The 72089-nt window shown below is 38.2% G+C and overlaps 2 long non-coding RNA genes across 3 annotated transcripts; both read left to right on the forward strand.

Moving 5' to 3' along the window:
- Positions 1-9167: 9167 nt before the first annotated feature.
- On the forward strand, positions 9168-12937 carry LOC116996920. The gene is made up of 3 exons (XR_004418039.1): positions 9168-9278; positions 11753-11862; positions 12845-12937. It is a non-coding gene; the product is annotated as an uncharacterized LOC116996920 (long non-coding RNA).
- A 16055-nt stretch (positions 12938-28992) lies between these two features.
- LOC116997069 lies at positions 28993-55586 on the forward strand. Of its 2 annotated transcripts, none has more exons than XR_004418066.1 (5): positions 28993-29119; positions 44495-44733; positions 44837-44970; positions 54949-55029; positions 55512-55586. It is a non-coding gene; the product is annotated as an uncharacterized LOC116997069 (long non-coding RNA). The 2 variants fall into 2 exon arrangements; XR_004418067.1 differs by having other exon boundaries at positions 44837-44921.
- Positions 55587-72089: the final 16503 nt, after the last annotated feature.

Genomic DNA, 72089 nt, shown 5'->3' on the forward strand with positions numbered 1-72089 from the left:
GATGATGTGCAAAATTAGTGGGTATTTTTCTCCATCAGCATCATATTACCTGGTGAAAGCAGGTCCACGAATGACATTATAACCAACCAGCATCAGAAGATTTCTTTTCCTTCATTTAATAGAAAAAAATTTAAAAAAAAATAAAGAAAAGAGAAAGTCTTTATGCTGACAACCTTAAACTTGTGTTTCAACCATTGTAATAAGTATGGACTATGACTCTTCTTAAGTCACAAAATCTACAAGAAGAATGGCAGATAACACTATTTAGGAAGAAATTATGGGGTGATGGGAGCCGAGTGTGTGTCCTTGCCTCCAGTTTCTTTCCCAATCAGGATTGAGGCATCTTGGCAGGACAGTAAAAGAAAGCTCCAACCTTTTGCTGCTGAACTGTGCATGTCAGTGGCAGTGAACAGCACATCAGCTGTCAGGGCTGCAAATCCAGCACTTCTCACCTTCTAAAGGCAACAACCACATAATCATATTTTATTTCCAAGGTGATGGATGGCAAAAGTACCAAAGCTTTCCACTAAACAAATCAAAGCATTCTTGTGCTATGCTACGTAAGTGGCTTAGGTAAGTAACCCTAAACCTTTTCACAACATTCACAAAAATTCTATAAAGGGTAAGTCTCAGAAATTCAGGTTTCTGCTCTGCCTGAGCTCTACAAGTTAAAATCACTGAGGGCAGCAGAGATACTGCACTACAGCAGAAGTTACAGTGCTGAGCAGCACTGACTGCCCCAGGCTCTTGATGCACGTACAGCAGCACAGACTTGATTTCTCTTCCCCATTATCTTTTGACCTCCTGAATGAAATGGAGTTTTGATAGTCAGAAATCATTATCTTTGACCTAATCCTGCTTCATGCCATCAGAGTAGAGTTAGCACCAAATAGTGTAAACACACAGAAGGGACAGAGCTTCCCAGCTTAGTCTATGTGTGATTACAGTTTAGTCATTCTTGGTTAACTACTTCTAACCAAGTAGCTGGAATAGCTACTTCTTTATTTGTGTAAATATTTATTTGTGTTTGGCTCAATGAATAGCACTGCTGTCTTGTAGAAAGAGTCTTCAATGTTCTGTAACAATGGTAAACATAGCTTTTCAGGTGATTCATAAGCATTCTTAATTCCATCAAGCACACATGGATACTGTAGCACAGACTTGTTGAATGATGATTTTTGGATATGATTGCCTAATTTTAAGCAATTAAGGGTCTGATTTTTCCGGTGAGGTGAATGTCTGCATTTTCTGCTGAATAGCAAAATGTCTGGATTTGACTGGCACTATCCAGGAAAGCCAAACTCATTGAAATACCTCATCTCTTCAGGACTGCATGCATTTTCAGAATACTTCTTATGCCATGCAGGCAGAGCTGCCAGCTTTCTTACAAAAACAGATCTGTCAGTAGGATTTTAATTAGGTACACAAATATGTCTTTTTCTTAATATCCATTTTGTAAATATGTCCCAAGAATAAAGGTTGAAACGCCTTGATAAATAAATATAGTAAAAAGCATAGACACAGCAGGACATAAAGACATATGGCAATATGGACAAAGAAGCTTTCTTGACAAAAGAAATATATGGCATATGTAGTTTAAACACCTGAGTAGGGACAGTTTAGATGAAGAAGAAAGATAGGCAAATTAAAACCTAAAAATCACTGAAAATTGGTATAGACCTCTCAGGCAAGATTTAAAAAGAAAAGAAAGATAAGGAAAGCCTATAAAAAGAATAGATCATTAATCATTGGAAATTCAATTAGTTTATATTGACTGCTGGAAATTATGGACTTGATAAGGGGCACCTCTTCCTGGAGGACAGGACTCCATTCTGAAAGATTTTGCAGGCTACTCAGTAAAAGCACAGGCTATTTTGTACTTGCTCCTCATATTGCTGGAAAACAAGACAAGGATGATAAATAAGATAAAAGTTGAGAGTCATCTAGAGTCCAGTGATCTCAATGTCATCAGAACTTCAAATGCCCTTGAGGTTATAAATGTGAAAGACAGTATCTCAAAATCACTGGACTTTAAAATATAAATAAATAGAAATAGAGAGTGACTGCATGTGGAATGAGTTGGGAAAAAGAAAAGAGTTGATTAAAAATCAATTTGGGTTTTGGGAATTTTGTGTGAAAAAGTATCTAGATAACACAGAAGCAGCCCTGGGAGCTGGCCCCCAAGAGACCTTGTTTAATGAGAAATGGCTGGATTTTTATTCTCCTGGATGGTGTAGTATGGAAATAATTTTGGTAGTCTCTTGGGAAATATACCAGTGAAACAATTATTTCTCATGAAAACCTTGTCTGTTGCTTCAGAAGACACTGTTTACTTACACTGATTCTTTAAATGAGACATTTCAGTGTGAGGGATTACAATAAAGAATGATACTTCTATAAAAACAGGGAAAAAAAAGTTGCATTCTCTGAAAATCTAGAACAGGATTAATTTTATGCTCCCAGAACTGACACTCATCTTGAGTTATGTAAAAACAGCATGTTGAGAAGAGTGAAGCAGTAAGGTACGCATACCATATGGAAGTCAAGAGGGGGTTCTCTTAAAACAAAATGGTATAATAACTTCATGGGAGAGAGAAGGCTGATTGTCAGGGCTTGTCTAGTGTAAAAACAGTATTTGCTGTGATTTTTTTTCCTTGAGCTTTGTTGCTGTGGTCTTCAATGATCTTAGTAAGAGATGCTGCACGGGGAATGTGCAATCTGCCAGACTGCTGGTAGTGGAGTAACAATTTTCTTTTTTCTCTCAGAACTACAAAGCAGCTTTATTATGCAGAGACAGCCTGTGTTCCACCTTTTAAGACAATACTTCCTAGTGTTCTGATCCGTGTGTAACCAATAGCTCAGTGGTTAAAGCATTTTCATGAGCCATTGGAAAATTTTGCTTTATTTCAGTAGTGATGAAGGAAATAAAGGCCTTGTGTTCTGAGTGAATGAATACTTGTATTGCTGGGCTATTGATTAGAAATGCCAAGGATTCATTTCCAGAAATTGAATTTCTGTGGAAGAGGCTTTTTCCTCCTTGCAAAGTGTTTGAAGTGTAAATAAATTTTAAAGTAATATGAGTGTTTTATATAACATGTATTTTTCCTGTTGATGGCCTATGTTTAGGGAACAATACACAGCATTTTATTAAAATGAGTTGTCCTGACATCCATGCACACACATCCCCCTTTATAGAAAGAGTAGGCTCAGGAGTGGGTGTAGTTTGGTTTGGGGTTTTGACCCAAGGGTTGAATGGAAGAATCAATTAATCCTCTAAATCTACTGAGCTGGAGAGAACATGGAATGGAGAGGTTTCATCTGTGACTTTAAAGTCCAAATATTTAAAACATGTTCTTTGTATTTAAAACAAATTTAATTTTTATTTAGCTGGATAGTTTCCCAGTAATAGTAGAGTGTAATTGTTTCTTTCACAAACCAAAAGCTTCCTGCTGTGAGCCATTTTCTGATTTCAGAATGCTGCCTGGAACTTTGGCCTCAGCCTACAGTGACATCTGAGGAGGTTCACATTGAAATTACATCAGCTTCCCATTCAGTGTTTGGCAGAACATTAATGTACACATATCTCAAGATGTTTTCTTTTGCATCTTTCTTTTCTAAATCAGAGGAGGAGCAGTTCAGGTATAAGGCTCAGGGAACAAAGAGTTAATTATATTTCCTTAAGGTAAATTAATGAATAAAGAGACATAAATTACAATTGGGCACTCTCAAAATAACTGAGGTATTCCCAATAAGAGAACATTTTAATTTTCATGAATAATGAACAATACTCCAAAAATCTTTTTCTGGCGCTTGTAGCATAAAATCTGAAAAGCATCTTGGATTTTCCAGTCTTTGATAGAAAAGAAATTTATGTAATTTTCAGTGTCTAAATCTGCAAAAACATGAAGAAAGGAAAGGGAAGGAAAGAAAAAGAAAGAAAATTGAACGGTTATATCAGAGAAACCTTCCACTGATTTTAGTTTTGGTTAATGTAATGACAATTTTATGACCATTTATCAGCTCAAATTAATTTTGCAAATTAACCTGTGGTACCACAGCATGTGGATTATCTTAATTATGGAAATGTGATTTCCATTACTATTCCATTATCACACCATCTTATTTATGACTTTAAGGTAATAATTGCAGGGCATAATTTTCACTGATATTATCACACCTCAAATTGCTCATTCTGCTGCACATTATTTCATAGAAGCTGTTAGGTGCACCTGCTTAGAACATATACTGCAAAGTTAAATAATATTCAAATAGAGATTAAAAATTAAGAATGTCTAGAAATGATTAATTAATAGTGTCCAGATGCAATGGTGATAGGCCTCTCAAAAAGGCGAACTTTGGTGTAAGATATGATGGTATTAATGTTTCCCACTGTTTTTCATGGAAAATTAATTATTTAATTTGGGTAAACTAATTAAGTTAATTTTTACAGATTAACTCCTCAGTAGGACCTTCCTCAGTGCCTTCAGTTTTCTCTTTCATGGCTGGAACACAAGTCTGTGCAATTTCCCCCAGCCAGGGCAGGCCCACACAGGTAAATTAAATTCTCTGCAGTTGTGCTGGAGAGTGATGACTGGAAACAGTAGAACTAAATAACAATTACTAAGCAGCATTGTGCTAGTGCAGCACTATGGTGTGTGCACAAATTATGGGTTCTGGGAGGGTGAGAAAGAGTTTGATGTCTTTTGGTTTAGCCCAAGTGACTGTGATCGTGAAATAAAGATGTCACAGAGCTTTAGCTGCTACAATATCAGCCAGTGCTTTGCAGATTTGTTCAAGCTCTAGCTTTTCTGATTTGAACAGATTCCATGTTTTACTCAATTCACCTCAGTACTGTTCATTCTTTCACACTCTTCAGTAGCTGCTGAAGCTTCCTCAACCTGAATTATTTTGCTGCGAAATGTCCCAGGTTCAGGAAATGTTGACTGTGACAGCTTAAAAAGCCAAAACTGTTGTCACATAGAGACCCATCATGAGTGGTTGTGCTAAAGGGACATTATGGCTTCTCAAAAACCTCACACAGAAGCAGCAAGGGCTACATTTTTAACTGCGGGCATGGCACGGTAATAATTTTGAGAACCTAAATTTGAGCAAGAGGAATGCCAGTCATTTTTGGGTTTTTTGCAGCAGGCAATTAATATGCATGAGTCTAGAATCCTCTCTGGGTTTGTGTGATAAAAAACCATGAAGTTGATTGGACTGCTTGTCCTTTGCAATGTGTAGCTTCCCTTTGATTCTGAGGAAAGTCCTAACTCTGATTATGAGGTCCTGCACAAATCCCCCAGGGAGGTAAGCAGAGGTCCCCGTGCGTTGTGTCTGTCATAATTTTCTTATAACGGCTCTATTATGGATAATTCCCTGGAAGTCAGCTGTAAAGCTCAGCAGGTCCCCTTCTGATATCCTTCACATTTGGATAATTAACTGAGCTGTTTGAACAACAGAAACTTTATAATGTTCAGCAGTGGGAGTCTTGCAGCTGATCAGCTTTACCTTCATCAGCACTTGTCATTTTAACACTTGAAGGGTAATGTTTCAGGATGAATATAATCTTCAGCAGGAAAAGAAAAGATTTAAAATGTACAGGAAAATAAGGGCTTCGATAAATTTGTTATGCAGACTGTAATGCTCCTTGTGTTGCATTGCTCATGTACTCTGTGCTGCTGCCTTAAGAAGGATTTAGTCAACCTTGTATCTGCACAAAACAGGCTTTGCTTCATTGCAATGGAAAAACAAGTAAAGAATCCTCACAAATGCATCCCTGACATCCTGAGAATTGGCATGCAGGAAACCTTCATGCTGATGACAGCAGTCTTACCCAGACAAAACTCAATTTGTTTAGAAACAATAAAATTAAATGCTTCTTATTCCTTTCTTCAGTTCTTTTAATAGTTAAAAATTACCCAAGTACCAAACCTCTCTGCATAGCTCAAACAAAGTTGTTGATTTCTACTGAAATGCAGGTCTATAGGACACTGAAATGTGATCCTAATTGACATTTATTTATTATCCAACTGCCACAAAGACTCTTTGTAATTAAGAGTGGTTTGTAAATCACTGTGCATTACTTACCAGCCTGAAAGGTTGTTGCAGTAGAAATAACTAATTACAGTGAGGTGTTCTTTTGAGACAGCTGAACCTAACTGGAATAAGAAAAATGTTTTAAAATATAGCAAAAGCAACATATGCACAGTGGTTAGAAATATCCATGTTTATTGAAGCAATTTAATCTAATTTTAATGACCTACAGTTCAACTATCAAAATAATCTTCAAAGGTTTATTCATTATTCTTAAGTCTCTGGATGCATAGAGGCCTAAAGAACATCAATATAATCTGACAGAATACTGTAAGTTTACAAAAAGAAAATTCTCTGTACTGAGATAATTCATTATCTCCCGATTAAAAACATTTCCGTGGATGATTTTGTAAGAATAGGCATTGATTCCCCTGAGAGTCATACTGATGGGGTTACAATGCACTACATTAGGTCAGGTTGGTGTTTGCCTTCTGAAGAGAATTGTTCAGCATTTGCTTCCTTCCCCCTGTGACCCCACAGCTTGGGTAAGAGCAAGCAAACAAATGTTGTGTTATATCAGTGACTGATAGCAGAGAGGCTGTTCCAAGCCATTCTTCTTAGCACAAAATAGGCTGCTTTCTGTGAGATAAGTAGAATGCCTTTTCAGTTAAAGAGGTGCCAGTTTCTCCAGGTCTTTATGCTCCTCTGAGATGTGAACTTATTCTTTAACAATACAAGCAATGTCTAGGCTTGTTAGCATAGCCTCCCATGACAATATTTCTTTATCCTAATAAAGTGGAAGAATATGTAGTATATAGTAAGTCACTCTACAGGCAAGTTAACTTAAATATTTCATTAAGACAGAGGCCATTAAACCATACCTGCAATTGGATAAAACAAAACTCAGTGTGAAGCATATCAGGATTTTCTCTGGTATCTTTCTCATATTGCTTTGCATATTTTTTGGTAATACTGAAGGAATATCTCTCTAAGTTTTACTGATCTCTTTCTTATAAATGCCTTGTGCTAGAATTGTCTCTGCAATGCACAACTCCAAAACAAACAAACAAAAAAATTTGATATACTGAAAGGCTTTAATCACTTACTAGAGCTCACATAAACCAATATTAAAACACATTTATGCACGAACAACTAATAACTAATAACTGAAAGAAATTACATGCAACTTGAGAAACCATTTCTTAATTGTTACTCATTAAAATAAATTATGGTATAATATCCCACTTACAATGCTGAAAATAGAATATAGCAGCAGTTGTTCTGTCAATTTATCTTTCATTCTAGCTTTTTATGGCAGTTATGTTTTGAAAATAATTTGTCCTAATCAGATGGTTATATTTTACCAGCTAATAGCTACACCTCCTTGCAAGCATATCCTTGGAGAGGCATTGGGTTAAACATTAAAACTTACACTTATTAGAGCTAATTGAATGTTATTGTGGTGAACATAAGGAGTTGTTGCTGTGGTTCAAACAATCTGCAGATCTATAGATCCTTACAGTTGCATTGCTATCTACAGCTTTAATTATTGAAGACCATAAAGCATTATTGGGAGCTCATGTGGAAAAATCAACTGAACACAGACATAAGATAAGTAGCAAATGCTTTGTTATTATTGTAGTGAAGGTCCAGCTCATTCAGTGAGTGTGGCTTTTGAATCAGCTGTAGGGAATCTCAGTACTGCTCCTGTGCATCTTCAGCTGGATGCCTCACCTGGATTTAGGGACACCTGCACCCAAAGGAGGAGAGAAAACCACCCAATTGTGAGCACACTGATCATCTACAGTTCCCAAATATTATAAGTCCTTCAGGATCTGGCCTGATTAATGTGAAGTTTTTACTTGAATTCACTAACTCATAAGGACTCAAATATAAAACAAGTTTTTGTTTTCTTGCAATCCAGTCATAATTTACCACTTCCTTTCTTTGTTGTTAAATCAATGTCTCAGGTGCCAACACCATAAGCCCAAAGGAAAAATGATTTTCCATTTTAATCTGAAATTAAATAATAATTTCAATATATATTAACTGTAATATAATTGAATGTAATTAAAGAATAATATGCTAACCTTATTTTCTCTTTCTCATGGTTTAATTCTCAATTTAGTCAATTCCATTGTCTCAAGCTGGTTCTGTAATGGATAACTAGAGCTTAAATTATGGAGATATCTACTCTATGCAGTGGAATCAGAGAGTTTTCTGAAATGACAGCAGACTGAGCTGACAGAAAATATGACTGAAAATATTCCAAGGTTTATAGCTAAGCTCCTCCTTTATTAGACTTATTTATGTTTATTAGGTAGCATTTGGCACCTACAGGAATGGCTATAACATTGTTCTAATGGGTTTCCAAAACAGCTGCTCGATGAGGGGAGCTGGGCATGTTGGAAGAGGCTGGATGTCCTCTGCTCCTCCTTTTGCCATGATCTCTGCTTATTATAGGCAGAGATCTGCCTATAATAACTCTGCCCTGCAAAGCATTGACTTTGGGGGCTAATAAATGTTTTCCTGTTTTCACCCCGGCTTTAAATATTTGTCTCTGTTCGCCCGTGAAAAAGTGTGTGCCCTTCAGGAATGTGTGGCATACAAATAATTAGTGCTTGTCAAGGGAGGGAAAAGGAGAAAGGTGAGAAATGCAGTGCACATCTAAAATGAAATTGGGAGTCAGAGACATTTGGATAAAAAAGCCAGAAACATAAAAGTTACAAAATTTTTTCTATTTTCAGGGACATTGTAAAGTACAATCTGCCTCTTGTTTCTGCTTTTTTGGAGGAGGCTGTACCATGGTACAAGTAAATTTTTTAGGTTGCACTTTAGAGACTTAATACAGTAGAATATCTATCTCTTTGCTTCACTTATTGTTTCTCTGAGGGGTTGCTACAAAAGGAAGCAGAAACCCTTTATACCAGAAACCCTGTCATATAAGTTATCTCCTTCCATCCATAGTACTACTTTACAGGCTGAAATAAAAAGTAGATAAAAAGAGTTGGTACCATTAGATGAACCCTCTCAATCTCATTTTTCCTGGGGAAAGGCAGCTGGGGGAAGAAGGTCATTGTTGTTTATTTTAGAAGTTATTAAACCCTTGCTTTATTTGTGTTCAGTACAGATTACTGAGACTTAAGTGTGGAAGCTTGGAAAGAAAAGGAGGAGCCTGGAAAAATACAAGCAAGAAAGAGAGAAGAAATTAAGTAAAATAGAGAGGAATACACTAAGAATATGACGTAAAAAAAAAAGTTATGAGTGCATCTATGTCAGTGTGAATTATTAAAACACTTCTCAGAATTATTCACAAACTTTCTGTTACATGAATACATTCAACCACTGAAATTTATGAATTATCATAATGGAGAATTAAGGCTGACCTCTAGCTATACCATTCCTGGTGTCTAAGCGATGTGGTAGGCTCTTTAGTTACACTAAATCTTTGCCATTTTTTCCACGGATTTGTTGAGTTGTGTAGTGCATTGCATAAGACAGAGATCACAGGATTGTTGATGTTTATCCATTATTATACATGCACAATTCTTTTTTATCCATCATCATATTGCTATTCCTGTTCTTTAGGGAGGCTCGAAGTGATTGAGGCTGGAACTATGATGTTTCCAATAATCTTAAATATCTGACCTTAGACACACAGGGTCTGGAATTTTAGGCATGACATGTCTAAAATGCAGTACAGGCAGCCTCCTTCTACATCTCATCCTGGTGCATCTGCTGAGCACATGCAGAGTTCCCAGTTACAAATGCTGCCCTTCACCCTGTGGTCCATGCAGAAACATCACTTGGGTTCCATGTTGCCTCCCTGTTGCTTGTCCAAGCAGTCAGAAAAGAAAAACTGCTTAAGGTTGTGGAGGAGTCCTCTCGTTTTAATCTCTTTTCATGAGAAGTTCCCTGCTTCTCCAAGGAGGGAAGTGGTTGATATTTGGTCCCCCAATCTAAACAAGTGCCTGCTGAGCTCAGCACACAGTTTCAGCAAAGCCAGTGTTTTGGTTTTCATGTTTTCAGGATACAAGTGGTTTTGACTCAGTTCTAGCTATTGGCCTTTAGATCTTTAGAGAGCCACACTTCAAACTTCTGAAGCAGAGGAACGTAAAAGGAGGCATTTGAAGTAGCCACTAAAGGAAAAGTGTGATTTAAATTACAGTAATTTCACGACTATAAGGCGCACCCTTTTGACTAAAATCTCCCCCCAAAACCGGAAGTGCGCCTTATAGTCCGGTGCGCCTTATCTGATCTACAAAGTTGCGACATTTGCCACCCCGGAAGTGAGAGCCCGCCGGCTTCGGGGCCTCCCCGCCGGCATCGGGGCCTCCCCCGCGCGGGGCCGTCCCGCCGGCATCGGGGCCGTCCCGCCGGCATCGGGGCCGTCCCGCCGGCATCGGGGCCGCCCCCGGGGCCTCCCCACCGGCATCGGGGCCTCCCCCGCGCGGGGCGGACCCGCCAGCATCGGGGCCTCCTCGCCGGCATCGGGGCCGTCCCGCCGGCATCGGGGCCTCCCCTGCGTGGGGCCGTCCCGCCGGCATCGGGGCCGCCCCCGTGCGGGGTGGACCCGCCGGCTTTGGGGCCTTCCCACCGGCATTGGGGCCGCCCCCGCGCGGGGCCTCCACGCCGGCATCGGGGCCGCCCCCGCGTGGGGCGGACCCGCCAGCTTCGGGGCCACCCCCGCGTGGGGCTGGCCCGCCGACATTGGGACGGCTCCCTTGCGGGGGGTGTGAAAGCCGCAGGGATCGGATCGGCTGCTGCGCGGGGGGGGCGAAAGCCGCAGGGATCGGATCGGCTGCTGCGCGGGGGGGGCGAAAGCCGCAGGGATCGGATCGGCTGCTGTGCGGGCGGGGCGAAAGCCCCCGGAATCACGGCGGTCGCCGCGTGGGCGGGGCGAAAGCCCCCGGAATCACGGCGGCCGCCGCCCGGGCGTGGCGAAAGCCCCTGGAATCACGGTGGTCGCCGCGCGGGCGGGGCGAAAACCCCCGGAATCACCGCGGCTGCCACGTGGAGAGGGGGCAAGCCGCCAGAATCGGGGCAGCGGCGGCACGGGGCAAGCCTGCCGGCATTGGGTCACCCGGAGCGCCAGGGAACTCCCAGAACAGCGGGGCCCTGGGGATGCTGCACGGAGCGGCGGTGGGCATAGCCCGGCCCTGCCGGGTACAGGCCGGCCCGGGAGCCAATGGCTACCGGATTGAGGCGGGGCCTCGGCCAGCAAGGGCGTGGGAGGAGCTGGGGGCGGAGCCTCGCTGCAAAAAAAAACCCGGTGCGCCTTATAGACCGGTGCGCCTTATCTGATCTACAAAGTTGCAAAATGTGCCGGCTCCCGGGGGGTGCGCCTTATAGTCCGGTGCGCCTTATGGTTGTGAAATTACTGTAATTCCCTGAACCAAAGAATAACTGTACAACAGAGAGAAGGCATTTTACACACACACACACACACACACACACACACTCACTTCATTATTGCTGTCTAACCAGAAGTTAGTTCTTTCTCTTTCTTGATAATTAAGCAAAAATACTATCCCAACACCTCTGGCTCATCACAGTCCTGTGTCCTATTTCTTCATGAGCTCCATTCAGGTCAGAGATGGGAAAGAACTGGTTTTCACTGCATTGAAAAGTCATTCAGTTCCTGGGTGAATGGTGCCAGTTTAACAGGTAAGGAATTCTTACATTTCTAGTAATTTTAATTGAATGTGTTAATTTATAGACACATTCCAAGACAAAGAAAACCAAGACTCCAGTCCAGAAAAAAATGAGTTTCAAAATCACTTGGTATCCATACCCAGATTTAACTGCTGCAGAAGTGAGATTGAACAGGTATGTGCAACCTTATCTTCAACCCTGTGTCTATATAGCCTCTACAGCACTAAGCAAAGCATTCTAAATACCATTTTTAAAGCTAGAATTTGTTATTTTAGACATTAGGTTGCAAGCAGCATTTTGTAGAGCAGCTAAAAGCCAGCCTCAGCATACATCATTCCTTGCTTTTGCAGCCCTTGGGTTTAAAGGGAAGAAAATGTTTTGACCCCTTTACAATTTTTATTGCTGCTAGAGAAACATTCCATATCTGTTAGATATTTGGCATTGGTTTAGATAGAAAACCAGCTTGGAGAAAGTAAAATGCTGGCTGCTTTTCCTTTTCTTTTTAACACATCCTTATGGAATATTTACTGTATAACCAGTAGATACTTTGCCAAGTTAGGATTTGGATGGGAAAAATAAGGTTCTATGAAACAAAGACCAAGAGCTTATTAAAGTAAGAACTTGGCACTCCAGGGAACTGCAAAGTGTTACTAAGCTATAGATAATGCAGAAAGGATAAGAATCCTTATGGAAAACAGCTCTCTACTTGAATAAAAAAGGTCAGTGTTTTGGGGCAGTAGAAATATTGAAACCATAGTACAATATAACTCAAATTGTACTGCTGCTATAAATTAGTGTTAAAGCAAATCTAAATTGCGTTTTCTGTAAATTCACTTTCTGTCTATCCAAAAAAAAAAAAACCAAAAAACCCAAAAACCAAAAAAACAAACCACCAAACCAAAACCAACAAAAACCTCAAACAAAACAAAAAAGCAAAAAAACCCAAAACCCCCAAAAAATAAAAAAATCCAACCTCACAACATGATTTTGATGTCATGCTAGTGCCACTTTTTCACATCCCCTTTGCAACTGGAGCTGGCAGAGCAGAGGTTGTAATATTACACTGTTGCCATCTGCATTCATTTCCCCTTTAATAATGGAGAAATTCTGATTTTAGAATGCACTGAGCTCACATTTTCAGCCCTTCTGTTGGTAGGTTCTGCAATCTTCCACAGAACAGGAGTGGAGCTTTCTTCTCCTTCTACTGCATGTTCTTTTTCTGTGGGTGCTCTTCCACACATGGATCTTCCTGCTGCTGCTTAGCAGAGGCTTTCCAAGAGAACACCCTTATTTTTCTTTAAATGATGTACTAGTGGAAAGGTAAGCACACAAAAAAAGAGTCAGACTCCTGTCTAATCTTACTGCAATAGGCCTTTAAGTGCTTTTATCATTTCAATACTGAAAAACAAATGTTAATATTACAGTAACCTGAGTTTAACCTCAGAACACTGCTGTAAGGGGCAAATATATCATTATCTCCATTTACCAGTGGTAGCCTGAAGCACAGAAAGATTTTTGTGTGTCTGGCCCAAGGTCATGTAGAAATGCTTTAGTAGAAGTATAATTAGATGCAAGATCTCCTGAGTTCTAGTCTAATATTTAATAGCTGTCCTTTCTGTGCTCTTAATGGTAATGGGAGGCATTTACACTTCCCTAGGAGAACACTAGCCTGAAGAAATGGTTCTTTTCCAAGAATGGCAGAGAAGAATTTTGTACTGTCTGTGATGGCTTTTCTTGACCTCAGCACACAGTTAGGTAAATTTGTCTGGGCTTCAACTCAGTAATAAAAAAATCAAAGGGGTTGCAAAGTGCAATTCAGCAGTGCTGGTACAGTTAGCATTGTGAGGTTCCAGCTTGCTGTTGCTTCAGTGTTCTGAGTCATATATATTCTGTTCAAAAATAGAGAGGAATTTTCTTCCTGCTGTTTTTGGCTGCTGGCCTTTTATCAGTCCATTTTAGCAATAAAAAGTCAAGCTGGTTACTGGTGGTGTACACATCAACAATGTGTGTGATCCTTTCTGCAGTCAGCTAATTTTCTTCTGGGCCACAAAAGGTAAAATGCCTTCTTGCTCTTCTGCAAGCTAAGAGAGAAGAGAAACACAATTAGTCAGTGTCAGAAAGATGTGGCAATAGAGAAATCAGAACAAATGTTCATACTTTTGCCATTGTTTTCTGTTGTCAATATAATTTGTTTCTCTGTTTTCTGTAGCAGAGCAGTGCTTCCCAAGGCCTCTGTTCTGCCAGAAGTGGCAGAGCACAGGAGGGCACTTCTCCCACTTATTTCCTTTATTGTACCATATGTGCTTACCTCCATGGGGTCCCACTAAGGACTGAACTGCAGCTTTCAAAGCTCAAATGTGTTTTCAGTATTTATCCTTCTGATGCCTTGTATTCTTCATTAAAATGCACATTTCATGTGCTGGAGATATACAGGCAGGGATGTCACAAAAGGATTCAGAACTTCAATTAAAATTTTATAGGAAAAATAAAATCAATCTGAAAGGGGCAAAATACTTCTTTGAAGCCTCCCTAAGTCGCTTAAAAAAACCCAGCTGTGAAGTCTCTGTATATCACAGAAATATCTTTGTATTGCAAAAGATTGCCAGTTACATGGAAATTAGGTCTTTTCTTCAAACACAGCAAGTGATGCAGTTCCACTAGTGACACTGAGCATGAAAACATCTGTGTAAAATCTTTCTGAGATGTGAGGCAGTATTAAATGGTGAGTTTGCTGTTGATTTCTAAATTTTTCCGTTGTTTCAGTCCACATTATTAAATTTAAGTTCACTGCTATTCCAAAATCTCTCTCTTCATGAAATTTAATAATGGTGATAAAGACAGGACCAAGCTCTTTACTTAAGATATATGTTATAAACCAAATTCAGGTTGCTATAACCTACTTGCTAATAAAACTGCACAGGAAAAAAAAGGTAAATGACACAATTTACCTTTCCTTGCTGAATCCAGAAAAGACATAATTGTTTAGTAGAGTAATGTCACCCAATAGATGGCAGCAGCATCTTTATAATGAAATACTTTTTTAGCAAGTACAGAGATATTTGGGACAAGTTTCAGCTTCTGCCTGCCAATTGATAAAAGAAATATGGTACTTTATCTTTTAAGAAGTAGCATTATAGGAAAATATAGCAAAGTGCATTTTTTTCTAATGGAATTTTGTCAGTTCTCCTTAATACAATCAAAATTTCATTCACTGGGAGTGTTGCTATTCACAGTAATCAAGAGGAAAAAGTACAGGTTGAATGGTTCCAAATGGTCATTGATTCCTGACTGCAAAAGACCTTGTTTCTCTTTATTGAACAAAATTTGGAAGAGGAAATCTCAGTCCCATTAGGAGGGTTAGAAATAGGTCTGCACACAATGCACATGCATGTGAATATACAAACTACACAAAAATGTGCAGTCTTCAAGCTGTCGATTGACCAAAAAAAAATCGTAGGTAAAAACATTTTTAAATATACTGGTGTTGCAGAGCTTTTATTTAAGAAAGAAAGATGAATAGATCTGCATATGAATGCATGTTCTCATGCTGGGAAAGGTGAGTCTACATAGTCAAAGATGAACACCAAAACCATGAACATATCCAAATATAACTCCATTAACACATAATTAATATATTTGACAACAATTTTTTTCCTAATTTAGAGGAAAACCGAATGGTAGATGATCGACTTTCAAATTTTGTTTTAAGGAAAGACTTCAAGTCCATTGACCATTCTGAATGCCAGCACTGTTATATTTAGAACAAAAAAGGATACCCTGTTTGGGAAGTTGAAAAAAAGGTTGCTGGTCGCTTTCAGAATAATCTTCTCTTTCTCATTTTGAAAATGTCATTAATTCATTAGATTCCTATTTACCAGATGTAAATATTATGGGTGCTGGTTATCCCTGATTCTGAAAATAACAGAATGTGGTCACCAGAATCACCTCACCACGCACATAGACCAGATTCTCAGCAATAACAAGACTGTTTAAGGTAGGCTGTCATTAAAATAATCCTGCTTACACTTCTAGAAAATACACTTTATATCTTTACATGTTTCTTTATGGTTTCTAGACTAGGTTGGCCTTTTTTTTTAAAGATGGTAAAATAAATTAAACTTTACTTTGAAAATTATATAACCATCAGAAGAGCAAAGCTTTCTGCTCAGCACATCCTGTGACATTTTATGTCCTTCCCCCACTGAAATACCTTGACTTTCAACAGGGCACTTTGCATTAAGCAGAGAAACCCCTATGCACCCATAATTACAGACAGTTGTTAATTATTGTAAGCAGTGCATGATTTTGGAATAATTAAAGCTGTGAAATCCATCCTGCAATACTGTTCTTATTTGAAAGAGGAGTTTTAAAATTAGGATAATTAAGGTGAAAATATCATAACCTCCTCTCTTATTGACAAGTTAAATCACATAAAGTAAGAGTTGGCTGAATTCTCTGTTCTTTTCAAATGTTCTCTAAAAAAATTGGTGAGCTATAGTTCAGATTGATGCCTGATGCCTAATTAGTTGTGTATGGAATTGCTGTGCATGTATCTAATAGCTGGTATATGTTACATTATTAACTTTTGAATATAAGCATAGCAAGTGGAAGGGACAGTTGGAAGGAAAATGAAATTGGGATTTGTGGAATTTTACAAACCCAATGACTGTTCATTTTGTATGCCCATCTTCTAGGAAAGCTATGGTAAAATTACTAATGAGCAGTTGAAATGGTAGAGCAAACAAAGAGCTTTCATACAGGAGGAGACTGTAGTTCTTTAGGAAAGGGCAGGACATGAGCAGATGCATTTGGGGACTATTTGCAAGTGTCCTTGCCTGGTTGTATTGATTTTGGTACAGCAAATGCCATTTTAGCTCCCCAAGAGGTCCTCACATGAAGACAACACAAAAGTGGTGGAACCCCATTTTTTTTCTCAGTTCAAGATCTGTACCTTCACTGATGAATCTTCTAGACACGAGGTAACATTCTATTTGCACCAAAAACTGAGAGCAATTGCTTTGGTTGGCACTGATCCCACCAAATTTTGAGTACTTAATTGAAGATCCTAATTAGCAGTGTAGTTGTCCTAGGTTCTTGTATAAATCAATAGAGAGAAGATTCTGGAGGGCAATTCAGGCCTTCCATTAACTCAGTCACTGCAGGATAAGAAGCCCCTCTCCACTAAGTCTTAATGATCTTTTTACTAACAAATGGTTGTTATGTTTTTTCACATTATAGGGGTGAGGGTAGACACTTAGTTTTGAAAACCAGACTCTTAAAAAAGTGTTTTGTTTTCTTTTTTAATTTTCATGCCATAGCAGGATTTTTTATTTCCTCTGCCTTTTCTTCCATTCTTTATATTGACCTGCTCTTAATGTTTGGTTGAATATACAGGACTCAAAACTCTGATTCAGAACATGATTTCCAAGGAGGAAAAAAAAGAATGTGAAAAAATGTTACAACATCAGTCCTTTAAAACATCTGAAGAATTCCAGTCTTTCCTTGAAGATCTTTAAACAGTGGCATGAAAGGTAATGGATACCTACTCTCTGCCTTGAGCTGAACATAATATTCCTTAAAGTAATTTGTATTGCTCCTTGTTTTTCTAGGAACCTTGTCATTCTGGGTTTTATATGCACACTGCATTCTCTCCCCCACTCCCAAACATAACCTCACTGCAGGTAATGACCTGTGATGGATTCATTTGCTATTTTTGAGCAATTACTTTACTCATTTCTTGTGTTCCCCACTTCAATTTCTCTGCTGGTATCAAAGCCTAGAGAGTCTTAGACCTGAAGACCAGAAATGCAGGCAGACTTGACAAGATACTGACATCCATCTCAGCTCAATGTTCAGCTGGTGAGATCACAAATTTCCTGTTCCCTGCCTTTAGCACTCAAAAAACAGTACTTTAGTTTGGATATGAGGGTTTTGAATTGGTTGGACCAGGCTGGGCTTTCAGTCTGAGGTCTAGCTCAGGTTGCTTGAAGTGGTACAGGCATTTTATTTTTTCCCTTAACAAAATAAACAGAACATTATTTTTAGGTGCCTGAAGGGTTGGCTGGCTGAGTCACAAACCAACCCATGTAATCAGCTTCAGAACCTAATAGCATTCAAGTGAACAGGGATGCAGACTGCAGGATAACAGAAAGTCAAATGCATATAACAGCTCCCTTCAGCTCTGCAATCAGACTTGCATTTTCTCAGGATGTCGTAGTCCAGCATGTATAAAATTTAAATATTAATTTTAGAAGTCTTAATTATAGCAACCAGAATAGTTCTCCTCAAAATAGTGCCCAAAATAACATAGCAAGAAGCTATTAGCAATTTACCTGATTGAGGAACAGGTAGAGGTTTAATTAGAAATGGAAAATACAGTTTGTTCCTATTTGCATAGTAAGTAGGAAAGGAATTTGCTCATTTGGGGGGGAGTTTTTACTTGTTTTTCATTATTGAAATAATAAGTTATCAACAAATTCACAAAAAATAATGTTCAATGGATGAAGACAAACATATGATTTGCACCAATATGTTCTGGATTCTTGTCTATTTTGTTTATCTGTAAATAACAGGTAAACAGATTGCAGTATGTAAACAAAGTCTTTTTACAGTCATCCATTTTTTGATACATGAAAATAGCACAATTTGCTAATTTATTTCTCAATGGAAATAGAATTTTAATCATGTCCTTCAGTGGTAAGTAAATGCTTTGTAGTTTTGTCTCGAGCAGTGGTTGTGCAATGAATTTCCATTGGGATTTCCTGGCTTCCCATGGCTGCTATGGAGCTCTCCATACTGACTCCCAACAGCAACCCACTTCAGATGTATTGCTCTTAATTTCAATATTATTGCTAACAGCACCAATCCACAGGTCCATGCTATTATAAATACAGAAAAAACAAGGTTCATTGATAATTACTGTAGAATGGAAAGAATGAAGTTGTGATCTGATCAGACTGGGCCAGGTCTCATGGATCCTGCTGGGGAGACATCACATTATAAGTGGATCAAACAAAAGAAGAATGTCTGCTCCACATTTTGTGAGTACTATAAAATTTAAATATTTTTTTTTTTACATCCCAGAGAAGAGCACTTCTTGATTTCTAACTACTCTGTTTCAGTTAATACAGATATTTTCCTTCCTTCATCCCCTACACTGAACTCAGTAATTTTCCTCTTGTCTTTAATGAGCACAGAACATGAGTTCTTGTTCTTTTCTTTTCCCCTTTGCTTTTCCCACCCGCCCAGTTTTCATGATTTACCTTTCAGAATGTCATCACAACCCAGTGACCCTTTCTTTGAGTTACCAAAGTTACTGAGCTGGTGTGAGAACTGTTGCAATACTTCCCATTACTCTTAATTTACCTTTGATGGATACAGGGAAACTTTTTTTGTGATAAAAACCTTGTACCCATCTATCCAGTGTAGATGTTTGCAGTACAGTGGAGAGAACACTGAGAAGTATTGTAAAAATTGATGTTCAGTGCTCTCTCAAAAAAATGCATATTTATTTACTTGTATTGTCCAAAGAAACGCTCTGCTTGAAGGAAAATGGTTTTATTATTCTGAGAGAATTTTCTGTTTAAAAGATTCAATACAGTGGGCTTGAGGGTAGGAAAAAGAAGACCAAGCAGATTAAATACTTTCTAGCTTGGTAATTTTATTATTTTCCTGAGACTGGGATCCAAGTAGTAGTTTGTTCTGGGAAGTAATCACTACATGCAAGGTAGAATAAGACTTGCAGAATGTGTGAGAAAACAGTGAGTGGGAGACACTGGAAAATGCAAACCAGATTCATTCTTCAAAATTAAATCAGCTTTTTTTTGTGTGCCAAAAATAGACAGCTGGCTTTTGCATTACTTTTGTTCATCATGACCATAAATTCTCTTCTGGACATGAAATATTTGGTGGGTTTTAGTGGTTGAGTACATGAATGGGCAATTTCTGATGAAAACATTTAACTGGTGAGTTTCTTACTGGCCGAAGACACTAGAGGGGGTTACTTCAGAGCTGTACAATATCAGTGTACAACCCAGTAACCTTGATCATGCTCCTCCCTTAAAAACACTGTGGTCACTTTTTTTTTTTTTTTTTTTTTTTTTTTTTTTTTTTTTTTTCCTGTCCTGCAGCTGAATTAATCAGCAAAGATTCAGTGGAAATGGTGACAGTAAATTGCATAAGCTATGTGTTGCCCCAAGCCTGGTCTAAATTAATCTTCTCTGAGCTGTGTGTCCTGAATTTAGATCACCATACTGGCCTTTCCTGTAAATACTGTAGAAAATGTAGAATACAAATACCGTGTGAAATACAACATCAAAATAAATGATCTGTTGCCTCATCTTTAACACAAAGCTTGCCTCATAAAAACTGAAGGAGGCTTTCATGCCTTTGGAAATGGCTTCTAATGATTCCTCATAAATTAATCCCTCTTTCTGGAAGTAGAAACCAAGTGAACATTGTTGATTGTCATCGAAACAAGGTGTGCTGTACAATTTACATCACTGGTCAGGAAATCACATCAGGACTGATAAAGCTGCATCTGTTACCAAGATTGGTTTACACAGCTCTCACTTAGGGCAGATTTCCTTTTTATACAGGTGTTGAGACAACTCAGCAATGAAAATAGACAGAGTAAATATACCATCAAAAATAAAAAAGAAATAGCCACCAAAACCCAAATGGCTTTCTCTGACAGTGCTGAAACAGTACCATCTGTTTCCATTGCATTATAAATTTATATAGAAAATTGCTATGCAGTGCTATTTCTGGGTAGCTTCTCATTTGCATTTGCTTTTGTTAAAAAATGGGCCCAACTGAAAACCATCAGGCTGAAACCCACTGGACTTTGGAAGGAAGCATTCAATCCAGCCTGGGGTGTTTCAGCCTGGACCTGGATCCACAGCTAAATGGTGCAGCTGCCCACACATGTATCCTGTGTTAAAACACAGCTTTGCATCCAGGCACCACATGGCTCCTCAGATGTTCAGGCTCCTGGTCCAAACTGCCCACTTTTATTTTATTTAGCACTTTAACAATTGACTCATGATGGTGGCACAAGGCTGAGCACCCAGCTATGTTAAACAACCTTATAATCATTTTGACTTGGGCAGCCAATGTGTGATAGCAGCAATCAGGGCACTTCCAAGGAGTACCAAGAATACAAACTCAGTTATCTTCGATTTGTTCAGTAAAATTAAATCACTAGAACACAGCAGGATAACCATTTACCATGGCCATGATTGTGATTAATCTCAATGTAAATCACCATCCAAAACAACTTTTCATCCTATGGCTGGAGGAAACTGAGTTACAGCTTTCTAACCCTCTATAATAGTCCAAATCACTTGCAGGCAGAAATGGAAAAGCCAGAGAGCTTGTCAGACCTAAACTGGTGACATATTGTCTCTGTTGGAGTCAGTGCTGGGCAAGAACAGATGTAAATGAAACTCCTCCCTGACATCCATTTCTTTCCCTGCATTATCAGTTTTGGATAGGCTTAAAAGGCAAAAGATGCAGAGCCAGCTCCAAAAGGTAGGTGTCCATGGTGGATATGTCTGTCTCCATGAGGAGATGTATTTGTGGAGCAAGCATTTTCATGATTTTGCTTCACAGCACAAAAAGCTTTGGATGTCTACTTTATTTCAAAAAGCAACAGCTATATTTCCTGTCCTCTCATAAAACTGAAATAATATATTTTTATTTGGTTTAGTTGTCTCCCTTCATTGTTAACTTTATGGGCTTCTGAAAGGAAGAGGAAGGAGAATTCAGCAAAGATTGAATTTGCTCAAAGAAAGTTCTTGCTGTACTATTTGAGCACGCTGTTTTGTAGGGGTGCTAGAATCAGTGTGAATGAAAAGCTCCCTGTGCTGTCTATTTGTATTTCTAGTAGTTAGAAATTTTTTCAAAAATACAATCAAGTCATGGTTGAACCCCTCTCACATCTGTGGGGTGCAAAGGATTGTTTGCACAATTGCTGAGAGATATGGCAATAATATCCACACCTCTACAGACCAGCAGGAAATGTAATTTTGACAGCAGGATGGTGATATGCACAGGATGTGGGCTCCTGCTGGCTTACCACAGTAAAATTTGGATCCATCATTCCATATTCTGGGCTTAAACAGCAGCCTGGGAGTCACTGGGTGTTAGATCCTGCTTGTGTCCCCAGGACTGGCAGGACAAGCAAGGAAAATGTTAATTTGTCTTTCCTATGTTCTCCATCTTCTGGCTGTGTAGACCTTAAATATCTGGGTTCTACGTTGTTATGGTATAATGTTGCATTATATGTGGTAATGTGAAAATACAGATAAATACATAAATAGCAGATATTTGAAATTCACTGATTTACGTTCAGTAAAAGATCTTGGTTACTTCTCTATATTATTTGTTAATGAACTGGAACTTTTCCTTGTAAAATTCTCAACTGACATTTGCTTGTTGATCAAGCCACTACTTTTTAATATTTTGAGGTCATATTCACCAAAAATTTATTATTAATGGATTTGCATTTTTTTCTTTACATTGCCATGCCTCACTGATAGACTTCCAGAGAATGAAGAGATCAAAATTAATACATTAAGTGAGAAACTACACAATTAAACCTGCTATGCATTTACTCCAAAGAACCTGAAAGTATGGAAGGCAGTAAATGTGGAAGCAGGAATATGGTGAATACAAGGGAAATTCATTGTTTGTTGTAGATATATAATGTTGCAAAATATTGTAGATAAATGGGTAGTTTAATTTAGCCACAGGTTTGTGACAATATGAGCGATCTCAGCTGTTTGAGGCTGTAATCCCAAATGATGTTGAAACTGCTGTTGATTTTAATGTTGCTTATGTGTAGCTGGGTCACTGTCAGCTTTTACACCACCCTGCACATGTACTTTCTGAAATTTGTGCTTCATAATCTGCCTTCTGGACAATATAGTGTGGCAGCCTCAGTTTCAGACTGTTCACAGTCTGTGAGATGTATTCCTCTTTGGGAATTGTACTGTCCTATTTTAGTCATATCTACAGGGACAAGGATGCTGTCTGCTGCAGAAAAGAACTTGGTGGTGTTTCTGCATCCTTGTAAAGCTGTGTCTGTAACCACAGCTTGGGTCTGCCTTGTGTCTTTAGCATGCTTTGTTCTTGCTCAGTTTTATCCCTTGAAGTGTCCACAGTAACCAAGACCTGAATGTTAAGGACTCATAACAGAGACACTGAGTAAAACAGAGAGTAAATTATTGTCTAGGATCACAAAAAGAATCAATGACTGCTATGTCAATGAAATCAATGCACAGCAGTTTCTTCTTAGTGTAAATGCTATTCCATCTTTTAACCTGGTACTGTCCTCAGGTCATGCAATACTTGGTGAAGAAAATGTTCAGCCATATTTCCTGTTCTAAATTTGCTGTTAATAAAAATGGTAGCCATGTTATGCTAAAGACTCAGAATCTATAGATAGAGATTTTTCTCCTCACTAGAAACTAAAAATAAAACATCTTTCTGTCAGTGCTAAAGCGACTTAAAAGTCGCATTGATCATATTGAACAATGAAAGTGTTTGTGTTTTATGGCTATCCTACCCATCTACAAAATATTTAGAGAATAGAAATTTACACTCCTCATAGCTGTTGGCAGCAGTAAGAAAGCATCACTAAAGCAGACTTACATTGATCATTTATGAGTTAATATTTTCTGGGGGAACGTGTCAATCTATCTCTTACCTCCAAGATAGAGATGTGAAAGGGCAGAAGATTGGCTGCCCCCTGATAAGGAGCTGCCAGTGTATTCCTCTCTCTACATCAACTTCTGGAGTTCTCAGCAGCTGGGAATAGCTGCTCAGTGTTGAAAATTCAACATAATCAATTTTCCTTTTCAATAGGTGTCTTTTTTTTTTTCCCATTGAGCCTGCAAAGAGTTGGAGAAATAAGATCTAAGGCAGAGATATTTCAAGGTGAAATAGTCTCTACACTGTCCCTTAGCCATTTTCCCAGCTCCTGAAGATGTTGAGGTGTGCATTCAGAGAATGCCACTTAGCACTGCAGCTTGGCAGGGTCATCCTAGGAGATAATGCCACAATTTACTGCTCCTTCACTCCTACAGAACTGATCCTTTGAAAAAGGATAAGGTGTTTGTAAAGTTGGAAGGTCTTGTACTGCAGCTACATTTGTTCTGCAGAAGTCATGAGAAAAGATTTGAGTTTTACAGGCTCTCAAAGCTGTGTCTTTTACAAGCATTAGGAGAAAGCCATGAACTTGAAATCTAATTCTCAGAAATTTTAGAAGCATTTGGCATCCTACAGGGTCTTGTCAGCCAGTTTTGGTGGAATTACAGTTACACTTTCCTAATTTTTTTCTTTCCACTATTGTGGGGAAGAAAAAACTAGTGACAAGACTAGATTGTTAAACTAGGAAGGGAAATAACCACATGTAGTTTTTCAACAGGAAAAAATAAATAGACTTTTTAACAAACAAAGAATGGAGAAATTATTTCCTTGCTGGATCTCTAAATGCTGTACCTCAAAATACAGGGAATATAATAGGTTGGCTGTTTCACTTTCAATTTTTCCAAGATAATCTGCTGAAAAAAGTCTTGTCTTCCAAAAAACACTATGTAGATGGTAATAGATCTCGAAAAATATGTAGATAAATCTGAATTTGTCAATGGCCATAGAAATGAAAGGATTATCAGTCACTGTGTTAGTGATGTAATTTCTAATGTTCAAACTTTGGGGAATAACTGATTAAATACTATTACCATTGTAAGGACACTTTAACAAATTTCTTTATCTTTCAAGGATGTTAATGTATATGATACAATGAAAAATTCCTTATCTGACCCATGGAAAGTGTAGACAGTTAGACACCTGTGTCTGCACTTTTTCCCTAAAAATAATAACTGGAGTTGGCATGGGAAAAAAAAACCTCAATAAAATCTTTCTGGGTACTGAATTACAGACATAGCATGTAGTAGGGAAAATGGTAGATATCTTAAACAGCCCAAATAATAAACCTTTATCAAAATAATATTAATGTTCTTTAATTTAAATTCTGGGTTTGAATCCTGAATGCTTGCCTTGATTGGTACTTTTACACTCAGTCACTTATACTGTGCAGAATAACTCAAGTTAATATTTTGTTTTTGCATGTTGAATATAATCTCTCATGAACAATATCATCTACTCCTTCATTACTTGGAATTATTAATTACAATAGATTTTCAATGTTTGATTAGGTGACGTTTAACACTGAATTCCAGACCTGTCACATTGTCTCTTTTAGGGATAATTTTGCAAACACTTACAAGCAGGCATCATTTATTCTGTGTAGCTCAGTTAACTGTGCTGTAAGGTACCTGGTAACAAGCTCTGTTTGTATGTTTGTAAAATTAGGACTTTACATGGCACTCTGCAATTTTTTTGTTGAAAAGCTTAAAATTTAAATTTAGAATTCTATTATTTTCACATTATTTAATGTTAAATAAGTGCACGCTCCCCGATATTATAAATTACAGCTTTTTTTTGTGGGGAGAATACACAATTGAAAAGGGAAATTTCTAGAATCTAGGAAAGGGCTCAGTAGTTGAGATTTGTAGCTTTTGCACAGCTTGTATTTCCATGCTCTCTGCAGTCTTTAGAGGCGACCATTTGCCAATGTTTAAACTCTTAAATCTCTTCTGTGTTTATTGATGGCCTTAATGTACTCTTCTCTTAGTAAAGAATTTGATGTGTGTGTTTCATTTACAAAGTGTTCTTGTGCTCTGAACTCTGACCCAGTTACCAAATCAAGGGATCCAGCCTATTATCCTTCTTGTGTCTATACATAGGTATCATTCTGCCCCTTTTTCTGCTTAGTGATAATCTGAGAAAATTGTAGCCTTGTTTTTGTATGCCTGTATGGTACTGATATTAAAAGTAAAGTGGTGGAGACCCTGCCTAAATTCTTAAGTTTCAGATCTATTAACTGTCTGATCAATAACTTTGGCCAAATCTCTGCAGTTGTCAGAGTAGTTTTGTATGAAATCTGTTGATTTATCCCAGCCAAACACGTCTGTAGCATTTGCATCTGTCCTGGTTTTTTGTACTTTGATTTAGCAGTAAAAATAGTTTCCAAGCTAGTGTCCATAGCTGGTTCAAAAACAAACAAAGGTTTTAAATCAAATGCATAAGTACAAGTACATTTCTGAGGACAGGGGGCAAGTTTGGAAGAGTTGTGCACCACAGTGAGATACTAATCATAGATCATGAATCTCACAACATCTCCTGGTTAAGTGTACAAATGTTCACGAGTCTCAGATGTTTTAACTGTTTGAAATGGAGCAATTATGCATCTAAGAATTACTCCTAGACGTGCCAGTGAGGGGGTGTGATGGGAGGAGGATTTGTTATTATTTGCAGAAAGATTGTCAGCCAATATAATAATTGAAACAGTCCAGCAAGCACCCACTATCAAATCTGAGAACACATAAACCAAACATTTCACCAAAAATAGCCTGAAAATGAGTTTTCTGAACTGTTCCAGGAGAGCTTACACATAGCAAATGCATTAAAGAAAATGAGACTTTGCTTATGAACAATTCATAAATCTAATAGAACTAAGATGGTAACAAATAATATTCATGCAAAAGAAAGTGATAGCTCTATTACCTTCCAGTCAGCAAGGTGCATAGAAAATTTTTCATGTTGACCACCTCTTCAACTCTGTCTTTATTTGGTTTCTGCACAGTTAAATTACAACTGAAATGAAAGAAATTGGTTTACAGTTTGTCTGAGTAGCCCTAGGCTCTTCTTCATGTAATGAGTATTTTTTGGCTTTGTGAAGTACAGGACTAGAGACAGAATCATAGGATGGTTTAGGTTGGAAGGGACCTTCAAAGGACATCTAGTCCAACCCTTCTGCAATGAGCAGAGTTATCTTCAACTAGACCAGGTTGCTCAGAACCCCATCCAACCTGGCCTCAAATGTTTCCAGGGTTGGAGCATCCACCAACTCTCTTGGAATCAGGAGTTGCCACTGTTTTACCACCCTCATAATGAAAATTTCTTTTGACATCTAGTCTGAATCCTTCCACTTTTACCTTAAAACCATTTCTCCTTGTCCTGTTGGAGCAGGCCCTGCTAAATAGTCTCCCCCCAAATTTTTTACAAACCCCCTTTGAGTACTGAAGGGCTGCAAAAGGTCTCTCTCCTTATAGAAGAGCTTTCTCTTCTGCAGGCTGAACCCCAGCTTCCCAAGCACACAGAGCAGTTCCACAGACCTCCCCCATATAAAATAAAGGATGTCTGTGTTTTTCCTATGTGTTTGTTTGAACAACCTCCATGATTTTGCACAAGATGATAAAACCACACAGAAGATGGCTCTGTTGGGATGTAGGAAAAATTGAACTTTGAGAGTTATGTGTTTATTATCTGCCTTAGATACGTGTTCTTGATCTTCAACAGCAGATCAGAACATTTCTTTTTTTCATATGTCTTTAATGATGCCAACTCTGATTCTTTCCTTCTGCTGTGATTTTGTTATAAACTTACCAGTTTTTCTTCCTGCAGTCATTTCCATATAGGGCTGTTTTTTTTTTTTTTTTCAGTAAAGGGAAAATCATCCTCAGCTGTTTAAATGTTGTGAACATTTACTGAGCACCATTTTGCTCTGTTGAAATTTTCTGTGCTATTTGATACTTATTTTTAGTTTCATCCATTATTTTTCACTTGTTTCAGCAATCATAGTGATTTATGTTTTCCCTCTGCTTTCAAAATGTGTATTTTTGAGACAGATTTTGTTTTGAATATGCTTAAATGTTTAAACCTATAGGAACATATCAAGGCTATTTTGTATAATCTGTTTCTCTAGGAAAGATGTGGAATATTTAAACTATTTCTACTCTTCAGTTACTAAAGCATTAATGCAGTTCCTGCATTTTGGTGGTATCTTGTCATGAGCCAGAGCCCAAGCTCTTTTAACCTTCATTTTTATGAGGCAAGGTTTCTGGCCATTCAGTTTTGTAAGACAATTCTTTTGCATTTGTGAGCTACTCTGGAAATTGCACAGCTTCTAAAATCAGACCTGGGGCAGAGCTGAGCATCTCCAGAGGGAAGACAAGGAGGTGCACTACCTGAGAGAAAAGACTCCTGGAACTAGGGTTGTTTTTAATAAAGGAAAATAAAAGAGAGGCACAGTGACAGTTTTCAAATACACAGATCATTTAAAGATTTAAAGGAATGAATTATTTTTGATGTTTGTGGGGATATAAAGACATAAAGGCCTGAAATTGCAGCAAGGGAGTTTATATTAGGTACACTTGTATACACAGTAGCTAGTGTGCTTACAGTTTGCTTGTAGGGCTCAAAACATGTGTTTGAACATTTTGAGAGACTTGCTGAAATTTGTAGCTTAACAGATCTCTCTTCTCAAATTGGTTTTAGCGCAGCGCAAATCAAATTTAAATTTCACAAAATTATCAATGGCTAATTGAGGGCTACTGAGAGATGACAATGTCCTACATTGCTGCAAATTTTTTTCCAGTGTCACTGTCTATGTCTCTGCTCCAATGCTCTGAAATGAGTCAGTAGTCAGCTTTAATTTGTTCGGTTTAATTAAATTCCACCTGAATAAATGTGTTGCGCAAATGCTGAAATTTCTTGGATGATGTGTGCAGCTGAGATCTGATTTGATCCATGCAGCCCTGGATTGTAAGCTACTCTCTTCCAGAAAGGTGTGCTCCATGTAATTACCTAAATAATAACTTAGATGAACTTGTAAAGATAATTATATAAAGAAGGCAAAGCAAAACTGCACACAGAAAACTGTTTTTGAATGTGTCATCACTCTTAGAATAAGAAAAATCATTAGCACACTAGAAGCATATTTCACTTTCAAAACACAGTCTTGTTAAGTGTAGCAGCTTGTTTACTGATCCTGATACTGTCCTGTCTACATATTACATTAATTAAACTAGTGCTGTAATCGGCTAGAACAGCATTTTCTGCTAAAATGCCTTGCCTTTTGTAGAGTGACACTGATGAATTATATTCTTGTATATGATCTGTGATGTAAGGAACTGAAATAAATGCCAGATCATTGTTCTTCTCTTTCACACATAGTGCAAAAATGGACAAAAAATACTTCCTCTCTCCCAAATTTCCTGGTTCTGATGACTGATGGAAGTGTGGAATACTTATTTAGGCAATGAGGAAGCGTGGATACACATCAGTCAGGTAAGAAGTGCTCACAGGGGCTGGGAGCAAAACTTCTCCTTTCCAGAGTTCAGAAATTCCTTTTCTCTTGCACTGTATTTTACAATATTGACTCTCCTTCAGGATCTGGATAAAGTTCACTCCTGTGTATGATTTTACAGTACCTGACTCTAATTTCTACATCAGTGTAATTCTTGGAGTATTTCCTTGCATGGAAATTCACATGGGCTCCATTTCCTTGCTGCTTGCTCCTAAGGTAATTTTCCTGTTACTTTCATGAATTTATTTTTTTTTTTCCTTTTGAATCCTTGTTTTGTAAGTTTAATCTAGTGCAGTCTTCCAAATAACTTTATTGCCTAAAAGCTGCAAAGCAGAGTTGACCAAAACTAATGGCAGATAACTGACTAATGATTTAAGAGGTTACTCTACTCCCAATTTTTATGTTTATCTAAATTACTGTAGGTCAGAAATTTCTGTACTGCTGTAGAAATATATTTTTAATATTTGCTCTCATTATGGTGATATTTTCATTACAAATTTAATTAAAACTTGCCTACACTTTTACTGAAATTTAGAGGGAGTCACAAATGTTTTCATAATTATAAAATTTAGAACAATTAACACCTATTGCTAAGAAGTCCTAGATAATCTTTTGACCTTCTGACAGAAGAATGGGTGTAAGGTATAGGAAATGGTTGGTTTTCTATAAAATTTCATATCTATTTACATAAAAATAACAGCTGTGAAATTAATTTTCCTCTAATTTCCTAGATTCTTTTCCTTTGTGAGAGGCCCTTGAAATCATCATTGGCATACATACATAAAATTTCATAAAGGTTTTTTATTTGCATGCTGAAAATAAAGTCCAAATTACTGAGTGCAAGATTTGGAACAATTTGGTCTGATCCACAGATCATGTCTCCCAGGAAATTTTCCCCCTGGAGGGTTTTTTAGCTTTCTGAACCTTGCCCACCCTTCATGTAATGAAGGTAAATGTAATGTAACCTCCATTTAATGGTGTAAATGCCATTCTGCACATGGTGGCACCCCGAGGTGCAATGGGAAGATGAAAAGAAGGGAGTGGCTCCTGGAGTTCTCCAGACTGATGGCAGCTCAGAGGGGAGGAGTGCACTGGCATTGTGCATGCAGAGGAGGAGAAATAAATAAAGAGGGACAGTGGAAAGGGTTCTGGATAGCCTTGGTGCCTGGTTGGAGAGGCAATAAAGCCCTGTAGTTTTATAACCAAAATCTACAGGTTGATATTCCAAGGGGAGTTTGGAAGTCAGTGAGTGCTCTCAACAGTTGCTTCACCAAGGAAACAGTGAAAGACTTTAAACTATTATTATGCTTTAATATGTGTTAAGAAAAATGGATTGATTTGGTTACTAGTAACAGGACCAAATTCAATTCCTAGAGTAAAGTAATAAATATTGGGTTTAGACACCACTCAGAGATCAGTGAAAATTAAATTGTACGGGTGCTCAGAGAGCTCCATTTTTCAGCATTTCCTCCCCAAAGGGCTGTGTGCCTTTGCATTGGATTAGGGCAGCCACTCAACCTGAGGCACATTTAGTTGATTCACTCAGGTGACTGTATTCCTTCTCCCTGAGCTACATCCTGTTCCCCACTTCATGACACGACTATTAGTTTTGTTCTTTATGGAACTATTAACAAAAATGAGAAAGAATCTATTACTGTGTTTAACTTCCTATTTCCACTTTGTTCTCCCACTTCAACACAATTTTCTCGAGTAATTTAATTCATTCTGTAAGGAATAGGGGGGAGCAGCATTTGCTCAGTGTGTTCATCTGCTTTACTAAGAGGTGTGGGGTTAGATTTTATTTTAGTTGCTATGTCCCTTAAACCTGCATGCATGCTGCACTTTCTCAGCATGGATTTCACACTGGTTTCCTATCTGAGATTTACTGGGCATCCTTGAAGACAGACCTGGGTGCTCCATGTTTTTTGTTTCCACCAGGATGGAAAGGGCTTGGAATGATAGTTCTCTGGCTAAGGAATATCAGAGGACACCAAGTATGGACATGAGACAGCCTCTCCCAAAAGAAACCCTACAACAAACTAAATTAGTGATGCAGCTGCACCCACTGAGCTCACAAGCAGCTTAATTTAATTTTCCTGGATTTGTGTTTGTGGCTTACTATTGTGTTTATTAGGGGTTCCTAGAAAAAAAGATTACCCTTGTTACTGCCAGTCAAAGCCTGACAAGTGCTACGTGTTTGTAATTGGGTGGTCAAGCTCAGCTGGATTATCTGGCAAGGATGGTAAACAGCTTAGGACAGAAGTGAAAAGAATAAAGTGCCAGTGCCTTGCTGGATGTCACTGGAGAGGGGTGCCCCTATAGCTTAAGGAAGGAGGCTGTGACATGCCCCCTCGTCATAGGTGTGATGTGAGGAAGGAGACAAAGGAGGGCGTGCACAACAGCTGAAAAAAGTCTTGGGAGTTCTTGGATATTGTAGGAGAATCCTCACCCACAAATGTTAATAAAGGTCAGCATCTTGTCATTTAACCCCACTATAAATATAGATGTCACCACCACTTGATACTGAAGAGAGAAATATAACAATGTTCTAATGCTCTAATTAAGAGAGTACTTTTCTAGCAATGCTAAAACAGCTTCCTTACTTTTATTTCTTTGTAATCAGTTAATAATTGTGGCATTTTTCTTGGCTTTAACTGTGTGTCCCTGAAGGCATGTTAAAGACCCCCTGTGATTACAGCAATGGGATCATGTTGCTGAAGTGATGGCAACACAGGCACTTATTAAAACCTGGCCCGTGCTGTTTGTAGTTGCTCAAGACTACACTTTACAAAACTTAAAGTAGAATTACATGAAGCCTGACAATTAGAAATTATGCTATAGCCCAAGTGTTGGGTGAGAATTAGAGAAGCATGTATGGATTGTCATAACACCTGAAAACAGAAGTGATGGTGGACTGCTTGATGGTGCATTTAACAGATTGTTGGTTTTGTGGCTGGTGTAACGCAGATCTCTTGGCAAACTGTGTGCACAAAAAGATCACATGGTGCAGTGTGCTGTTTGAATGTTGGTGGGGCATTTTTGGTGTTTGTCTGCTGTTCTCAAGTCGGAAGTGAAAATATGATGCCACTTTCTTTAAGCCTGTCCATCTGAACAGCATTTTAAATAAATACTTGACATGATATGTATCAGAAGAGAACAGAATTGCTCTTTGACAGAATCAGCAGCTTGTGTTTGTCTTGTAACTTACACAACAATTCTGTTTTCACCTCTGGTGTTTATACCCCTTTCCCTTTCAGGCAACTGCAAAAGCCAGAAAATAGCCTTTGTGGAAATGTTGCTGAGATTTAGAGCACCAGAGCAATCTCATTATCGGTTTACATCCCCAGTAGGAAATCAGAGATTGTTCAGCACATCAAACAGTGGAGTGGGGCATGTAATGTGCAGCCCAGGGGCCAGATGGGACCTGCTCAGTCATATGATGTGGTGTCCAGCTGCCCTCTCCCTGTATCCAAGGGAATCCAAGGGATGGGGACAGAGCAGCAGAGCTGCTGGCTGGTGCTGCTAATGAACCTGAACCACCATGCATTATTTTCCATCTGCATGCCAAGTATGGTTATGTGCACTTGTAATAAATGTCTAATGTTTGTATGGAAGCTGGTCACGGCCCTTGGGGTCCTTACAAGGAGCCTGTGTCAACTTCAGGACAGCAAAGGGAATCTTGGTAGTGCTGGATGAGTGCATGGAGCTGCCTTGCAGTTTGAGCCTGGGCTGCTCTTTGCTTAATAGCAACGGAGGAGTGGAACAGAAACCCCTTTAGGTCATCCTTCACACTCAGCTCTTGGGTACATGAGCAGGAAGGGAGGCAAAGAACATTCTCACTGTGTATAATTTCAGTGCCTCAACCCTTTGAGTTCAGCAGACATGTACATATAAAACCCCCACTGCATCACCGAGGTCTTCTTGATGGATCTGCAAATGGCATTACACTTGTCGAATTTTTATGCTGTGGAAAGAATTTTAATTATTTTAATTACTGTTTCTGAGTTTCTGGGAAATATACTCAGAATCTTTCATTAGTGCATCCAGCTGTGCAAATGAAATATATAATCAATATAAAATGGTTTTGTCATACCCTGTTTGAACAACGATCTATGATAGTTTAAAATTCAGAGGGCTCTTCTGTGATAAAGTTCTATTAATGCTTTCATTAACAAGAAATTACATTACAATGTCTGTGGGGCTTACTTCAGTGAAAGGACAATTTCTTTGTTGGTAATTTTGTCTTGACGTTACTCGCTTCCGTTCAGCTTCCCAAAATGACATTTTTCTAAAAATCAGTGCTAATGCAGTAGTTAACCTTTCTCAATATTATTTAAGAAGATAATGCAGAGATACAGTCACACAAATAATTACACCTTGAAAGCCTCCATTTTACCCACCGCTGCAGAACTACAGCATGACTTCCACCGTATTCTTTATTTCACAGATAGTACTTTTAAAATGGGAATAATGACCTTGGAATTATAAAAGAGGGTTAATTGGCTGACATACAGAATGTGAAGATTATTTTTTGTAAGAAAAGGAAGCATGTAAAGATATTGTCAAAGCATTTGTACCAATTTCACTTACTTTTGGAAAGGGACAGGATTCTAAGGTCCTTTGTATTATTTCTTTTATGATAAAACTAATATGGAAAAAGATATGATGGAGGTGTTACATAACTGAAAGTTGTACAAATAGTTTACTCAAGATAGCCCTCAATTTTCATTTATAATATTTATTTATTTATTGTCACAAAAATGTCACAAAAGAAATGTCTTCTCTCTTTTTGGGAGATAAAATCCTAGTGTGACCCCTCTCATGCAAATTATGTCTTTGCCTGGGGAAAGCAAAGTGTGTGTGTTGTGCTTTGATCCATTGGGGAATTATGAGTGACAGGTACTGGAAACTGAACTTCTACAGCTTAAGATATGGAGAATATGCATCGATCTTGACTTGCAGTATCACTTCAAAACTGAGGTGAAGGTGCAGGGGTTTTGGTGTCCTGGCAGACTTTATTGCCATAAGTCACCTCTTCAGTGTCTTCCAAAAGTGCAATGTTTTTGAAAATGGACACCTGTAAAATGAGTAATTCATGTTGTGCCTTATTTGAGTCTCCATTTATGAGGTTAGGCTGTTTTATTTGCTAGCTGTTGTTGACAGTCATGGGGGATAAAAAGCTTCAATTTCTTTCACATGAAAGCTAAAATTCTTATCCAGTCACAGGATTCTGGAGCTCTGATCAACTATAGGGGGACACTTAATAATCAAAACCTAAAACAGATATGGCTGCTTCTCTTACAGGGTTTTCAGTGAGAATGAAGATAGTTCTGGTGTATCATGCCCAGTGAATGAGAAGAGATTTTGTTGTGAATCCATTTTGATCTGCTCATAACAATGGATGCTAATGCTATATGAGTGAACGAGCTGAGGATTCCTTCCTCTAGATAAATCCTGGTGTCATCATGGATGGTGATACCAAAATTGGTGAGATAGAAACTTTCTAAACACAGTTTTGAGTAGTAGAAAGCAGATATTCTTTATTGCAGGGTGCTGGGCACTCGGGGGACATTTCCTCTAATCGAGCGTGCGAGCTTCCTGTAAGAAGTTTTTATCATACACGAAGAAGACTTGAAATGAGCATCCTATGAATGTTCTCTAGCAAATTTCACAGGGCTACAAGCTGCAGAAGACCAGGCAATCAGGGAATCCTACTGCTCCTGAAAGACTTTGTGCCAACACCTATAATTAAAAGTCTGATAGGAGAGTATCACGCCATTGAAATTTTTTGGTCTAAGCGCGCAGTTTGCAGTACAGAGAGGTCTGATGGCCAGATTGCTGCCATCAGTTCTCTGCACTCTTTTCACTCACATTATTAAAAAGCTGAAGTGCACTGCATAGTTCCTAGTTAATTTTTAAGAGGTAGAAAAAAACTGGCAAAGCATAAAAGGCTCAAGTATCTGCAAATCAACCAGATAACAGCACAGTGTAAAAAAGGAGCTAAATATTTTATTAATATTTCAAGAAGTTCTTGCTCTACTGCTCTATGAAACTATCCTTTATTTAACCTTTATTGTTGTCAGAGCAATCTTGAGAAGTGCCAAATATAAGAGGATGCATTTTCATTGTGTTTAGCAATCGTGGATGTCACAGAATGAAGGTAAGTATTAGGAATTGGCATAATCTAAAAGCCACTCAATTTAAAAATAAAGAATGCATGTTTTTGTAGATGATCATGCCAGGAAAATAGCATTGGGAAATTAATATCTGTCTCTGAACAAAGAGGACTCTTTGAAAGCAAAAATAGATATAGCAAAGCAATGAATACAATGAAGACATCAAAAGACCACAAGAATGATTACATCAAATCAAAAAGAGTTTAAATATTTTAAGATGCAAGGCAGATCAAAGGCTTTTAACGGTATCAAAATTGTAAAGTCTATGAGGAAAATAAGATGCTAAGAAGCAAAGATTAGTTAGTGAAAATGTAGCATACCACCATTTAAAGTGAAAAATTAAATACAGTGTTCTAGGGTAAGCCAAAATATTTAGTATTAATAATCCTTTCATCTTCACTAGATGAAATTAAAGTATACATAACACCTGAAAATTTATGATATTATTGAATTTGTCATCATGGTTATGCAGAATAAAAAGACTAATTTCTAATTATTTAAACTTCCTTGGATGTAAAAGTAATGGAGAAAATTAAATGAAGGACAGGATAAACAGTGAGAAAGCCTCTGACTTGGCTTCAGAAGAATGGAATTAAGCATTTTATTGATGCCAGTGTTAGGGCTAGCCCAAATGGAAATAGGCTAGAGGAATATTTTATGATGTAATCATAGTGGTGAAAAAATCCACATTAGGAACTATCTGTTCTGAGAAAATATTTTGGTTCACTAAGGTGATTTTGCTGTTTTGTTTTATAAAAATCTCATTTTCCCTTGCTGCTTCTTACCTCAGTATAGGTCTAAGTACTATTTGTCCAGAAAATAAGTAAGATATACAAATATTTACTTGAGAAAGTGCTTTTAAACACAATTTGCCATTTATTTTTGTCTCCACAGCTCCAAACCCAGGAATAAGAGAGCAAAGGAATAGACTTTAGGCTTATAAAGTAAGGTTGAATGTGACATTTTTCTGTATCTAGACAAAGCTTGCAAACCATTCTCTTGTCCAGTCCCCAGGAACTCAGTGCTTGAGGGTCTTGAAGACATCACTTGGTTCCTTTGGACCTGGGTCCTGGCAGGATCCTGCTTCACATTTATCACTGGTACAGTATGTATAGATTCCACATTTCTCTTTCCTTCTTGGCACCCTCTCTTTTCCTTCACTGTGCATGTGGTTGCTCAGCGTGTGACAAAACACTGAATTCTGCAAGAACTACACAGTCAGTGTAATTCATCAGACACCTTGGGGGAGGGGGACACCCCACATGGAGGAGGGAGGTAATTCTTCTTTTCTGTTTTGAAGGTATTAAGAGTACACCTGTGTTTTACAGAGCAAGAAACTGCTGTAGTGGGACCTGAGAGCCACTTGGAGAGGCTGATGCAGTCTGTAATGCTCTATTACATTACAGACAAAGAAATGCAAGCAGTATGAGAGTATAGTCTGTATCCATTTGTCCATTATCTCTAATGGAATTAAATAATGCAATGGGACCACATGTTTGGAGAATAAATACACAATACAATTCTTAACAGTGTGAAGATTAAGATAAAATGTTTTTTTTTTCCTAAAGCTTTCATCCAGGGAAAAAGAGCTTCCTGCTTGCTTCAAGTAAGATTAGCTGGAAAAATCCTGTCATATACCTAGAATAAGGTCTGAGAGGCAACAGGCAAATATTTTAATGTGGAAAGATTTGTATTGGTTTTAATTAAGCAATGGCATTTTTGTTGAATGTCTTTAATCTTTAATTACCACCCAAAAGCACTGAACCTGACATGAGTTATTTATTGAGTCACTGACAAATACAGTTCAAGATTTTCTTATGAATACTTCATACAGAAAAAACAGGTCCTCACTGGATACAACAGTGATTTTTAGAAATCTAAGTGTTTCAGGGTCCTAATTTGAACACAGGAAGGCAACTGGAAGAATTCCAGTGGCTTCCATGAGAGTTGGCTCATGTCTCTAGTGAGTGTTAGAGCTTATAGTAGCTAGAAAAATGTTTTTTTTATGACTGAAAATGTCCCAAAAAATCAAAATGTGTCACCAAAGAGCACCCCTGAGTATGTGTTTGGGGGCTTTCATGGTTTTTTAGGGACTAGATTTAGGGTGATGAGAGCCCAGAGCAGCAGGAATTGGGGCAGGAGCCCAGGGCTGAGGAGAGTCACTGCTCAGGCAGCTGAGAGCAGCCTCAGGGTGATGCTGGTGCTGGGGACTGTGTGCACCATCCACAGTTTGCCAGGTGGACTCCTCTGAAAGGGTTATCAGTGTACCCAAGCCTGAGAACCTGTCTCTGTCATCCCCTGTCTGTGAGAATCCCTTCTGATAAAATACAGACTTTTTATCTGTAGGATGGGGAATTTATTCTGTAATCAACTGTTTCTACTTCTGCTGGCATAAGCCCAGGTTGAAGGCCCTCTAAGCCGAAAATCTGCCAACTGGGAAGTTATAATGGGAAAAAACAGCTGCTGTTTTTCATACTGAAATCCTGGGCATACTGTGGAGCCCAAACTGTGATCTTAAGTTTTCCTTTCCTGGCAGAAAGCTTAAAGATGCGTGGAAGCACCAATACTGCTTGATCACCACAGAGATCCTACCCCAGAAACACGCAGGGCTTCTTTAAGACTCAAAGATAGTTCTCATAGGTGCTCCAGGTATGCAATTTTGGCCTCTAGACAGTGTTACCTTGCATGAGAACAGTCATCAGTCAGAAGGGAGGAACTTTACCCACACTCCAGAGAAGTGTTTTCTTTATTTAGAACCTGTCTCCTGAGTTTTCATGAACGAATGAAAAAGCATTTAAGACTCGGTGAACACAGGATATGCAACATTTCAGAGGTGAGAAACTTGTCTCATTATCTACAGGGCTTGTTCCTAAGGGTTTGCATCTAACCTTCCCTGCTGGAGTCAGTAGCGTGTCTGATAAACCTGACATATTCAGCCAAACTCTGGCTAGTAACTGTGAAGAAAACCACCTCATGAAAAGCCTTAAAAAATACCCAGTTCTGTTTAATATCCTTAATAACTTTCAAGCAGTGACTCCTGCAGAACAGAAACAAGAAAAAACAATTATTTGAGTTATTAAAAGGCTATTATGTAAAAGCTTTCAATGGGTTTTGAACTCTTTGGCTCTACTTTGGTCCAGGATTTCCAGCTTTTCACAAGATCAGGTTCCACGTAAAAGACTAAGCACTGCATTTGTACCTACTTCATTTAAAGTTAAAATTTAAAAAAAACATCTAGAAATCCTGATAACATTAGCACAGGGGAGACCAAGATGGAAGCATTACTTTGGACTGCTTGTGCCTTGTGCTGCTGGAGATACCAATTCCTATTTTAAGTGATAATATACCTTTTTTTTTTCTTTCCATGTGGAAAATGTTACCACATTGCTGTGTGGGTAGCTTGTCCCCAACCAACTTCCAGAGCAATGTCTAACATTGGCCTGTGGAAGTTTCCTCCCACTAAAATTCATAATGAAGTTTACTGCAGGAATGATGTCTATGGTTTGATTTCTTGTCCACTGAAATTAAATTATATCCCTCTATTCAGTTCATTATGCATAAAATTAAGATAGAATCCAGGAAAGATAATGGAGTTTCAAATGTGTGGAAAATCTGGGGAGTGAGAACCCAAGGTAGAGAATATTGTGGTGAGAATTTGGGAGACAAAATGTGTGCTCATACAGCCTTTTGGAGTGAGACACAAGTTTTTGTGCCTCATTTCTAGGTTGGCCAGGCATTGCATTCAGTGTGTCATTATGCTTCAGCTAGTAAATCCTACTGCAAAATAGATGAGAGCTAATTGGGCAGGGTATCTGAGATCAGATAAACCAGGTCTGGCACCTAGGGAACTTAGTTCATCAGGACAATGAGCTAAAGATAACAGGGAGTAAGGTTTTAAGAGGTTCTAGAAAATAAAGTGAAAATGGAATTAAACACTGCTGTATAGTCAGGAATTCTAAATGGAAATATTTCTGACATTAATCAGTATCTCGGTACTTAAGTTTGCAATATAACTTTTGTCTTTAGCACTGGTTGTACAAATACTTATACATACGTCCCTATCTTGGCTTGACAATTTAAGAACACTTTGTAACTTTTAAAGTAAAAAGCAGATTTATAGGGTATCATATAATTCAGGATGGCAAGTATATGACAGATGGAAGCACTGTAAAATCTGCCTTTATCATCATTTCACTTTGTCGTGCTTTGGAACTTCTTGGTTTTATTTCCTCTGCATGGCACAATTAATTAAATTTCCAGGATTCTTCTACCTTTATGTAGTGGTTCCTTTTTGATGAAGCAGAGATACAGAATTTCACTGGAGAGAGATATATATGGCTCTTTACTGAGCAATTTATTTTTGCCCTTAAGTTTTAGGATGGTTATGACTAAAAGAATACACTTCTCCCTTATGTACAAAAACTGTCTTTACAGAAATATACACAAATATGCATTTGTGCAGGGAGTAATCAAGAAGCAGTGTACGAATTAAGTACTCAAAATATTCTAATTGGCTGTCCCAAGAAAGATGGTTAATCTTTGATTAGACTTCCTACTCATGACTTAGAATAGGGACTACATATTTCATGATATATAGGATAAATCTATATTTAGGTTTGCAAACATTAGCTCTATTTATAAAATTTTAAATGTGGTCTTAGATCCTCTGAGGGGGAGTTTAATATAGATAACCTCCTCATGTGTCTTTCAAATCTAAATATTGATGAGCAGTGCTCTCAGTTACTTCAACATGAATATTCCTAGCCTATGATAGGTAATGATTGAAATGCCAATCTACATCTAAAGAAAGATACCAGCTTTGTCAAAGTCCACAAGGAGATTTTAAAAGTATGTTTTTCAAAAGTATCAGCACTATATACAGTAATTTCACGATTATAAGCCGCACTGATTATAAGCCGCACTTCTGGGTTTCAGCAACTTTTTGGTTTTTGTCCATACATAAGCCGCACCTGATTATAAGCCGCATGTTACAATACAGAGTGTGATAAAAGGTATCTGTTCTATCACCATCTGTTGAGGGTGGGGACAGTGATCCTTATCTCAATGGCAGATAATCTGCTAATGGGCCATCCATTGAAACCAGGCAAGGCATTGTTCTTTATCTTTTCACACCCCATCCTTCCTCCAGCCAGTCATTGTCTGCTAATGGCCCATTGAGTCCCACTGCGTGACTGATAAAATTACTGCATCCCATTGGAAGTTGCTCCAGCCAGGGGGAAGAGCCCAACATTTCTTACCAAGATAAAAACAGAGGTTTTGGGACAATAAGATAGCCCCTTTCTCCACTGGACTCCAGAGGAAAACTGGATTTCTCCACATCACCACTGGACCTCCAGAGGGAAACTGCACCTTCTGCAGGAGCACTGCTCCAACTGAGCCACATCTGTCACTGCAAGGGGACTGCAATCACCATTTAATGGGACTGCTACCAACACCCTGCCTGACGGTGTCAGGTTGTACTCTGACTGTGTCAGGGTTTGGAGTTTGTTTCTTTGTAGTACTGTATTTCTATTTTAATTTCCCTAGAAAAGAACTGTTATTCCTAATTCCCATATTTTTGCCTGAAAGCCCCTTGATTTCCAAATTATAATAATTTGGAGAGAGGGGGTTTGCATTCTCCATTTCAAAGAGAAACTCCTGCCTTTCTCAGCAGACACCTGTCCTCCAAACTAAAACAGCAACTTTTCGTTCTTTGTCCATACATAAGCCGCACCTGATTATAAGCCGCACTTTGGGTTCGGACCAAAATTTTAGTCAAAATGGTGCGGCTTATAATCGTGAAATTACTGTACATACGCTATTATTACTGTATATTTGAATCTTAATACATAATACTGCATATTATTTTATTATGGACACAGATTTCCACTGTAACTAAGTTATGAATACATTCGTGGACTTCGGTCTGTAATACAGTTTATGCAGTGCAACATACTCAGGAGTAGTATCCACATTAAATATTGATAATTCACCAGTCAAATATTAATAGGATGATGTCTCTATCTGTACAGGAGGTGCTTACTTAATGGCAGAAAAGTGGTGGTCAGTAGCAAGTTAAAAGCAATGTCGATTTTGAATTTTGAACCCCTTGTCTGTTTAGCACCCAACTATTTGGGAGCTGGATCTTTGCCATAATCTCTTACATTCTTACTAGAAGGATGCCTTGGGGCTGATAGGGTCTTAAAAAAAGGAAAAGGTTTTCTTTAACATACATTATTAGAAATGTTTCTCTATTTCTAATTTTTTCTCTCTCCTTCAGGGCATGTTTGCCATGAATTCTGAATTCTGTTGTTTCCACTTCAACATTTTCATTATGTGCTCTTGTTTGAGCTCCTTCTGTGCTGAGTCTGGGAGCATGACTGCTTGGAAGGTTTACATATTCTAGAGTCTCCTTTCAGCTGCCTCATGTTAGTGGCTACAAGAAAAAGCCTGCTGGGCTGCTGGGTGTAGTGACATTTTAGGTTATTTGGCAACAGCAACCACACTGTTCTTGTTTCATATTCAGGAACTGCAGAAACTTAATTAATATGGAGGGTGCTCTTACAGTCATCCCACCCCAGAAAGAAGCCTGGGGGTTTTGCCCCAAATTCCCATTTGTTCTGTGCATCTATATCCAAAATAAGCTTTGGATCCAAGATTGGGAACTGTGTTAGAGAATGAATGCTGCCAAGGAAAGTGCTGCCTGGTGATTGCAATAACATTGATAGAAAAGACATTACAATTAACACACAGTGCTCCCCCTGACTCCCCAGCTCAGCCCAATGGAACCTCTGTGAGTCAAACTGCAGTTTTCTGTCCCAGGGTCATTCAGGGAGTGAGTGCTAAAAATGGAACATAACTCTTCTGAGGCTGGAAGTCAATACTCACTATTGCTCAAGTGGTGCTGGGAGGATATTGCCTGGTCCTGGGGCACACAGGAGCAGTTAAGGAGACAGAAAGCTTAGGCTCTTGTTTTTACAGCAGGGATAAAATGGCCTCCAAGGTGTTGTTAAAAAGATCCTCCTGAAAAGTTCACATTTCATAAGATTTATATAAGTATTCGCTTATTCAGAACTTTAATTAAAAATTGTAGAAGGTCCTTTAGTTCATTAATTGAAGATGTTTCCCCGGTAAATGAGAGATTAATTTATGCCTGTTTTTAATTGTTGGATGCCACCACAATTGGTGCTGCATAAAAATACATACAGTACATAGAATATGAATTAAAACAAGTGCATAATTATAACCACATCAGCCTAAAGGCAGGAGGCATTTTAATATTGGAGTCTGGTAATGGTGCATGAATTTAGAAGGATTAATTTTTCTGAGACAGTTCAGAAGTATTTAGCCTTTATTCTGCCCTTATTTAAAATGCCTCATATAATGCATCTCAGTATTTTACATAATTTAAACTTTCATAAGACATTTTGTTCTCACTCTGTAAGGTTCTTCAACACACTGAAACACTGCTAAGATCTTAAGTCTACAAATCATAATCTTTCCAAACAGATCCTTTGTTCTGAGGCTTTGCATTGGTAATCAGTAGTATCAGTGCCTGTTGCAGATCAGCTTGCTCATTTGGGGTGATGCTTCTCTCATGGAAATAGAGACACACTTAGATATGTAGGTGGGTGTGTATATATAGATAAAGGCATTCTGCACTGGTCAGAACACCACAGCTACCAGCTGAGCATTAAAGTGTCATGGAAAAATGCTTGTATTCCTTACACCAGAGTATTATTTGGGTGGCAAATATACATCAGAAATATACATCATTTGCTCCAGTGACAGAAAAATCAGAGACAAGATCAAGTGGTTTTATGTTCTCAGGAATTAGATAACATGTATGAACTCTCTGCATGTTTAAGAACACACACTACAGAGGGGCATTGGTTCAGCAGTGAGACTGCTGACCATCAGCAAAGTATTTCACAATATGTGTCATTTTGAATCTTGTTCCAGTGACTGTTCAATGGAATTAACTATATAGCTAAAAATAAGAGTGTCTGAGAGCTTTTCTAGGCTTGGCTCAGGTATTTACAAAGAGCCTTTGTAGCAGTGAGGCCCTTGCTGGCCTGAGTGCATCACAGCAGATTGCATAGCTGTTGCAGTAATGTGCTTGAGTAGCTATCAGGAGGTTTCAAGAAATTTAACAATAGAAGAAGATGTGGTGAAATGAAGAAAATTCCTAAGGCAGAAAGAAAAAAAAAAAAAGAGAATCCCTACCAGTTGTAAAAGTTTCACAAGAGAGCTGAGGTTGTATTACTGTAATAATTCCATTATTAACTTTTTGATAGATGCTTTACATATGAATATTAACAGGGGATAGCCTGGATTCAAGATATTCACAGAGCATGGAAACATTATCTCAGGTTCCTGAATGCATCTGTCAGCATATCCTTTGATCCTGATTTGTAACATGTCTTCTGTTTCACTTCTGGGTTTCTGGGTCTTTCCTCTACAGAGTCGTCCGACTCCAACAGATTACTTCAAAATACATGGTAGCTTTGTGATGTGAACAAATATCTACTGAGATCAGGTTCTTTAAACTTTATATGAATAGGAAATTAGGTAGAAGGAATTCTGGTATGCCTGCACATCCCCCTTAGCATGCGAGTTTTCTCTACATTAGAAAGCAAATCACAATCAAAGAACCTTACATGGATTTTAGATTTTGACCTTGGGCAAGTTACTGAGGCCCTCTGTGTTTTGGTTTGATGCTCAGATTCTTGCATGTGCAAAATGCTAATATTCTGTACATCAAGGTGTACATATTTTTCTCTGTCTGGGAACATGAATCCCAGAGATGACTTATTTTTTTTAACTTTTTTCTTTTTTTTTCTTTTTCTTGGCCAGTGCTACGCACAGATACTCCATGCATATTTCCAATCCCTGGATGTTTTGTTCCTATCTGCAGCTTTAGTAGAAGGTTCAGTTTGAAGAAGAGAGGTCCTGAGTTTTGCCTCCCTGTTTAAACAGAGCTCTTAATTGGGTTTTCATCTTGGCTGCAACAGGTTTTGTAACCCCAGAGTTCACAGGCTGCCTCTCCTTTGGCTGTGAATGCTTCTCTTTCTCCTATGGGAGGAACAGTTAACTTTATTTTTTGCACCTCTGGAAAATAACAGTGTGACCTGAGAGGCTCTTTTTTATCACGACTTTCTCGCTCTTAAAACTTATAGCTGGGGATTTTGTGCACAGTTGTGTGCCTCTTGTGATATTCTGAGGAGTTTCAACCACTGAACTGCTGCCCATTTGATGGTCCCCCAGAGACTCCCACTCCAGGCCCTGTAGGATGTGTTGACTTTAGAAAATGCTCTTGTTTATGTTTCTTTCAGTCTTGCCTTCCCCACACTCACCCTGCCAAGTGGTTCTTATAGCAGTTTTTTATTCTTTTTTTTTCCAAATATGATTTTAGGTATAACAAAATTCTTTCTCTGATGGAAGGAGAGAGGCAGAGTTGCCTGCAGGCTCCAGTTAGCTAGCACCACCAGTCTGAGAGCCAGCCCAGCCTCCTGCCAATGACTCCAGGATCTGAAAGAGCCAGGCTCAAAGAGAAGGACCCAAAAGGAAAAGAGAAATCTACTTTTCTGGACATCTCTGCCAACACCAGCAGAAGCACATGACTCTGTTCCTTACCAGGATGTGGAGGAAAAGGTAAGTACGTAGTTTGGGCATGGCAAAAACCACGAGATCACAAAGCTGCCAAGTAGCTCTTGAGGAGAGCCATGTGGCTGATGAGACACCTTATCCTTTCCAGATTTTGCCACAGAGCATTCTCAGGATTAAGAATGTTTCATCCCTTCCCCAAGAAATTATGCTGGTTGCTTAAAGAGCCTACAGAGGTGAGCAGCTGTCTCTGAGTATCCTGTTTCCAGCATTAAAAGAGGAAAGGTAACTGCTCTTAATTTGGTTTCTTTTGCTAAAGTTCTTATCTTTTCCTCAATAAAAAGCAAACTGTGAAGACAGGGTTATTGTTATTTATCAAGTTATGTGTAGGGTTAATCAGGAACTCTTGTTAAAGTAGTGCATCCTTTTCCTTCCAGGCTTCCTGGAGCTTCTGGGTTTGCATCTTGAGCTTTTCCCCTGTATTTTAAGGTTTCCAAATGTTATTCTGTGGTTTGGGTACAGTTTTTAACATTTGTAATAGACTTGTCTCAGCATAAAGGAACTAATCCTCCATCTTCCTGGAGAGCCTGTCCCAGCTAAGAAGATAAGTTGTGTCTGGGATCAAGAGTTCAGCCTGCAACTGTCCACAGGAGCTGATTGGTGACATCATGCCTTCCCTCAGCAGCTTGTTTTATACAGTCATGCCTTTCCTAATTAGCTCCTTTTAATTCCTCTGCCTCTCAGCACTGCTTAACTTTATGTTGACTTTTCAGTACTTTTAGCATGTTTCTGAAGCCAGGGACAGATTCTAATTTGAGCAAAAGCAGGTTTTTTGTTTTTTTTTATTTGCTCAGTGTCTCTGAAACACAATTTTTATTGATGGAAAAAAGTAAGGCAGAGAATAAATTATAAGACATTGTGCTCTCCTTTAATGTCCTAAAAACAGTAGGGGATGAACAGATATATTTCCTTGTATTCAGAGATACATTTTATTTCTTTCTATTCTTTCAGTAGGCAATGCATATTGATATTATTTATAAAGCAGAAAAATACATATTATCCTGTGAAATAATACTGTTTTGCATCTAGGAAAAGTTGTCTTAGTTGTTTGTGGTTTCCTGAGGTAAACATAGGACTTTCTTTTTTTTGTATTGAATGGAAAATTTATTTTAATTATTCTTCCTTAGCTTGGATTGTCAGTTTAAATTCACCTGCTGAGTACTCTCAACTGGTGCTGGCATCTGTATTCATGCTTGAAGATGTCCATATTCATTACCGGATTTCTTTAGCTTAACAAAGCTTGGAATTAAATGCAGCCCACAAAGTGTGCATTTATCATTCTGTGATGCACTGAGAGCTAGTGCTGCTGAAAGAAAGGATTGTTTCAGGCTTTAAGAGTCCAGTGTGATTATGAAACTCTGGCTGTTTGTGGTGGAACCACTGTAACAACAACATCATTCCCATCTGTGGCCTCGTCAGAGGCTTCATAGCTGGATGTTTAGCATTTCAAAAATCCTACAGATGTTGATGTTGCATTATTCATTTAGTTAGAAACTGCCACAGCTGTGTGCTTTCCTGTGGATTCTTTCAAGCAATCTGGCAGCAGACCCTAGTTTGAGCAGGGCAGAGTGCAGACTGAAATTTTGATGGGCATGGCTCTGGTGCACATGATTTGTGCCTAGCTGGAAAACTTACCATCTCTGAAGAAGCAAAGTGGAAAAAGCAAATTGTCCCTGCACCCCAGCAGTTTCAGGGTCCCAATGACAATGCCATGGGTTGAAAATGAACATGCCTTTTGTACACCTGAATGTTCCCATGGTACTGAAATTATTTTAGAGAACCCTTTCAAATCAATGCATCACCCTGTCAATTGAAATACTGATGGAGTGGAAGAAGTGAAGTAGCAACTCCAAGAGAAATAGTGGAGGAAAACCATAGGGCAAAAAAGTTGCAAAAGAGGTGGAACAAATGGTAGAGGATGTTAAATACACTGCATACTGAAAAAAAAAACAAAAACACAAACTAAAAGAAGGTAGAAAAATGTATCACTTAAAAAAAAAAAAAAAGAGGAAGAAATATTCATTTAAATTATAAGGAAGAAAAGAAAAAAACAAGAGGGTTCATGAAAAATATTTGGTCAAATATGGGACATCTGCATTATCTACTTGAAAAGGTATCAGATTCAAAAAACATAGTTTCTAAAATATTTCTAGCGAGTTACTGGTTAAAAAAAAAACAAACCTCTGCTTTTCCTGTGAGAGCAAAGCAGGAAAAAGAGAGGATTGAAATCCAAATTGCCAAATATCCATTGAATAAGTTTCTTCCTCAGGAATCAGTACAAAGCTCTGTTTGTTTATTTCTACTCATAGAATCTGATATTGGAAGTTATTCAATTGCTTGAAAGCAATTTGTTTTCATAACTTGTGACTGGAAAGCCAAATCCCAAGAAGCTCTGCAAACTTTACTGAAAATATTTTAAATCCATTACAATGATAACAAAAGTGAAAGGTGACCTTAACTCAGTGATGTCTCCCACAAAGAGAGTTGGTGCTTTGTGAATTTTTAGGGAGTCTGCTTATGGTGGTTTTGTTTTGGTTTTTTTTTCACTAATTAAATCTCAGTTATTGAAAATAACAAATTCACACATGAACAGTGGTGATTCCCTTGCATAATCTAGTCAAAGAAAGAGGTAAAGAGAAAGACCTATCATTCTGTATTTATAAGTTTGAGTGACAGCAATTGAAATCTATGTTCAAAACACAATGAAAGACTGAAAATAATCACCTCCCCCACTGCTCATCTAAACCAATTGTCTTAATTTAGAAGACATTAACCCCTTGTAATGTGGCAAAGTAGTAGGTAGTGGCATTACCTTATACCTCCTTTGTTCTTATAACTCTCTTTTTCTTAGGGAAAGACTGTTTTTCTGGCATGTTCTAGACTCTGAAAGGTGGCTTTTTCCCAGGTCAGAAAAAATGAATTTGTCACTGGACAAGACAGATTTTTATGTTCAGCTCCTGCCCAGCAGCTGGAGCGCACAGGCAGTTTGAAAGGCAAGGCTGAGATTGTGTGTGGGTTTAAATTTCACTCTCTCTGAGTGAATGCCAGTGGCTTTTCATTCCTCATCTGAAGAGATGAAGACCCCTGAGCACTCAGTGCCACTGAATTCTTGCCCCAGTACTCTGCAGGGGAAGCTCAGTGTCATACCCTACACTTGTGTGCACATTCTGTAGCCTGACTGCACTGGGCAGTTTAAAATCACTTTGTGGTCACAGTGTTGCACATCTCTCTGCTTTTCCTATGGGGCCAGGTTAATAAAGCTCCCACCTGTCGGATGAAATCTATTCCACTTCTCAGTGTCTTGCTTATCAAGAGGAACAAGCTCACATCTTTTGGGACAAGTGTAATGAAACACCTGCTCAAGCGCCCAGTGTCAGCCAAGCCAGGTAGAGTTCAGTTTGCATGAAGAGCTGGAGGAAGCACAGTCAGTCAATAGTGAAATAGAATGATTTTATAAAATCAGCAGTGTTTTCAGCTTGAACTCCTTGTCCTATTTGGATTTCTCACATGGAAGGGTGACAGAAATTATTTGTAGCATTCTGTACTATTGCAGAGGCAGACAAAAGTTTTTAATTATATTTAGATGACTGGATTTGTTGGAGTAAAGAAAAACATGGAAGAGTAACCCAGGTACTCATCTATTTTTGATGCAAGAAAACACTCAAATTAAAAATGGCTGTTTAAACATGTAGGAGAAACCACAACTTACACAGCAGAATTTTCTAAATAAAATGTAAATAAAGTATTTTAAATAAATATTTATATCTAAAGGTTGTTTTTTTATCAAGTTGTTCTTGAAAAGGAGACTGTAGTTTTTCTTTATTTTATGAGTAATTTAACTATGTAGCATCATGATATCAGATGTAAATAATGTGCCTTCAATCTATGGAATTTCACATCTGCTTTCTGATATTTTATCTGTAAACCAATGGGAAAATGAAAATATGAAATTAGGTAATGATGTGCAAGATCTTTCCTTGCTGTCCTTCTAAAACCAAATTTTTGTTCCTTCCTCTGTTTTTTAAAAAATATTTCTACCCTGATTTTTAATATTTCCCCTCAATCCTCAACCATCCATGATTCTTTGATGAAGTCTAATTTTGCCAGCATTTTGAGCAGTAATTTTAGCTGAGTTTTATTAACCAGAAGTGTACTTTGATCTTTTCTTTACATGTCCATACTCCTCAACTTCAAACAGCACAAATCCTGGAAGCGGTAGCAGTTAAAAGAAAAAAAAAAAACTTTAAACAATCATTAAAATTCATGGGACAAGTTCAGTTTTTACTTGTGACATTATGAGAAATCAGAAGTTTCGGAGCCTAAGCACAGCTGAGGTAGGGTAGGAGGGAGTATCAGTGATACCTACTGAGGTTATTGGGAACCAAGAATCCCCAGACAAAATGGTGAAACAAGATGAAGAGGGGTCTGTAGGAAATCACTGAGTATATCCACCCATTCTGATCCTTACCCTACCAAAGTTTGTTTTTCAATAAAGGTGTTAAAAAGGACACAACCATATAAAAGGTCTGTGTAGGGATCTAGCCACATAAATGCAATCTCAAGTTGTGTTCAAGTTGTCCTATTTCAGTCTGTTTTATCTATTTTTAAACTATTTCTTTTTCAAAACCTCCATTGCTTTTCTGTGAATTAGACTAACTAGGAAGTCAAGGGTGGCAACATGAGGGAAAAAAGGCATTTTTAACTTTCTGAGAGCATTTTTAATTTAACATTGGTGACTAGATGCCATGAGCACTGTGCTAGATTTTCTGCAAAAGGCTAGTTCCTTCTCTAAAATAATTTGTCTCAGTTAAATATTTCTGCCTCACTTAGAAGTGCTCTGTGCAGAAGCTGTCACACTCTGCATTTCTAGCAGAAGGTTTCCATAGCAGTTTTGAAGGAAGAAAAAGAGGTCTTCATTTCCCCCTCTGGCCCTTGTTTAGAAAGAGTTCAATTTTACACCGAATAAATTCTGCACTGCTTTGAGATTTTATACGTAGAAGTGGGCTGATTCTTTCATGGAGGCCATGCAGCATCTGTCTATATACAGCATTTTTAGGAACAGCTGTGAACCCTTCAGCTTACTCCTGCACGTTTGTCCCTTCTTCTTCTAGCGTTCCCTAAGCCTATGGAGAAATTTCCATGCATCAAGAAAAGTGATGAGCTCATAGAATCATGGAAGGGTTTGGGTTGAAAGAGGCATTTAAAGGTGGTCTAGTCCAAACCCCAGAGAGGGGACACCCAACACCTCTTTGGGCAACCTGTTCCAGTGTTTCACCACCCTCATGATAAAAAATATCTTTCTTATACTTAGTCTCTAATGGTGGTCCTCAAAATAGATTTTGCTTTTGTGTATAGATTTGTGGCTTCTACCTGCCTTAATACCGCTTTCCATTCTCTCTCTGTTGCTGGAAGTGGGAGGAACATTCCCTTCCAGTTTTCATTTTCCTAGAGAAACTATGCTATTCTGCTTTACAGATGACCAAAACATTCTAAACCTTGTTTTTCTTTCCCAGTATGTTAAAATAAGTCTACAAGTACTAAGTGAAATTTCTTGTAATGTTTCATTTATAAAATTCAAATTATGCGTATGATTTGCTTTTCAGGATTAGGAAAGAAAAATGAAGCATTATTATATAGAGAAAAACTATATAGCTGATAACACTGGTTCCCATGCCAGACAACACGTGCTTGTTCCTACAGTCATGTAGTAAGCAATGCTACAGAATTTTTGTGGCTCTACATCCCTGGCATCCCTTCAGGTTTTTTCATGCATTATGGATTCTTCTCCTTTAGAAAACATCCCTGCTTTGATGTGTCAGAGGTTATTTTTTTCCCAATTGTTTTTAAAATTGTCGTATCTTCTTAGCTGAAATATTGACATTAAACATTTTTTGCTTAACTTCATGCAAATTGCAGCAGAGAGAAGAATTTTCTGTTAATGGACCAGACCTATGACCTCCTAAGGCATGAGAAGTAAATGAAAATGTAGCTAATGACTTCGTTATCGTGTGTGTGAGCAGGTCAACATGAAAAATAGCAAGGATGGTAAAATAGGTGACAAGGTAGGGAGAGGAATATTTATACAGCCTTTTGTCAAACTATGAAAGATGTTTTCTTAATTTTAGACTCTGGCAAAGAACCTGTGTGGAAGCTTACCTCAGACTTCATTCAGTGGCTTGCAAAAATCACCATTTTCTATCTAAAGTATTTGGGTACTCTCTTGAAGCAGGGCACACACACCTTGCCTTCACTAAACTTCCCCAAGATTTTTGTTTTAAAATAAAACATAAAGATTACAGCAATGAAATATTCAACCCAGAATTTCCTTGCTGTAGTTTCACTATGTAATAAATGTATGTGGCTTTAATAAAGATAGTAAAGCTTTTGTAGCTCCATAAAAGTTCAACTGTAAATTAACATTAAATGGAATGCTAAAGTTTAAGCAGGTTATATCCTTTGAACTTAATGGCCCAGGTCCTTGGCTGCTGGTAAGAAACACACAAGGCAGCTCAGGTGAAGGACATTCAAGGCTGAATTTCAGCATTTCTTACCAAACCGCTCCTCCATATAGGACAGGGAACTTAGAAAACTCTAAAATCTGGCCACTGCTAATTACAGTTACAGCCATTGCAGAGGAAAGGTGGATGGTAGACTTCATGGCTTTTTGCTGCCTGTGTTTTAAGACAATCATGCCTCTTTGTGGGAGTAGCTTCAAAAATTACTGCTGGGAGATGCTCATGATCTCAAGAAATCATGTTTGCACATGATGCTATTTAACACTCATGCTAGTCTGGGTATTTAATGCTATTGAGTGATTTTTATTATTTTTTTTAAATCTTTTTTTTTATGCTGCTTCTAAAATTTCCTTGGATGAGTTTTCACAGGTAGTCAGCTTCAGACCATCTTTATGGCAACACAGGGCTGTGAATGATTGGGTCACACATCTTTTCAGAGGAGAAACACATCATGAGTTACTGATCATTACCAGAATTACATAAAAGGAAATCAATGTTTAGCTTCCCCACTTATTTTCATTTATTTCCTCACATATCCTATGTTTAATGTGCCAGTGGTAGGCTTTGTTAGTAGCTTAAAAAAAGTTAATTAGAACACTACTGCTGTGTTATACCACATCACAAAATATATCCCCTAACTCCCACTTCTTCCCACTTTTCCATCTCCTGAGTGATTGTGTGGTTGATTTGTTCAAAAGGAAGCTCACAGGAACCAGCAAAATGCAGGCACGTGATATTTCACAGGTGAATGCCCTACAGTCAGAACCATTTCCATTCCTCACATGTTGTACTTAGTGCAATTTGCTGTAAGCATGCAGTTATTAGCATTTGTAAAATGCACCTTATCTGTAAAAAAAAAAAAATAAAATCCCATCTACCAATGTTGGCAAATATATATTTAGTTGCTAATGACACTTTAATTCTCTTTTTTCTTTCAGAATCTGGGAGAGCAAATGGCTCTGTTAAACCCTCAATCTGGACTATTTATTTTAACATTTTGCTTGGATATCTTTGTTGTGGGCAGGGAGTCAATGGGGTGAGAGGGCTGGAAATCTGTGTAGTACTTTTTCTTGTTAAAAACACATGTTGTATGGAGGGACTTTTGTACTTGGGAATATCCTTGTGCCTTTTTCTTCCACCTGAAGTGTAGGTTCATTGCAGCAGTATTACCAAATACTTGGTGTTTACAATGCTGAGAGCAGGTACTCTCCCTGAAATTTTCCCCAGTGCTTCTCTCAGGGTTTGATGCCCTCATTCTGCATAAGCCATTTTATTTTCCCAGCCTTGATGCCATATTAGACTGCACAAGAACTGCAGCACTTGGGAGAGTCCAGTTCACTGAAGCTGAAAGTCTCCTTCCTATAAATATTACCAACATGGGGTGCCTGCTCCACTTGCTTTGAGGTGTGTGCTCAGGCCCCACCTATGCCTATCTCTGTTGTGACAGCTTAAAAAGGGTTGGGAAGAGACAGCAGCAACTTCTTTCTCAGGGTTTTAGCACATCATTGAGGTCCACATTTCAACATGCAAAACTGTGCAGTGAAGCCTTGGTGCCCTGAGACAGGCATAAAGGCTTCAGGAAATAATTCTTTGTGCACTCAGGTGGCAAAGAGTAACCAGTGCCTCAAAACTTATGGGCTGAAGTGAAACCTCTGGGGAGATGTTAGACCCCCAGCAACTAATCATTTCCATTAATCAAATGATGGCTAATCAAAATATGATTGCTTGAAACATGCCAATTTTAGAGCAGTACATGGAAATTTGAAGTGTGTTCCCCAAAGGAGAGATGTTGCCATCTGTGTAGGCTCAAATCCCCAGTGAGTCCCAGAGTCAGAAGTAAATTTTGGGAGATGGATTTTGCATTCTCTCTTCTCAGTCAGAATCAAACTTCCCATTCAGCATCATGTCCGCTGTTGATTTTCTTTTTTCATCTGCTTAGCTGATGGAATTAGGGCTGTGTCACATTAATAGGACAAACAACAAGCTTTAGCCTTCTGGAACCTGGCTGCATCTTTTTCATGGATAAATAAAAAGAGAGGTTTTGATGCAGCTGAAAATAACACCAAAATGAAAGCACTGGTTGATTTACTACCAGAGCATGTAGTGCTGCAGGCATCATTGAAAGTTTTACATGGAGAGTGATTCTGGTGGTTATGTGAAATTTAATATCTGTTGAAAACTGCTAAATGTTTTTCAAGTTGGATATCAAATTGTTTTATGCAGATTATAACAATCATTTGAATATTCTTGGAGGCAAAAGTTATATGTACTGTCAGCTCCCAAATATTTGCATTTTAATTTTTATTTTGATTGATGGGAGGATGAGGGGTTGGAGAACTGTTTTTGTTCAATGACATTGTCTTCCAAAGCTAATATCTGGATATTAAACGGCTTATCACTCATTTTTGTATGCTTGGTATCCTAAACAGCTACTGAAGCTTTCTAGAACTGCTGCATGCATCATAGAGATATTTAGCACCATCAAGTTAATGGCTCTGTAAATGAATGATGGTATAATTTGCAACTTTCCTAATTCGGTTTTAAAGTAGTTTCAGAATTTCTTTAAAGACTAGCTCAAGTACCTTGATAAAACTTTTCCACTGAGACCAGTGGATGTGGCATCCAGCCACTATTGAATCCAGCCATTACTAGAGGTAATCCAAATACATACTTACTAGAGGTAATTCAAATATATACAGTATCCCATTATTATTATTAGTTATTGATGAGCCTAAAATATATTTTTCTCTTGCTTTCTCTCCCACACCTCTCAATCCATGTGAGTCATTAAACCAAAGAACGTTATGTACAAGGAAAAACCAAATATTTAATATATGGTTGTAGGGGGTGGGGAGATGTGTTATATATATGTTATTAAATTGTGTATCCTATTTTCTACCTTTAAAATAGGAATTTTGCTCTTACCATAATTCAAATTTTCTATAGCTCATTAAAATGGACAGTTATAAATACTGTGTCCTTTGAATCATTAGTAAGTTTGGGTTTAGTGCTTGTCAATCTAGTTAAAAGACTAATGTCAAATTGTCATTTTTTTTTTTTTTGTGCTATGCTTGTTTTCCATAAATTGACAGAAAACAATTTATTCAGTCTGTCTTTCTTCCAGTAATTGATTATGCAGATATTATTTATCGTGCTCTGCAAGCGCATCTTTGCATAAATTGGATGTGCTTTATCATTCTGTGTTACATTGTATTTACAAATGCCCTATTTTCTGCTCATCATTGACAACTTTATTCCATGGTAAACTCATCTTCATTAGAAGGGCTTAAGCATTACTGTTCATTTATCAGCAAGGGAATTTGCTGAAAATCCCCACCATGTTTTCTCTCTTTAGCAAATTATTTTCCCAACAAATGTGCTTTCAATTCCTACATCTGTTTTTCTCCACGAAAATACAATAAATAGGAAGAATGATTTTCTCTTAGCATCCCATCCTCTAGGTACTTCTTTTAGTTGCTATTAAAGTTTACAAGTGATTTCAGTTTTACTGTTTAACTAAAAGAGCTGATCACAGTAAGGAGGTGCAGCATCCCTGGTACTTTCTAGAGTGTTAATGCCTGTGTTGAGGTCATCCCAGTCAGGAATAATAAGTTTCCAGACTAGCAATTTATTTGGTTAAAGGAAGGGTTGTCTGAGTATCTTATCTGTTTATTATTCTTTTTCCTAGTCATGACTATTGCCCACGCCTGATGCTTCCAGATTTTGACTGAATCCAGGGAATTTGTTCAGAAGTATGATTCATTTTCAGGTACAGAAAAACCTTTTCTCTTTATAGCTTTTTTTTTTTTTTCTTCCTAGCTAAGAAAGTATTTTGTCATTGCTCTAGTGGGATGTAATTACAGTAATTCATCTGCAGTCAAAAAATTTCAGGCTTGAAAATCTCCTCTGTGATTGCACAGGCGTAAATGTTATGTTAAAACATAAAAACTAACATTAGTGTAAATAAAGGCTCAACGTCCTGTGGCGTACAAGGCATTGCCTACTTCCAGGTGAATTAGCAGGCTGTGAAAGTGCTCATACACGCTCAGACTCAAGCCCAGAATACATATGTCAAATCACAGTCCTCTCCTGCTCCTTTCTGCATGACAATGGAGGAGCCAGCTGCAATTCTTTCTGTTTGAGAAAGAGCTGGCAATGCCAGTGCAGCCCTTGCTCTTTGCCCAGCACCAGAAGCCTTTACACAGCACAGATGTGTTATCTGTAATGTTGAAGCATTGCTGCCTTTTCCAGAGATGTGACACCTCCTGTATGGGAGCAGTGAGAAGGAAATGGATCCCCCCTCACCTGACTGCTCCAGCCTGATGCATGCACATGCTTGGATGAGGTAAGGAGGTCGTACAGTAATTTCACGATTATAAGCCGCACCATTTTGACTAAAGTTTTGGTCCGAACCCAAAGTGCGGCTTATAATCAGGTGCGGCTTATATATGGACAAAGAACAAAAAGTTGCTGTTTTAGTTTGGAGGACAGGTGTCTGCTGAGAAAGGCAGGAACTTCTCTTTGAAATGGAGAATGTAACCCCCTCCCTCCAAATTATTATAATTTTGAAATCAAGGGGCTTTCAGGCAAAGATATGGGAATTAGGAATAACAGTTCTTTTCTAGGGAAATCAAAATAGAAATACAGTACTACAAAGAAACAAACTCCAAACCCTGACAAAGTCAGAGTACAACCTGACACTCCGTCAGTCAGGGTGTTGGTAGCAGCCCCATTCCATGGTGGCTGCATCCTCCTGCAGTGACAGATGTGATTCAGTTGAAGCAGTGCTCCTGTACAAGGTGCAGTTTCCCTCCGGAGCTCCAGTGGTGATGTGGAGAAATCCGGTTTTCCTCTGGAGTCCAGTGGAGAAAGGGGCTCCCTTAGTGTCCCAAAACCTCTGTTTTTATCTTGGTAAGAAATGTTGGGGTCTTCCCCCTGGCTGGAGCAACTCCCAATGGGATGCAGTAATTTTATCAGTCCCACAGTGGGACTCAATGGCCATGAGCAGAAAATGACTGGCTGGAGGAAGGATGGGTTGTGAAAAGATAAAGAACAATGCCCTGCCTGGTTTCAATGGATGGGCCATTAACAGAATATCTGCTGTGGAGATCAGGATCACTGCCCCCACCCTCAACAGATGGTGATAGAACAGATACCTTTTATCACACTCTGTACTGTAACGTGCGGCTTATAATCGGGTGAAATTACTGTACATCATAATAGAGTACCTATCCAGCACACTACCCCTGAGCTGCTTCAGCAGGGATGTTTTGGGACCAAAATGGTAGAAAGCAGGAGGCTATTCCTTGTGTAGCTGAGTGTAAGCTCATCGTTGCTGGCAGCCTCAGAAATGCCTGTGGTACTAGACAGGAGGAAAAGAGGGTGAGACACTTTGCAGACCAGAGGGAGTATTCACACTTCTGCATAAGGAAGGTTTACTGCCATACCATTTTTTTTGTTTTTCTTTATTATTCTATGATTTTTGTTTGAGGATAAGAGCCAGTGTGTGGTGAATATCTAAAGGAAATAGGCATCACTCTTATCTACCTGGAATAATGAGGCTGGGGCTGTGGTGTCTCCTCTGACGTTTTCTACGTTCAATTGAGTCACCACTTTGTTTGCTGGTTTGTTTGTGAAGTTACCTTTGGGAGTGCTAATTCCATATCTGCATTGCATAGGGAATTATTTTGAATGTCTTTACAGACCTCTGTACTCACCTGGACAATCTTGCTTGTGTAAACGTACAACTGCTTGTTAACACTGGCTTTTAATTGATGTAGGTTTTGAAAATCCACAATCATTTTGAAATCCTCTTTTTAAAGAGGAAAAAAACCCAAAAAAACAAAAAAAAACCCTCCAGAAACTAAACAAGCAAACAGTTATAGGTCACCTTTAAAATGGCAGGGAGAATTTCAGGATGTGTATGTTATTTATACATTTTTATTTGGTTTCCTCACTGTCAAACAGGATGGTTACACACATGTTTCTCCTACATATGAATAATAGAATGGTGGGTGCTCAGCTGCTTCTCTTGCTCTGATAAGGTTTTACTGGAACATTTCCCCTTCTACCCCTTGTATTTTAAATTAGTTTCCCACTCCAGAGAAAAAATATACCTTATGTGATATGAATATGGAACCTGTATAGTTAAATTTTTATTTCTACAAGCAATGACTGCTTGCTTCAGTGTTCATAGAAACAGACTCTAAAAGAGGCCCAAGCGTAGCTGGAATGAATTAAGATTTGAATTTCAACAGACATTCACTGAAAGGTTTTTTCTTTAAAGGCATTGAGTTCTTCTGATGTCAAAGGATTCACCTAGCTCATGATTTGTAAAGGACTGTCTGGACTTTATTGCTAATTGTAAGTCACTGTGCAGGCTCACCAGCCATACAAGGAAAAATCAAGTCCCTAACCATGGATCTTCTCTTTGTATCCCCTTCCTCAGGGCTTGCTGTATTTCCAAACCCACAAACTCCAGACCAGAACAAATCAACTCAAATTGCTCAGTAATAATCACCTGAGGCCCTGCCAGCCTCAGCCAGCTGGGAGGTGACAGAAAGCAGCCTCATCTTATGAAATTTTTCTTTTGTCCCACCCTTGTCAGTCCTTTCATGATTCCATCAGCAGCCCAGTGACCCCTGGGGTGCCAAGCTGACTTTAGCCAGTGACCACATTTTCATACAGGTAACTCACATTCCTGACACAAATGAGATCACTTTAAAAAGAATCAATGCTTCAAAAACAGGGCCCTTCATAACCTGAAAATATGATGACTACTGCTGAAGGGAATTCAGGGAATTTCTGGGAAATAAGGAGTCCTGCAGTAATCTGGAGTAGCTTTTGCCTTGATTAATTGACACAGGTAGTTCTTTTGAATTGCAAGAATTTTTTGGTTTTGTTCCTAAGGCTGACTAGTATATAATTTAATATTATATGTGTTCACCTTACCACTCTAAAGGAGGAAAATGAACTTAAGACAGGATACAAGAAAAGATAATGTAAATATACGTGTTTACATATAAAAATACTTTTATTTATAGATGTGAAACTTCCAGGGTATGCAGAATATTCAAGTACAAGCACTTGTGTGGACTTGTAAACCATTAATGGTGCATTATTCACAAATCCAGAGGGAAGCCCTTTTTTCCTGAAGGCTTTCTTTCTTGCCAGAAAAGGAAATGTGCTGCACTGTTTTAAGAACACTTGAAGGATCATGTGAGTTGTTCTAGAGAAGATAGCTATCCTGTCTGTCAGTTGGCAATATACAGCCTTCACAAACCAAATTTATTTGGCTTTTATTTGCCTCTGTAGTAGCTGAACAAATATTCCTTGTACTCCTATAACTGGTATTCTAATTTCTTCCAACACACCAGATTCATTGAGCCAGCAGGTCAGTGCAAAGCATGTTTATGACAGTGTGCTCTGAGCATGTTGTAAGTAAAATCCAATAGCTTTCAAGATAGGTAAATTGCAGTGAAGGAGTGGGGGATGCTCTATTGCCAGTACAGCATATAAAACCTGACACCATTCTGCTTAGCAGCATTTTAATTGTTACCTGTAAGGTAATTTTAAGAGGTAAAAAAATACAGACTAAAAAGCTCCTCTTAAATAAAAACCCTCTGAAAAATGAAACTCTAAGGAAAGATTAATGTCAGACAGAAAATTTAAAGCTGAATAAAAACCATTAAGGCAATGAATAAAATTAAGCTGTACTTGAAAATTGATTAAGTCTTGCTAAGTAGCCAAAAGGGAACTACCAAACGATCCTGGCCGCCATAAACCATTAACTCTTACACTCAGGGCCCAGCTCTCACTGTCTAAATTGGGTCTTTCTTTTCACTCTGAAACCTGGAAGGTGTTTAGTCCTCTTGCCTTCTCACTCTGCTCACCTTCTTTGTCTTTATCTGTAAGGCTGATTCTTAAGTCCTGCTGAGCATTACTTTCTGCAGTGTTTGGCAGCAGAGACCTGGGGATGATGCATGTCACCTGTGCCTCCCAAAGTGAAGGTGGAAGCAGAGAGCAGAAATGCAGTTGACATCACTCACTGCAGCCCTCAATCTTCTTGATTGCTCTGCATTAAGATAGGAACTGAGGACAGGGGAAAAAAATAACAACTTTATGGCCCTGCCCCTCTTTCCACCTCTCTGCTTGGGGGAAAGAATAGGATTGTGTGCCATGGGACATGTCACTGGTTATGTAACTACATTGTGGTGCTAATCCTAGCTGCAACATTTTCTTCAACCAGGTTTCCAAGGTACCAGGCTAATTTTATAGGCATAATATCTTTTCATGGTGTTACATATAATATAGCATGAGAAATACAGCTTCTGGCAGATATGGACCCTTAGCAGGGTCTGAGGGGCCAGTTTGCTCACTGTCACTAAATTTAACCTCTGTTGGAGATCTTGTCAAAGCAAAGCAATTGGAATTAAGTGTTTTGAACTCTCAGTGTGATCACTTAAATGTAGATGGCCCTGATTTAAACAGGAGGATATTTAGGTACCTACTAATGGCAGATTAAGGATGTATTTCGACAAAGCAAGGAGAAAGGGAGAGAAGAAAAATAAGAAAAATGTAGTGAAGTAAGTAATAAAACAGACTTTCTCCATTGTACTATTTCACTAAGAATATTGACTTCACCAGCAAATTTTCCCTGTGTTCGTTGTGGCAAACTGAGTGCAAGTAAAAGCCATAGGGAGGTGAGTGCAGGGAATAGGGGAGCATGACCCTGTACTGCCTCTTTGCAGGGTCTGTGGCAGATACTGGAAATCATCAGAGCCAGGGATAGTTGTTCTTCCAAATTTCTGAGCAGCAAGGAGTGCTCACGTGGGTTTGCAAGGCAGAGACTGTCTCACTGCTGAACAACTTGCTGAAGTTAAAATTTTAATGAAAATCGAAAGTTTAAGTGCTACCATTTTCCATATCACTTTTCCCCAACATGATTTATTGACCACTTATACATGATACATTCTCCTGTCATGAGTAACACTCTATATATTTATTTTCATGAATAATGGCTACCATTTTAATTGATAGTTTCAAACAGAGGAGTAGATTTATTTCTACAATGAATGAAACTGCCCTCAATATAGAGCCTGTATAAATTATTTTATTTCAGTTTTCCTCTTGCAACACAGTATGCTCCTAATCCTATCAGAAATCAATCAAATAAGATCTAATACATCACTAAACACCAGCTTCTCTAAAGTATACTAGGACATTTTTCTATAATGCCTGTAAAATTTGTCTTAAGCAGTGTTGCCAGGAGCTTTTGACTTGGCTGTTGTACATGTCTGTAAAATGTCTGTTTCATTCCCTTATTTGTCAGCTTTTTTGTCACTCTACCTATATACTTATAACATATCAATTACTTTACTTGAAAACATCTCAATTACACTAGCCTTTTTCAGCTAAAAAATTTAAATTCAAAGATGTTAATAATTAAATATTGATTCCAGCAGTGCCTGAGCTCATGTGGGCAGATGATGTATTATGCATTCACTTCTGAGTGTGACACCTGGAAGTCAAGTCCACGAAGGATTTTTACCGAAAGAGATCACAGTTCATGACTGAAATCCACATTACTTGCAAATGATCTCATTCTGATATAAAAGTGCAAGTCAAGAAATGCTGTGTGCTCACAAATATGGCTCAGTCAACTGGTGAAGGAACAAGCCTGCATACATTCCTGTGTTCTAGGATAAAACACTACAACTTGCTGTGAATCATTTCAAAATAGAATTAAAATTTTTTAGAGCAAGCACTAGCTGCCTTCTTTACAAACAAGCAAACAAAGCCCCAAACAAACAGAAATTCCTGAACAAATTGCACTGCAAAGCATAGACCCAAATATCTTCATAATATATCCAGTAACTTTAGAGAGCTATCATTTATTCTTCAAAGTCAGGATCTTTCCTACAGTTGTCTTCCTCTTTAATAAGGATTTCCTTCTTATAGCCTGACTGGAGTTTTCTAAGGCATTACTCCAATCCCAATGTAAACATTTGCATAAGGGATTTTACATCCATTCAGAACTTCCACTTTCATGCACCAGTACTAGAAGGTTTTGACCGTGGCATTTTAATATTTTTCAGTATTTTAAGAGATTGGGCATGGGAGCATTGTCAGATGTAATGAATAAAGGGCAGAGGACAGAGTTTGTGAATGCACTATACATGAAATTATCCAAATGTGAGCGCCCAAAAGTGAATTTCAAAATATAACAATAGGTTAATATATAAAATATAACAAGAGGAAAATATATTTGGGCACGTGTCTTGCCTTCAGTAAGACACTTTGCTATCTACTACTTTAGTTAACTAAATTCTAAATGGCAACACTTGGAGCCAGGTTCCACTTCCTATTTCTATTCACAAAGCACTCTGCTTTTTTTTTTTTTTTTTTTTTTTTTAGTTGAGAGACGATGTTCTGTGGTAAAATATTAGAAACATAATGTATCAAGATGTTTTAATCATAAGAGGTATTGCTTACAGATCTGGCATTCATGCCAGATGTGCTGTATAATGGATGTACAGCAATTTAGCATTTACTGTACCTTATGTGTAATGTTGTCTTTGCTTTCATATATACTGCCTTAGCTACAGCTATGGTATTTGAAAGGAAATGTAAGTACAGGACTGTATAGGAATTTGAATAGCTTTTATCTACGTCTGCACTAACATGCAATTCTTTTTCTCCCTCTAAAACAAATAAGCCATTTTCTTGAGAAAACAGAGGCATGATTGCCGGAAACCGTAGTTTTGTATTCTGTTATTTGAGCTATGAAATCAAAATATGTTTTAATAAATTGCTGCCGTCAATACATTCGGCTGTTAAGCTAAAGCAAAGACATAAAAGTCGATCAAAAGACGCCACTTCACTGCAGGGAGGCAAGTGAAGCAGTAAAGAATTAAACCTAAAGCTACATAGCTCTTTTAGTTTGGTAGCAGCAAAGTAATTTGCATTATTCATTTCACCCTGGGAAGACAAAAAACCCCCCACCAAACCCCCAAAATCCAACAACATGAATAGATTGAAAGGAGCAGATGGAATCTGGCTGGCAAACAAAGCAGAAGTAAAGTAAGCGAAGCAAAGAAAGCTAAATCAAATGTAACAAGGCTGCAAAAGGGTTCTAGAAATATCTAGACAGAATAGAAGGAGACCACTGAAAAGTAACAAAGGGACCATATAAATGAAGGCTACAAGATGGATGAAAAATGTTCAAAACTACTTTTTCTTAGTTTTCAGTATAAAGGAAAATGATGAAAGTGGAGAATATTATGTAGGAAGAGAGAAAACTATTACAAGCAGTGGACCAGAATTGTGCTTAACTTGCACACAAGGGCCTCATTCTCTGCCTTCTTTTTCCCTGTGAGTCCCTTCCAACCCACCATAGCCTGTGATTCTGTGATATGTTGAAATAATGCTTATATTGCAAGGAGCTCCCTCTTCAAAAGGAGGGAAAAAAAGGGAAGTTCTGGGTGGTGTAAAAATGAAACACAGAGTTAAAAAGTGTAATGCAAGCAGCTGCTCTGAGAGCATCCTGCTCTCTCTCTCACTAAAATCTCTTACTAAAACAGTGTGAAAAGTTCTGAGGAAGGAGTAACTGTTCAAATTAAATCATATTTTTCCTTAGTTCAGGTGGGTTGTGATTGAAGTGGGAGACAGCCGCTGTAGTGCATGGTGTCGTTAGTATTTATACTGTGTCACAGGAGGTTTAGGTTGTGTATCAGGAAAAGATTCTTCACCCAGAGGGTGTTTGGGCACTGAACAGGCTCCCCAGGGCCGTGGTGACAGCACCAACCTGACAGAGTTCATGAAGCATTTGAACAATGCTCTCAGGCTCATGGTGTGGTCCTGGGCTGGTCCTGTGCAGGGCCAGGAGTTGGACTCCATGATCCTGATGGGTCCATTCCAACTCTGGATATTCTGATTCCAGCTTCCTAGCACCATGAAAAAACCAAAGAGGGCTTTAGGATATTAATGAGACCCAAATGAGGCACAGTCCATGCATTCATTTAGATCCCAGTCCAAAAACACTTAATTTTTTTCGTTTTTATTTAAGAACGGAAGCATATTGTATGTAAGAGTATCTTAGAACAATTATGTGGATGCAAACATCTTCACTCCCATACTCTCAGTTCTGTAAAATTCCCGCCTACCCTACCTTGTTACTTTGCTTTTAAATACTTGGTGTGATCTTATGTACCACAGATACATGTGGTATTATGAAATCCAGGTAGAATCTGTTACTAAAAAAAGTCTCAGTGAGAAATACCATTACTGTCTAATTGATACAAAGAGGGGAGAATATAAAATCTGCCTAAAATATAAAGTGTTTTGACAGCATGATAACACTCTATTTTGGCATTTTTGGCTCCATGGGATGTACCATTTTTAAATGATCTCTGAAAATTAAATTATTTCCAATAGGAGTGAACAGCTTACAAAACCTAAATTCCAAACAAAATGTTTCTGTTTTATTTTAAGAGAGTGTCTGATTTACTTGGAACATTCTTTTTCTAATATAATTTCATAGAAGATTTGTACATTTTAAGTTCTAATTTTAAGTTTGTAATGGGAAAAGAAAATTCATGTACTGCCATGAAATAATAAGAAAATCCCCTATTACAAAGCACCACTGTGGTGCTTTTATGTGTCTGTGGTATTGGGTAAAGAAATAAATAAAAAGGACAATGAAGCTGGCACTACTGAGCATTAATGAGGAACACTAGCAGTTCCTGACAGGTCATAAAACTGACTCAGTGTCTGTGAGAGTGCATTTCCTGCCCCAGTTTTGGAGCTGACCCTGAACCTGATTTCCTATGAATAGATAAAGACTGCACATAAACAGGCTGTTACTAAAATGTGAAATTGATGGAAGTGAAACCTAAATTAAACATGTATTGATTTTGATGTGTTTATGCATAAAAATTGTAGGAAAATATGCAGGTAGTATTAAAAATTTGTCATACTTTTTTAAAAAAGGCAGTAAAACCTAGTTGGATTTCATGCATGGACAGGTCATAGAATTTAAGCAATTAAATCCTTCAACAGGACAGCAGCTCTTCACAGGTTATAGGCTATCTCTTGATTTAAGTTCTTGTTAATTGAGAATGTCTGTGCTTTTTGAGCAAATATTTCCAAGGCTTTCTTGCCTTCTGTGGTAAAAAACAGATAAGCTTTTTAATATAAAACTGATGGTCATTAAATGTTGTTATACTATGGAGCCTGCTACTATGAAAAATTTTATCCTTATTTACATTCCTGCAGACCAGGAGCAATTAATCTGGTGTCTTTCTCTGTGTTAACCAAAATAATCACTCAGTCTAAAACAGATATTCCAGATCCTGGATAATGCTTATGACTTTTTTTTCTTGAACTCTTTCCAGTATGTCAACAGTCTTTCTAAGTGGAGGATAAAGACTTTAAATGTGAGAAATGTAATTGGTTTCCAAAGGTAACAGACTAAGGAATTAGTACTAGTCAATAAATGAGGAAATGTTTATTTTAGGGATGCCAGACACATGGCTTTCAGAGGGCAGGCTGCAATTAGATACTGTCAGAGGAAAACAGGAAATGTGGTATAATCTGCATTCTGATATCCCCACAGAGAGTCTGAGATGTAGTTCGTGGTACTGAGTGGGAATCTTCCAATTGATTGGAACAGTTTTGGAGCAGGAGCTTTTATGTAAAGCTAGGGAATCAACTAAGGGCTTTGCCAAGCTCTGGTGAAAACAGAATTATGCATTCTGTTTTTCACTGCTTGTGAAAGCTCTGAAAACAGGGAAAAAGAATGCTGAAAGGATTAAAAGATGTGGGTGTGAGGTCCTCAAAACCTGCTTGACAAGCCTCTTGAAAGGGTTTATGGGTCCTAACCTAGGAGACAGAGAAGAGAAAGCAGAGGAAAATATACAAGAAATCAAATAACAGACAATTGCTATTTCAATTATCATAATTCTAGTTACAGTAAAATTTTCACTCTACGCAATTCATTGCTTCCCAACCTGTGAGTCTCTAAAACTGCAGGCAAGTTGTGATGCAAAAGAGGATTTGGGGGAAGAATTAATGAAATCAGTCTTTCAGCTGCAGTGACCAAAGAGTACAGCAGATTGGCTGGTGATTTCCTTCTTGTTTCTTGATGTGGTATTTTTCTTTGGTAAGGTCTTGCCTTACATATTCCTTGCTCATTTATTAATAGCTCATAAAACATTAGACAATTTAATAAAACCATTTTTGATACTTTCTGGACTTGTAACATGAGCTCCAAAATAGCATAGTTCAATTTAGGTTTTTTATTGCTTATTGATATTGCAAATGCATTGCACTCCTTGTCAGAAAAAATATAAACTTCAAGATTGACCAATTTTCAACAGCTGGGTTTTCTTGCCTGTTGGAGTCCATAATCTTAGAGATCCAGGTATTATAGCCCAAAAAATTATACATGTCCCAGATTACCAATTTTTTTACCTGGGTTTGCAGGGCCTTTCTGCTGGACACTATTGATTTAGACCAAAAATTAATTTTTCCTTTATTTTGCAACTCGCAGTTACCCCCGTATAAAATACATCAACTCAAGAGCATCCTCCTCACTGTGCCAGTTACAGTGTAGGGGACCAAAAACTCACTTCTGGAAGGGCTTGTGGATTTTATATACTCTGAGGCTAATGCACAGAGAAATACTGATGAGATATTCTCAAAAGGTCAAAACAACAAAAAAATTTACTGGTAACTTCAGAAAATCAGAGAACTTTGGCAAAAGTTCAGTGCAGCATTTAATCAGCATAAAACACTTCACAAAGCTTTAACTTAACCCATTCAACTTAGCAAACTCCAAGCCCATCCAGTTTTAAGCTATTCAAAACTACAAGAAGAGGGAATTAGAAGAAGGAGATGAAAGGGAAAGAGAAAGAATACAGAAAATAAATATAGCTACCACTCTTGAGTTCCAGCAGTGTTCAACTGATATAAAATCCAAGGGAAGGTAGGGTCTAGACATGTGCTTGCCTTGTATCCTGGGTTAAGTTCCCCTTGGCTTTCCTGGCCCCTTCCCCCAGGTGGGATTTTGGGTCATTTGGCCACTGTGGGGCTGGGTTTGGGCTCCAGAGGTGGCTGTGGAGCACTGCCTCTGCTGTGCCAGGGATGGGCAGGGATACAGGGATACAGGCTCTGGGGATGTGGAGCATGGCATTGCCTCACCAGAGCATGGCCCCTTTTCCCCACACATGCATCCAAAATGTTTTCAGCCAGCAATCCTTCCAGCCTCTCACAGTGAGCCTGAAAGAGCCAAATGCAGTTTAAAAAGAGGAAAGCTTAAGAGATGCACAGCTGCTCTGTAAATTCCTTCCAGAAACTAATGTATCATCCTACAGTTTCTCTGTGAATTACCTCTCTGCAGCTTGTTAAAATACAAGGTACACAAAGGAAATAACGTGATGTGCGCTCTAATGCACAACTGCTGTCCTTTTTTTTTATGAGAAAATTCCTCCCATTCCTTCTTGTAATCTATTTCTCAGCTGGGTCACTTTCAACTCGGCTCAGAGCTTTGCAATCGAGTTCAGTAGGAGAGAAGTATTTGCAAGTTATAAGGATTAGTTTCTTTGAACTCTGGGTACCAGTATTACTGCAGTATAGAAGAAAAAGAATTTGTGTGAATTGGAGAATAATAAAACATCTTTACTCTTCTTTGTACCTTCCCATGATAAAAAAATAGAGCTGAAATGAAGAGTATGACAGAATTCCCCTTAAATTCAGTAGTGTCTATTATTGAATTTTTCATTAACATTTATCATTTTCCCCCCTCAGCAATTCAGCAATGGCAAAACAGTCAGTGTTAATTAATTGCACACACCAAATATGTATATAGACCACATGGTAGAACAAACTCCTGCATAACACAGAACCCACATAATTCATGTACACAATGCAGTCAGGGATGGGCAGCATATGTGAATATATGCATATATACATACATACAGACACCCCTTGTGGGTATAAAAAGCTACAGGATGTCCTGGGGAGAGGAAAGAGCCTAAAGACAGAAATTTAACAACTCATGGGTTGATGCATTATTACTTATTTCCATGGCCTGTATATGTTCTCAAAAGTTCAGTATTTTTATTCATGATAAAATACGCATACTTATTTATTCTATTTTTCCAGCTCTTCCTATTAAGAAAACAGATTGTTTAAGTGACTAGAAATTATAAAAATGATCTCCAACTGTTCAGCTCAGGCACATGTCGCCTACCTATGCATATATAAATACATACTTGTCTAGATGTATTAGTAATATTTGATAATCTTGGTATTCTGTGTCCACTTTGAATTTTCCATCTACAGTCAGAAGGAAAGAACTCCTGGATTGTAGGTTTGGCATGTCTTACATCTGATACTGGGGGCTTCAGTCTGTTTGTAAAAATATTGTACATGCATTTTTATTTTCCAGGGGGGATAATGAGCTATAGTTCTTGAACCCAGTGAATACCACTTCCAAAATGATGTCCCACTGCGTTTTTCTCTATTTTCTCCCAAGCAGGTATGCTATCTCTTGCTAACCTTCTCTAGTCCTTTTGTCCCCACAAGTATAAAAAGAGAAAATATATCTCCACAAATATAAAAATACCTACTTAATTGCAAAGTCTAATATATTTATCTTGGCTTTATTTCTCATGACAGAAGTCACTGAATTCTTGATGAACACAGCCAAATCTCTGTTGATAACATAGTTATGCTTTGTAACTAAAGCAATTCCAATAGCAACTACGTATAATTTTTAAAAATTGCTCTTTATCTTTTATCACCTCAATGATTTTGAGCTTAAGTGCTGTTTGAACGTTAATTAAATCAGTTGACTGTAGGAAAGGTACTTTACATTAGAACAATCCCTAAAAATAGTCAAGTCAGATGTTCATTACTAAACTTATCCATGACGTGAGTTCCAGAGCAGTCATTAGGGCCTTTTATAACCATTGTGAGTCATTCTGAGTGTTTCTTAAACTTTCCAAGATAAAATTTTAAAATTCATTTCTGTTTGCATTTATTTTACTTAGAAAACACTGGAATTTTCCTTAGAAAAAACTGGACATTGGTCCAGTAGGAGCAGCTATTCCATTTGTGCTTGCCCAAATTTTTCAAAGACTTCGAACAAGGTACAGAACCCGTGTTAGTCCAAGTGAATCAAGTTTTGAATGAAGGGACAGTGAAACTGGCTACTTGAAGAAGAAATATGAATACACTGGTGGCACAAGAGGTAGATGGTGAAAGATGCTGTTTTTTCAGTGATTTGCAGTTATATGCCATGGGCAGCAGAAATTACAGAAGAAAGCTATTAAATGATTACATCCATTCATGGCCAATACATAGATATTATTTTCACTTGGCATAGAATTTTTGTTTTGCTTCTTTTTTTCCAAAAAACTGTGATAATAATGGTAGCAACAAACAGAATAAATAGCAAAATAAAATAATTTAAAAGCAAATAAACTGAACCCGTTCTAGTGACAGAAATACTGTCAGTCATGGCAAAATGTGCAAATATAATTTGCTCCATAGGAGCCACTATTATATGAGTGTTTCAATAGCTGACCCAGTGTATCTTGACTAAATTGCTGTTTGAAGATACAAGTAGCTAGATGGAATCAGCTGTCCTCAAGGTAGCCTAAATATCTCATGCTGTGTTCATTAAGAACATCACTCAGAGTGCTGTGTTAGGATTCATGGGGTTCTTTGCTCAATTTGATCATCTTTAGAAGTGCACAAGATCACAGGCCAGATTCATCAAAGCAAGGGATAAAAGAGATTTTCCTTTGTGCAGTTTGGATGTGGAGCTATTTTAAATTAAACTGTTTTAATAAATTTAGTTTTCACCTCATTAATAATTTTGCATTTTGTAGTGGGTGACTGCTAAAGCAAGAATGATATGGAAAGTTTGTGCTTGTTTATATGCAATTTTCAGTTGTATACTGGAATTTTTGTGCTATTATCTGGTAGAAAGCATTGCTAATTTGTGCCTGTCTTAATGCAATAACAAAAGGGCCTCTGTAGGGATCCAATTATTAAAATTATTAGGGAGATGCCACTGCCCAAGTGAAAGTGAAAATGAGACCATATGCCAAAGTCAATAGAATGGATTTTTATTTAGCAGTAAATGTGAGGGAGAGAGAGATAGGGAGAAGGAAGGTGGGGAGAGAAAAATGCCACCACTCTGTAGATTGTGCTGACATCCTGTCATTCCTGCTGGTCCTCTCAGTGACTGCAATCTTCTGGAGGTGGTGATTACAGAATTTATCCATCAGGTGGTGGGGGAACAAATCCAAAGAACACAAACTTGATTTGGTTTATTGGGTGGGAATGCCCAGGGAAGGAGAGTTTCATACTGGGTAATGTAATGTACATCCCCAGACACCTGAATGGTGTGTTGTGGAGCACAGGACACTTTAAGGGTCTTGACACCTTGTCAGGTGTTGCAGCTCAGCACAGGTGAATCAGTCATGGCCCATCACCCAAGATGAATCCCTTCATCCTACATGTGCATGTCCCATACTTTGGATTGGAGTTTTCATAGCTGGAATCATTAGATAAGGGAGGACAATGGCATGATAAGAAGGACTTGCACTCCTCACAGGATTTGCCTCTTTCCAGCCTTAACTGGGAGCCCAGTTTGCAGCTCCAGGTGTGCACACCCTTCTGCACCTGGGAGGTCAGTCTCAGCTGCATCCCTAGAGAAACACCCAGCCCACTCAGCCATTAGCACCAACATTCCAGTTTCTTACAGAAAATGGTCGAATATTTGACTCATTAATCACTAGCAGTCACTCCCACAACCCCTTAATACCAATTTTTTTTCCCATACATGATGTAATTTGCATAAGATGATAGACTGCAGTTTGGGCTCTTAAATTAGTAAAAGGAAAAGATTACTCAAATTAGAGTTCATTTTAGGATTCTGTCATCTCAGTTTATGAGGACCTATAATTGTTTAGACCCAAGGAACTAAAAATGTGAAGGAAAATTACGACTGTCAAAGTTTTAATGGGAATACAGTAGAAAGAATATGATTTGGAGTTGGAGCATACTTGAAAATGTCATGACCCAATAAAGCCTGGGAGTGTCTGCACTGAAAATCATTTCTCTTTTGGAACCCATTTACCTGGGTGACATCTAGAGTTTATTATAAAAGATGATTTACTCACACAAGCGACAGCCAATCTGTTTTTTTCTGCATATTTATTCTTCCTTGGACTACAGCATGTTTTGGGATCCCCTAACAACAGGATATTTTCAACAATACTGGCTTGGAGGGAGTGGTTGGGGCAGTGTGGCTGTGGTCAGGTTGAACTCTGTCTCTTTTGTAGAATGTTTTTATTAACATCGTTGCTGTTATCGTTATTGTTTGTTTCCTTATCTCATTGCTATTTCCAGTAAGTTGTTCTTATCCCAACCTGGATTTTTTTCCTTTGTTCCTGCAGTTAATTGCTGCATTGGGGAGGGGGAAAAGGTGGGAGAGTGAGTAGTGTGTGGTTTTTTGTTCCAGTGGGAACACTAAATTGTGGAGTACCTTTCCTAAAGCATGACAGCAACACAGTCCATGAGGGAGAATGGGGGAAGCACAATTGTTATATGCTTTATGCTTAGGAAATATCTTGATTTTTCCCAATTCCAAAAACTGAAAATTCTATAGAAAGATAGAATCACGTTCCTCCAAATGTGATTTTTGGTTAGAAACTTATCAGAAAAAAAAAAAAAAAGGTAGTTCTAATTATTTCTTTGAAAACTCTAACATCAGGACTGAGTCTTCTAAGCTTGAGATGGAGAATCAAGTTAGAGTATTCCTGTTAGAGGCACAGAAGGCTAAAGAATAAAGAACAAAAAGGAAATAATTAAAAATTTTCTTCAACCTGCTTCTTGCCACTGTGTAATTGGACATATATTTACTAATTACTGACTATTCCCGAATTTACTGATGCTTAAATTACAATCTGATATGTGAGTATGTTTATGTCACGTTAAAATCCCCTCTGCTCAATTACCAGACATCTAATCTAGAAACTTTTCAGGCAAGTGCAACATGTATCAAGAAGCAGCAATTAATTGTAAATGCTTTCAGACAAATCAAAGAAAACCATTGAAGGTATTTGTCTATCAGCTGACATGAACTTCGAAAGGAGTGCTCACCCACATGCTTCACTGCCTCTGAACACATGTAAATTAATCTGTTACAACTACCAGTTAAGTACATTTGTGCACAGAGAAGTCTCTCAAATAAATGACTTCTGGCATTTTAAAGAGATAATGTCAGGATTCCTGTCCAACAGAGGAAAACAATCCTGTTTGTTTATCTAGCTGAGACAGAGCAATATTGCGGAAAAAAGATGAGAGAGCAAGATACAACTTTGCTTAAGACATCTCAGTACCAAATCCACTTCTTTCCAAAAGCAAGGCTTCACCCAGAACAAGAGCTAGGCGTTCAATGGCATTAGCACCTCCATTGAATGCTTGCACATTCCAAAGAATGTATGGATGGCCAAACTGGGATAAACCAATCTCCTATGACAGCCTTTCTCTGACAAAGGTTATAGCTGAGTGTCTGTAGAGAGGTACATGAAACAACATATTTAATTATCCAGAAACAAGACCTGAGGGTGTGTGGGAAAGACAGGAAAGTAAACACATGCTAAATGTCATCATCTCTTTTGATAAACTAAAAACAAGTGGATGTTTTTCTTCTCAGGTAAACATGGTGGTTATAGTAAACATCCTTTTTTTCAACCTTCCCAGACAATTGATAATCTGAAATCAAAGCCTTGTTGTGGAGATGCTACTTTG

Source organism: Catharus ustulatus, chromosome 5 (genome assembly GCF_009819885.2).
Source record: "Catharus ustulatus isolate bCatUst1 chromosome 5, bCatUst1.pri.v2, whole genome shotgun sequence".
NCBI lineage: Eukaryota > Metazoa > Chordata > Aves > Passeriformes > Turdidae > Catharus > Catharus ustulatus.